The sequence below is a fragment of the Canis lupus genome, chromosome 35 (genome assembly GCF_048164855.1).
Source record: "Canis lupus baileyi chromosome 35, mCanLup2.hap1, whole genome shotgun sequence".
NCBI classification, from domain to species: domain Eukaryota; kingdom Metazoa; phylum Chordata; class Mammalia; order Carnivora; family Canidae; genus Canis; species Canis lupus.
The window spans coordinates 18,113,476-18,185,564 of NC_132872.1; the positions used below are offsets into that span (position 1 = coordinate 18,113,476).

The 72,089-nt window shown below is 43.3% G+C and overlaps 1 long non-coding RNA gene across 2 annotated transcripts; it reads left to right on the plus strand.

Moving 5' to 3' along the window:
- The first annotated feature begins 24,676 nt into the window (after positions 1-24,676).
- LOC140624670 (uncharacterized) lies at positions 24,677-31,587 on the plus strand. 2 transcript variants are annotated; one of them, XR_012024125.1, is made up of 4 exons: positions 24,677-24,691; positions 26,348-26,828; positions 28,517-28,724; positions 31,132-31,587. It is a non-coding gene; the product is annotated as an uncharacterized lncRNA (long non-coding RNA). The 2 variants fall into 2 exon arrangements; XR_012024124.1 differs by lacking the exon at positions 24,677-24,691 and adding an exon at positions 25,998-26,131.
- Positions 31,588-72,089: the final 40,502 nt, after the last annotated feature.

A 72,089-nucleotide genomic window follows, 5' to 3' on the forward strand; every position in this document is an offset into this window, starting at 1 on the left:
CAAGAAGCCAACTTCTTTTATTTCTTCCCCTGAGGTACCCATGAAATAGTTGATTATCTAGGGATAAGCATAAGGGCAACTTCCCCACTGGGCACCAGGGTTGCCTAATAGCACACAGCTAGCCTGAAGCAAATCTTGCAGCTAAGAAAGGGGACACAGGCTTCAATTTGAAATGTAAGAGACGCCTGGGTGACTCAGCGGTTGAGCGTCTGCCCTTGGCTCAGGGCGTGATCCCAATTTCTGGGATCGAGTCCCACATCAGGCTTCCTGCATGGAGCCTGCTTCTCCCTCTGCCTGTGTCTCTACCTCTCTCTTGAATAAATAAATAAAATATTTTTTAAAAATGTCAAAGATTTTGAAATGGGCAGAAAGGATTCCTGGGTGTCCTGTCTAGGGGTCATCTCCATCTTTCATTGTCTTTGAGCTAGTTTACAGTTTTGTAAGTTAGAAAACTAACTTTCGTAAGTTAGAAAACTTACAAAACTAGTTTTGTAAGGTAGAAAACTAATGACAACACAAATGATTCTTATCCATAGAAATACAAACAAATTGTGTCTACTTGAATGCAGTTGATTATTGCCCTGGTGAGTATTCACCAGTTTTTCATGTATTTATTTCAATATTCTCTGATCGTTTATATATATATATATATATATAAACGATATATATACATCTGTCCTGGATTTGCTTTGAACCAGTTGTAACATCTTTTTTCCTTTCTCATTAATTAATGAGTTAAATGAAATCTTTGACATGTGTTCATTTTTTATTTGTATGTGTCATGACTTTACCTAAAAATATTAGCCTTTAAGATAAGGGTAAGTTCAGTCTCATACAGTATAGCTGTAGAAATATTTCTTAATATCACCTGTGATGATTATAAAATAAAAAATTATATCGAGTTCACTTCTATAAACTGCCTAAGACAATAGTAGAAAAGAATATTTAAAAAACTGAGATACTTACCGAAAAAGCTCTGTCCGTTTTGGGTTCTAACAGACAGAGCAAGCAAGTGGAAGTGGCCATTTCAGTGGGTCTGGAGAATGGGATCCACATTCTGGCTGGGGCTTCTGGTCATCTTTTCCCATCATGACCATACTCATTGCAGTGTTTGCAAGTTCAGAAAAGTTACTCCAACTTAAGGCAACTTTATGGACCACTTCCTATCACAGAGTTACGTCTGTGATATAACTGTTGCCTGCCCAAGAACTCATAGTTACTGTAGAGCAAAATTTGCCACTACCAATCTCCTTGGCATTTGGATTATTTCAGGCTGGATATTTTTAAGAAATAGAAGGCTCAGAAAGAATCTTTGATCTTCTCCTAACTGCCTAAAAGAACTGACATAGAAGACCTGCTGCAATATGGAAGCTAACACCATAGATACTTACAGTACAATAGGAATTAGGCGTAGTAGACAGGGAGGGGCCTAGAAAAGTCTGTTTGTTAAAATTACTCTCTGTGTCCCATAGTTTCTGGATGGCCCCCCAAATATTTGTTTAACAATTTACTCTTTTTCAACTTCTGTGAACTGTCTCATTCCCTTTGAAGTTCCAGACCCCTCCTCTCTTTTCCTTTTTTATTTTTATTTTTTTTTTAATTTTAGAGAACTATTTATTTGTTAGAGAGAGAGGGAGGGAGAGAGAGAGAGAATGTAAGCAAGCAGGAGGGGCAGGGAATGGGAGAGAGAATCTCAAGCAGACTCCATGCTGGACGCAGAGCCAGACGTGGGGCTCCATCTCACAACCCTGAGATCACAGCCTGAGGGGAAACCATAAGAGTCAGATGCTGAACCTAAGGCTGCTCCACCCAGGCATCCCTCTCCCCTCCTGTCTTTAGCTCTGGATAGCATATAAGCCTCAACTGCCTGACTGCCTGGGGGTTTCATGTTCTTATGGAGCTCCCTGCCAGACACACAATTAAATTTGTTTTTCTGTTCTTAATTTACTTTCTGTCATTTTAGCCATTCAACCAGTCAAAAGAACTAAGAGGAATAGGGAGAAATTTTTCCTTCTTCAACACTACATAAGACCTGTCATGCCAGCCAGAGGAAGCACCTTTTTTGATAAAAATAAAAATGAATAACCCAAGACCTAATAAAGAGAGAGACAACACAATGACCTGATCAGACATAGGTTCCTCTTTTTTTCTCTGTCATCTCATGTTCACTTTTGTTTACCAAAATGAGGAAAGGAAGAAATGCAGTAAGCACAGAACCTGGGCTATAAGCTATTGCATTTGCTGGTATGTTCTCATCTGACTTTAGGAAAAGTCTATTTACTATGGAGAAAATGTAAGAATTCTCACCTTCAGGTTTGATGTTCAAATCCAAGGAAGACACTATTCATTCCACAGAAGAGAAAAGATTACCAAATAGTAGGATCCTATTTTTATTTAAATATTTAAATATAATTATATAAAATATATTTAAATGTCTGCAAGAATATATGAAAATTAAATATATCTGGTGAATCACAAATAATTATTATTATTAATTATTATTTATTCATCTATTGGCTTTTTTGCTAACTCATTTTTTCTAAATTTCCCACAACAAACCTGAATTACATTTATAACATGAGAAAAAAATTAAGAAATATATATACTGATTCTAGTATGCAGACCCTTGGATTTAGCAAGGGACTTATGTGAGTTACTTTCAGTGATGGATTTTTCTTTTCTTTTTTTTTTTTTTCCAAAAGGAGGACATCTCATCGAGTTGTCTCATCAGCTGGACTCTCATGGCTCTGGACCCAGAGTTTTAAAGACCAGGATATAGAGCATATCTCCCTGAGACTTACTTCAGTTAAACAGGAAAATCCTCAGGGAGCTGCAGCCCTGAGAAATAATTGATGTTATGACTCAGAATTTATCATAGATCTATAATTTTTGAACAGTAGGAAAGTTCTTTTCAGGTTGTATTCAGCCTTAAAAGTTGCTCTTTGCTGGCCAGTGAAGGAGGAGGTTTCAAAACCTTTCACAGACTGCAAAGTTCAGAGAGAGTTGAAGTTCAGAGAGATTGAGAATTTTTTTTGCAATTAATATAAAAATTTCAGAGATTAAGGAAATGACCAATTTGCAACAGATTGATATCTGAGTGAAAATACAAGAGGACTGGCAAAAGATAGAAAATCAGCATGGCAATCTCCAAGAAAGAACACGGACAGAGATATTTTACTGTTTCTTAGGAGGAAGGGATTGGATTTAACATCAAAATCACACCGTGTATTTTATGTTGAAAGGTCCAGAACTGGATCCCCGGTAGGAGCTTATGTTCTAGATAAACTGAAACTTTTGGAATGCCTAGTGGACCACGGGCAAACTTCAAGCTGTCATTCACATGGAAGATCAAGGACCCTCATGGCATGGAAAGTTGTTTTCAGGAGGACCACTAGACCCTGGATCTGAAAATCCCTAAATCAGAGGAAAACAAAACACACTCTTAGCACCCTCCTCCTATGTGGCCCAGGCATCATACAAGATGGGGCAAAATTCCCAAGCAATACAGAAACGTTGAGGTCAGAGCTCACTCAGGCATAAAAATTCAATGGCTAATGCCAGATGGGCTGCCAAACCGGTCCTGGCTGGACCAGTTCCATCCATAGGGAGGGAAAGCTGTGAGACAAAGAGCAAATGATAATAACAATAATAATAAGGAAACACAGGAACAAACGAAAAAAAGTCTAACGGCCTAAGATAGCACAGTTGTGAAGACTTCAAGAATACTTTGGAGGAGGGGTACCTGGCTGGCTTGGTCGGAAGAGCATGTGACTCTTGATCTTGGGGTGGTGAGTTTGAGCTCCACGTTGGATGTAGAGATTACTTAATAAATAAATAAATATATATATATATATATTAAAAAACAACACTTTGGAAAGAATACCTTCCCTTTCACTTCAGAAAGAGAAGTTTGCTATGGAAAAGAAGACAGTGATGACCCATTGCAGATCAAGAGAGAATTTGTAACAAAGCCCCCAGTAGGGGAAAATGAGGCCCCATGGGCTCCGCAGGGGACTTCTATGATGGTGAAGGGGGGGACTTCTTCCTCTGGCCTGCAATATGCTGGGCAGTCACAGGGAACATGCTGGGTCCTTCACAGCCACTTGTGTGGCATGCTGTAGGTCTGCCCTGGGATCAAAGAGGCAATTAGCAAGGGGTGAAGATCCCAGAGCTCTATCTGGGGACCAGCTAGGGAGTTACTCTTATTTCTCCTAGAAAGACTGAACAGTGGTGTGGTCTGGGCAAACACCTTTTCAGCTAGGGCTTTGCTTACTCTCAAATGGCATATTCTGTTTACACTCATAAATTATATAAAATAATTTATTCATGTACATCTTTGCTCGATGTATCCAATTGAGCATTTCTGTGAGCTTTCTAGTGCCACATTCAAAAGGGAGCGTCGGGAAGATAAAGTAGAATCACCTTTAGGAAGGCAATTTAACAATATGCAACTCATGAATATTAAAGGATTTTTACTCTTTGTCGGGTAATTCCAGTTTTGGGAAACATCCTAAAGAAATGATACTAAATGCAGAGATAAATGCACAAAGATGTTTATTATCATGTTCCTTACAAAAGTCAAAAACTTCTATCAGTCTAAATGCTTGAAAATTGCAGATTGGTGAAGTGAATTATGAAAATCCACATTATGAATGCAATAGAATTATTAAAACGATGGTGGTAAAGAGGTTTTTGTATCATTAGGATATGTCTATGATATAATTTTAAGAAGGAAAAAACAAGCTAGTGAGTTTTAACATATCATATAAATTCTCAACTATATAAATAATATGCATTATGTATAGGAATAAGAAATAGATGATTGGGGCACCTGGGTGGCTCAGTTGGTTAAGCGTCTGCTTTTACCTCAGGTCATGATCTCAGGGTGCTGGGATAGAGCCCTGCATCGGGGTCCCTGCTCAGCAAGAAGCTTGCTTCTCCTTCTCTGCTCGCCTTGCTTGTATGTTCTCTCTCTGTCAAGTAAATAAATAAAATCTTTTAAACAAAGAAAGAAAAAGATGGTTAAATAATTTTTAATTTTATCTTTGAGCAATAAGATTATGTTTGATTTTTTATTACTTTCTGTTTCTTTTTTATATTTTATTTTTCAAGTTTCTACATAAGCAAATAATTTATAATTGTGTGGGTGTGTGCATGTGCATATATACTCCTGCTGCACACATGCACACACACATATATTTGTGCCTTGACAGGAAAGCAGCCCACTATTGCAAAACGACTGTCACAGGTTTTCCAGGCTTCACATTCTTATTGCTTTCCCTCTTATGGCTTGAATAATACCTGTATATCTGTTTCTTCTATTCCTTTCATTCCCCCTCCCCACGAAAAAACACAAATACACAATGCACACACAGTGTTGGAGTGGAAACATTTTTATCAGCCCTTCGAGGTTCTGTTGGCTGGTCTAAGAATTAAGTTGACATAAGACAGATCAACAGGAGTAAATCGAATTTAATTACCTATGTACAGGGTCCATAAGAATATGAGGCCCACAGGCAGTCAAGCAATTGAGACTTATGTGCCATCCAGAGCTAATAAGAAGGGGGCAGAGAGTTAGGACTTCAAAGGGAAGGAAGGCAACTCACAGGAAGATGAAAAAGAGTAAATGTTTGGTAAAAAAAACAAAAAAAACAAAAAAAACAATAAAACTAAAAAATTAAAAAGTTTGCTGAGCCATACAGAAACAATGGGACATAGGGAGGAATGTTAACAGACTTGCTGGGTTCCTCTCTGTCTCCTACTGCCAGTTCATATTACACTGTAGTTATCTATGGTGATAGCCTCCTTCCTGGAATAGATCCTCCATGAAAATTCTTTTTAGGCATTTAGGGGCGGGTCACGGGATCTTCCTGAGCCTTCTGCTTCTTAAAAATATTCGGCCTAAAATAACCCACATGCCAAAGAGACACATTTTGGGGTGGCAGTTTTCTCCTCTACAACACCCACATATATGACCAAACTCTTTGTGGACAGGGACCTGAGATTAAATAGTACCCAGTATATAAAATGCTCCTCTAAATGCTTTCTCTGTCTCTTTCCCTTACTTTCTTCCTTCATCCTTTTTTTTTTTTTTCTTTTAACATTCCTCCTGAGTATTATTTCTCCACTCAACGATGCCCAGAGAGAGGGCGAAAGACAGGCGTGGGGGAGGGGACAGCGAGGCGAGCAGATTTCCTTGGCAGGATTAGAGTGGTTCGTGTCAGCGAGCAATGAGCCAAAAACTGCTGAGATGGGGTCCAGGGTGTGTTGGAGAAGAGCCTGGGAGGCAGATAGCTTGGATTAGATGAGACAGGCCATTTGGATCTCCAGTAGTTTCCCCAGCAGGGAACACCAACATTCCAGAGAAGACGACTATAAGGAAGGCCCGGGGCCAAGGTGCAGGGCCAGCCTGGGAGCCTGTCCTCACCTTCAGAGTGCCAGGAAACATGGGATTGGCACAGAGCTCTTCTTTTTCTGAGGGTCGAGTGGGCTATTTTTTTCCTCCCCTTTCTCAATATACTGGCTCCATGTGAAGCAGTGTTCAGCTTCAACTGCCTCTGGATTTGGCCATTATGTAAGTGAGACAGGCCAAGTGTGATGAAACATAGAGTGACAGGAACGGTGGCCCACCGGGAACTGTTTGCTCCCTGAAGTGGTCCAGTACACTTTCATGCCAGCACTTCTGCTCAGCAGGTATGAGGCTAAGGGTTGCAGGTCTTCTAATTTCTCCAAGGAAGCTGAAAATCCTGAGAAGCTTGGAATTCTGAGTGTGTGTATGCGTGTGTGTGTGTGTGTGTGTGACAGAGAGAGAGAGAGAGAGAGAGATCTCAATTTTTTAAATGTTGGTTCAATTGAAAAAAAAAAAACAAAAGCCAAAAGCATAACACAATGTAGACCAAATATAATATGTTTGCTGGCTGGATTTAATCTATGGGCCATTGGTTTAGGAATCTCTGAAATAAAACTATATAAGTCTGCCTCCTTCCCTCCCTTACGGCTGGTATGAAATATTGTGTCTCTTGTAAAAAGACAAATATTTAGTTCCTATTATGTGCACAGCATACTATGAGATACCACGAGAAATATTAAGCTGTTCTCTGCCTACTAGGAGCTTAAAATATTGTTGAGACAACAAGATATTCACTCAAGTCAAGTAATAATGCTATGCAGAGTTCTGATATCAAGGCCCATATTGGTAAGATAAGATATACCGAAGTCACCTTAAAAAAGAAAGAATGGCTTCTAGATCTATATCAGGACTTGCCTATAGTAAAACCAGTGGTGTGAAGGTATCTAGTTTATTGTTCGCTTTTATATTCCCAGCACTTGGCACTTAGTAAATGACATTCAACAAAAATTTCTTGAATAAAAGGATAAAATTAATGAGTCATAGGACAAAAAAAATCAGTCTTGTGAGCCAAAAGAAATGAGGGGAAGAAGAAGCAGATATTTTTACCATTGTTGACAATACCCGTTGGAGAGGCACTGACTTTGAGGACCAGAGCATTTGGTCACTAAAGTCCCCATTGGGGAGGAGGGGTAGATAATCAGTTCTCGCTATGAGCCATGTTAAATAATTCACACGGCTCTTTTTCTTTGCTGAAGTGTCTAGTCAACCTCTTAGTGACCAATTAAGCTTCCCAGACATCCTGATGCTGGGAGCAAGGAGATCCTGGATAGGGGATCCACACAGTCTGTTCTTGTGAATGGCTGTGTTTCTCTGTAGTAAGCATTCTGATTTATAGATGACGGAAGAGTTTGGTTAGCAGGACTATGGTCCCGGGTCAGATGCCACTCACTGGGATCCTGTCTTGGTAACTACAACTGACCTTCCTTGCTCCTGCCTCTAATTCATCATCCCTTTACTCCTAGAACTGGTGTCGAGGAATAAGGGCCTAAATGAACAAAGCAGACAGAGCACACGACTGTCGATCAGAGAAGGGAGCAAGCATTTTGTTTTGAGTCATGAAGGGAAGGCTCAGAATGGAAGGGGCTTTAGGAATGAGTCTCCAATAATGAATCCATTTTGGAACAGTGAAGAGGATGAGGAAGAGATAACACGGCAGGTGGTGATATAGCCTACATGCTCTACTCAAACATTTGTTTTGAAGGAATATGAGAGAGAAAGTTGGTTGGGCCCACCCAAAAGCCAGGCCAAAGGGCTTCGACTTTATCCAACACATCTACAGGGGAGAAACTAAAGTTCTGAGGAAATGAACAATGGGTGAAACTGATGTTTCATTTAGATCTCTCCCAACCCTTCCCAAGAATGTGTGCTGATTGCAAATGCCTGATGCTTGATCTCCAGGAGACAGGCGGACAATACAAGTACATGATGGGCCTTGGAGTCCTGGAACAAGCCCAGCCGTGATGAAGGCAACATGAGGAATGATGCAGTGAACTCAGACCCCATTGTTATATTTTTTAAAGATTTTATCTTTAAGCAATCTCTACGCCCAACATGGGGCTCGAACTCAGAACCCTGAGATTAAGAGCCGCCCATCCCACGACTGAGCCAGCCAGGCGCCCCAGGCCCCATTGTTACTACCAGCTCATCTCTGCTGGTCCTCAGGGAGCAAAAGCTCAAGGTTCTGTTGTCATCACGAGCAACGTTTCCACTACAGCCACTCACAAGCCCTTGGAAGCACTCCTAGCCTTTGGCCATGGCAGGAAACCAAAGTTGCTGCCACGTGACTCCCCAAAGACTAAAGTAAAAGAAAACTTTTAAGGACCTCATGACCACAGTTTTATGAAAAACCCTGGGTAAGCAGCAGGGACAAGTGCTCCTGGGCCTCTTATATTAGCTGGAGGAACTGACATAGGTCACAAGTATTCCATGTTTTGAGCCAACAACCCATTCTTTAGTGAAAACTCATCTAGAGTTCCAATACACGAAACGATGAAAGTGTCAAGGCTCTGGCAAACGAATATGGGAAATCCTTTCAGACACGCTTTTGGCCACTGTGCTTTCCACAGCTAACCCCACCTCCCCCTCTGGAGAAACTGAGGCACCTCTGCTCATGCCCAGTGCTCCCTAGAATGTGGTATGAAGCCAACCTGCAGAATGGAAACTTGGTTTAGCTGTGGCCCAAGATAATGATAGCAATATCTTTATATATATATATATTTTTTAATTTAAATTCAATTTGTCAACATATGATAGCAATACTTTTAAGTAATAAATTTCTTTTGCACTTGTTTGTGCCAAAGACAGGTCTAAGCACTTTACGTACGTGAATTCATTGAATCACCCCCAACAACCCCATGAGGTTAGGAACTATTATTCCCTCCATTTTACAGAGGAGGAAACTGATGTCTAAGAAAATTTAGCATCTTGTTCAAGCTGGTAAGTGATAAACGGTCAAAGGAAGTCTGATTTCAGAACCAGCCCTCTGACTGTCTTACTGGTTCTGTCTCAATACCTTGGGAACATGGTTAACCTTGCAGGATTTGTGCACACGTGTCTAGTTTTAGTTTCCTTTCTCTTCCCTCAAAAGATAGAAGTGGGCAGAGGAGCCAATCAAGGTTCGAGGGGGGCCTGGCTTGCAGGGCAGCTCTTTTCCTCCCCTCTTTGCAGCCCTGGAAAACAAGCAACTCCCCTAACAGCGTCAGGGAACTATGACATCCCTGCTCTATGTTGCACAGGAGGAGGGACTGTTGCATGGAAGCCACGGCTATAAATATCAGAGTTAATGAGGGAGGACTCCTGGAGACCTAAATGAATCCATTTTATGGGTTTGTCATACATCAGGTTAATATGATTCTGACAAATAATTATATTCAAAACTAGACAGGGACGGAGAATGTTGTTATTCCTTTTGATTGTTCAAGCAGAGCCTTCTGGCCGAGGAAAGGGTGATGACGCCAACACTGAGTGCAGAGCAAAACTGTAACGATTTGTGGCATTTAGACAAAGGAGCTCAGGGCTCTGCCCCCACCCTGGCTCAGGCAATGGGACTGTCATTGTCTGGTCCCTTAATGAGGGTGCCACTCATCGATTACTGTACAGTTAGAGCGGGTGTGGATACAGAGGGACAGGGGTGGGGGCAGATGGAATACTAATGTGGCTTTTCTTTTTTTTCATTAATTTTTTTTCTTTTTAACATGGACAGTAAGGAGGTTCTTGGGGAAGGACATATACATGGGGTGAGCCTGGAAAACAGGGTTTCGGTTTGCATATGTCAAACTGTGATGGCAGCTTCTTGTTTGACTAGAAGGATGGCTGTTCTCTCCTGGGTTAATTACGGTGGCCTCTGAGGGGCAGGAGCTTCTTTGTGAAGGTGGGGACGAAGAGACACCGGGTGGCTGTGACATTTGTCACCGTCCACTTGCATCACCCCAAAGTCCTGGAGCTGTGTTCTGGGCTAGAGGGTTGGGACTCTCAGGAAGATGGACCCCGAGGGAGACGTTCAAGTTCATGGGCCTTTCCTCAGCCACAGGGGGCTTCTTTCAGGCACTGCGGGGGTGTTCACTGCTCGAGGGCATCATCCCACGGTGGGCAGAGAGGCGGAAGCTCAGCCCTGGCTCTGATCCCCCAGCCCTGCCACCTGGAGGAAGGGGGCGTTTTCTAATTTGAACAAAGGAGCTGTGTGCATTCGTGGTGGCCCCCGGCTCATCCAGCATGGTCAAGGACCCCCTGCCCAGGGGGTTGGGGTGACTAAGGGGACAGCTTTACTTTGTCTTTCTGCTGCTCTAAAACAATGACCAGTTGCCCTCCAGATTCTCATTCCTTGTCACCCTCATCCTCCTCTCCTGTGGCTTCAAGGAGGAAAAACAAACATAGATACAGAGAACAGATTGGTGTTTGCCAGAGGTGGGGGGTGAAGGGCCAAAGGTACAAATTTCCGATTCTAAGATAAACAAGATCCGAGACAGAATGTACAGCATGATGATTCCAGTTACCAATACTGTGTCTTTTGTTTATTTATCTAGCGACTTATTTATTTAAAGACTTTATGTAAAGAGAGACAAAGTGTGCGTGAGCAGAGGGAGGGGCAGAGGGAGAGCCTGCATTTCAAGCAGACTCCTCACTGAGCAGGTTGCCCGACGTGGGGCTTGATCCCAGGACCCTGAGATCATGACCTGAGCCAACATCAAGGATCGTCTGCCTAACCGACTGAGCCACCCAGGGGCCCCTGTGTCGTATATTTAAAAATTACTGTAGGACTAGATCTTAAAAGTTTTTATCACACACACATACACAAAAAAAAAGTTCTTATCACAAGAAAACAAAGTTAGTGACTGTGGATGGTGATGGCTGTTAAGCGAACTTCCCGTGGTGATCATTCTTGCAACGCACACATACGTCAAATAGCTACGCCACACACTTACAATGAGTGCCTTGTTGTATATCTATTCTACGTCAATAGAAATTCTGCAGATTTTAAAGAAGAAGGTGAGAAATGAGACATTAAGGCATGACTGGACTATGAACAAAATTTCACTTGGCCCTGACCCGACTCCGCTGGCACAGTTTCCCCCAGGAAGACCGTTTCCGCACTAGCACCCCTAACCCCCACAGCTCTCTCCTCCCCTTAGCTCCCCCGCCAGGAGCTGGCAGTGAGAGGTTTCTTCAGGGGTCCACACCAGAGTCCTTCTTCCCACAACACAGTCAACCTGCACCTTGTACAGACTGGAAACGTAGAGAAGCTGCGTTAGCAAGAACCCGGCTCTGAAGCTGTCTCTCACCGATCCATCAAAACTGACAGTGGAGTCTCAGGCGTGCTGTTTCTCTTCCCAACATCCTCTGAAGCCATTCGGGGTTAAATGGTTTTGCTGACTCCTCATTAAGATAACTGTGGTGACTTCCACAAGAATGCATGCCAAAATATTGTCATGAGGAAAAAGTCTCTGTTTTTGAGGACAGCTGCTCCTTCTTCCCTTCCAAAAAAGTTGCCAAGAGCGTGGGGTTCTCTCCAGGCCACTGAGCACTGGCCCAGGGACCCTCTGCAGGGTCTGCCCCCATGTACTCATCCCTCCTCCTGCCACTGCCCAGCGGAGCAGGAGGCCTTTGGCTTGGGGGGAGCATCCCAGATAGCAGGAAGGCCTCTGAAGGTCAGCCCTCAAACCAGGCATTGGAGAACATGTCTTCTTCCTTTTTCTCTTTTCCCAGGATCAAGAAAGGATAAGGGCATATATATATTTTTTTCTAAACAGCAGACATACAACATAAGAGAAAATCATGTGCTGGTTGTTTTTTTCCTGCTAAGCCTCCTGCTGGGTTCCCCAGCCAACTTTCTGCAGCTCATAAAATAAACACAATTCCCATTTATCCCCCCAGCTCCAAATCCATCATTACTTGGCTCTGGACAAACGGGCAGGTGGTGCTGCACAACAGGAATTGGATGAGCTCTTTTCTCCTTCCTGGACGGAAGAAGGAGGATTAACACAAAATCTTTTCTATTAGTGAGAGGCAGGGCGGATAACTGGGAGGGTCATGCGAATTTCATCCTGGAGAAAAGCATGGGGGGTGATATTAGAAGAGTTCTTGCTGTCTCTGAAAAGGCAAGCCTGGAATCTTCCACGTCAGCCATCTCATGCCTGGTCCAGATTGGCTTCATCAGACGGAGATGTGCAAACATGTGGTGGGGAGGTGGAGGAGTGGGGGACGGGGGGGGGGTAACAACGTGGGTGGGCAGAAAGCAGGCCTCTCATCAGAGATATGGAGCTCTGCTAGAAAGTACTGGTTTCTTTCTAAATATTGAAAATTCCGGGGAACTTCAATCAAGCAGCCTTGGGACAGGGAAAACATACAACAAATGCCCATTTTCTGTAAAGTTAATAGAAATTCAGTGCCCTCCCTTACTCAGGCTTCCATGAGCAGGGAGGCTTTCTGGGAGTTGTAGAATGTTCTAGGGGAGCAAGTGAGGCCAGGTTATAATTAGAAAGTATTTCCGGATAAGCACAAGCCAACCTCAAAGCTGCTGAAGCTGCCAGGTCTTTGTGAGTGGAGAGGTGGCAATTAAGTGGCAGTGCCCGAGGAATGGTCACCTCTTTAGCATCTGCTAGCCCCGAGGCATGGCCCAAAGCTGGAAGAGGAACCTGGGGTGCTGAGGGCCGCTCTGCAACCCATGTCAAGTGTGAGGCTTCCTGGGGGAGTGTGAGTGCTGCAAGGTTAGTGTCTCCTCCCCAGCAAGCTTCAGAACTTTCTATCGGATATCACTGGCTGTTCCAGGGCCTCATCTAGCCGGGAACATGCAGTGTAGCTGATCCAGTGAGTACCTACTGGATGACAGTCCACACCTGTAGGGACGCCATCAACAGCCCTGGACTCGGAATGCCAAAATCCAGCCTGACCTTTCCTAAAAGTCCCTATTCCCAAGATTTCCTGGGGGAAAGATGGAATGGCCCAGGCCAGGAGGATCCTTCTAAATAGGGAATGGATTTCCTTAGAGGAAGCCACATATAAAACTCTTAAGTCAGAATTTGTGAAGGGTCTGGATTTTTTTTTCTTACTCGTGAGCTAACGAGGCAGGCTGCCACTGTTTTATTTGTATGTACCACGATATTTACTTTTATTTATATTCACAGACAAATATATATAAAGTTAGCAGACACACACACAGAGGTTATGAGATCTCGGGGTCAAAGGCAAAGTCCATGTATTACTCTCAGCAAATGTGGCATGTTGGAGAAATAGCCCCAAGGGCTATGTGGTGAGGGTCAAATGCTGCCCCACCACTGGGGCGCAGTATCAGAGAAGACGCCCACAACTGAAAACTATGGTCTTGTATAGGGCTGCTGGTGACCTGCAAATCTTCCCCCCCAGAGAGAGAAAAACCTTAACTATAATCTGGAATTTAAGCTAATTTTTGGGTAGTGGAAAGGAGGTATTTGTCTTTCCTAACTCAAAACACCTCCAGGGAGCTTTAGTATCCTGAAATGTCTCCTAGTACAAACATCCTTAATTTGGCTGCAAATGTCTTTGCTCTGAGACCTGGAGAGTTCAGAAATGTGAGATATTTGTGGAGAATTGTCTCTCCACAAAAACATGCAGCCAAGTCACTTGACGTCTCTCTGCTTGAGTTTATACAAAGGTGAACTAAAAATACTGAAATCTTCTCCACATGTTCTTAGCTGATTAAATGAGATGATCCATACTAAACCCTTGGCACAGTGCCTGACACAGAGCAGATACTCAATAAATGTTAGCAATATTATTATAAATAATAGCCAGACTATAAAAGGGCACATATTACAGACACCAGCTTCCCTTACCAGTGACAACCATTACTCACATTGTCCGATGTATTACTCCAGGAATGTAAAACAGATACCCAGTATTTATGAGTTTTCAAAAACAATAGGAGCAAATTATGCATTTCTGATTTTCCTCATTTGCAAATATGACAGAGACCTTGGCCTAATAGCATGTGTAGCTCTAACCCATTGTTTTAATGGCTTCATTATCTAATAGTTCCATGACTTATTTACCAGTTTCATAAGTTTTTGACCAGCTCCCCCAAACTGTTGATAATTCTCTCCAGTTGTTTGCCATTACAGTGAAAGTCTTTTTGTTGAGTAAGCGCAGTTAGCAGAAATACTTATCCTCCCCTTGACAGAAGGCAGTCTTAACTTAGTCATCAAAACTGCAAGCTTTTTGGGTGCCTGGCCTCCTCAGGGCCTCCTACATTGCCCTATAGTGATGGACTAGAGATGCAAATGACCTGGGGTTAGCTGGTCTCTCCCTTGACTCTCTCAAGCCCCTGTAGGCTTCGTAGTCTTGGGGATCCACACAGCCTGAATTTACATTGGGGAATACATCAGGTAACTGGCCACCACTGTTCAAAGTGATTGAAGAAGAAGATTGATACAAGCAAACTTCGTCTAATATTTCGCAAAGTGGACAGTGTCCGTTTGGAGAATGGGGTAGGAGGCAGGAGGTTTTTATAGAATAAAGGAAAAGGAACACGGAAGCCCAGAGATGGCTTGGTATGTGGGGACCAGCTGTCTGGATCTTCCAGACACATAAAAGTTGCCTACATTTTGGGTTGCTGACATGGCACCCCTAGGCAGGAGTTGCTCCTTTTTGGGCCAAGAAATTTCTTTCAACACTGTTGTTGAAAAACAACGTGGAACTACACACTCAGAGATGGCTGCAGCTGGGCAGAAGCAGGGGGAACGTGCTCCTTTATCTTTCCAGATGGGGAAAATGATTCACAACTGTCAGAAATCTGATAAAAATGTTAGAAGTGCATGCAATCAGTTATATAAATGATAAGACATAAATCATGGTTCTATTTTGTCTGTGGCAACTAAAAAAAAAAAAAAAAGGCCACGTTTTCATCAATGTGGAAAATACGAGTTTCTGTAATTCCTAAGCGAAGGTTCCCACTCCCTCCCTCTCCTGCAAATATCAACTCACCTCGTCCTCATGAATGGAAGTGGAAGGTGGATGGAGGAGGCTGGAGGTAGGAAGGAAGGACCAGATGCAAGAGGTGGGAACATCTCAGTGAGAGATCCCCCCCCACCAACCCCCCCACCCCCATGTCCCAATTTTGCCCAGAGCTGCTCCTGCGGGGGGCTCTACTGCAGGAACCGTTCAGAAAGGAGGCCGAAGGGGAGAATTCCTCCGTGAAGCTTCCCAGGAGTCGGCGTTTCTGAAAAGCTGATTGTGTTTCTTCCCCGAGGCCAAGGTGCAGCAGCGCCCCATCCCATCCGCACAAACGCTGAGACAATATACCCGCTTCACAGAAGTTTCTGGAATCCAGGCTTCTTTTCCAAGACAACCCGCTGGAAATATGCAGCTGCCCCCCTGGAAGATTCGATCACCGTGGCCCCGTGTTTTACAGTCAATTGGGGAAGCAGAGGCAGGAGTGAAGACCACGGTCTTGGCACCTGTCTTCTGAGAACAGGGCCGGCCGCAGGAGGGACCGAGGGGAGCCTGCAGAGCTGGGCCACATCTGCCCCCAAAGAGAAGTTCATCAGTCCACTGTATTTTTCCAGAATCAGCCATTTTTCAATCAGATTCTTCCTGCTTCCATTTCTGCACGCTCAGTCAGGTTGGCTGAACAGAAAGTCGAGCCTCATCGTCTGGAAACGCCAGACGTGGTTTGTTTTTTTTTTGTTTGTTTGTTTGTTTTTTCCTTTTTCTCTAAAATCCTGGAGAGCCTGTCACCGAACAAGGCCAAGCTTCCATCTAGAAGGTTCCGCCCCAGCGGGTGTGCCAGGTGCTGCCCCTGGGCTGCCAGGGGTCTCGGGCTGCACGGGGGAGGCCGGAGCCCCGACCCCGACCCCGGCTCCCTGCAGCCAGCCGCGTGGAGGGGTGCTTGGGGGCTGAGAGACGGCTTCCAGCAACTTCCTCACTCGGCACGTGTGTCGGTCTATTATCATCAGCATTTGTTAGTGAGCAAACCTCACCAGCAGGAAGGCACTGTCCGGGGGATCCCGGGTGGCTCGGCGGTTTAGGGCCTGCCTTGGGCCCGGGGCGTGATCCCGGGGTCCCGGGGTCGAGTCCCGCGTCGGGCTCCCTGCGTGGGGCCTGCTTCTCCCTCTGCCAGAGCCTCTCTCTCTGGGTCTCTCACGAATAAATAAAAATATATAAAAAAACTAAAAAAAAAGAAAGGCACTGTCTTCGCTGCTCCACATGGTGCGTCCGCGGCCCAGCTTGCCAAGTCTGCTAGAGACCCAGGGTCTCTGGCCTCAACCCCCCCGCAACAGATTCTGCCTTTGGGCAGGATCCGGCGCTCCCACCACGGTCAGGTCTTAGAGACCCTGCAGTCTGGCGAGGGGACGCTTCCTGCCTCACCAAAGGGCCACCGCCCCCCCTTCTTTATTCACAAGAACAGTCTCTGCTGATACTCAACACGTGTCCTGCAGCCCAAGGCTACACTCGTAGGCACATCAAACGCGTGGGCACATCAAACGTGGATTTTCTTTTCTTTTTTTTTAAGATTATTTATTTATTTATTCATGAGAGACACAGAGAGAGAGAGAGAGAGAGAGAGAGACAGAGAGGGGCAGAGACATAGGCAGAGGGAGAAGCAGGCCCCATGCAGGGAGCCCGATGTGGGACTTGATCCCAAGTCTCCAGGATCACGCCCTGGGCTGAAGGCAGCTGGGCCAGCTGGGCTGCCCAAACATGGATTTTCTGGAAGGGAGCAAGAGGATGGGATAGTTAATGTTGAATTTTATCATCATCACTTTCTTCTTTCTTTCTTTTTTTTAAGGTTGTTTTAAGGTTCTTTTTTTTTAAGGTTGTTTCTTTGTTTGAAGATTTATTTATTTATTCATAAGAGACACACAGAGAGACACAGAGAGAGAGAGAGGCAGAGACACAGGCAGAGGGAGAAGCAGGCTCCATGCAGGGATCCCGATGTGGGACTCGATCCCGGGTCTCCAGGATCAGCCCTGGGCTGAAAGCGGGGCTAGACTGCTGAGCCACAGGGCTGCCCCCTTTCTTCTTTCTAAAAAGAGTGGAATGCTATTTTTAAAAAGCCCGCCCCTCCAATCTGGTGGTGGGTAAGGCTGTGTGTGGCTTTTCATAGGCCTTTCTGCCAAAACGTTACTTTAAAGGAAAAAAGACTTCCCACAGATACTCCAGAGGAATTTGCTCCCTCCCCCTCTTGCTCCGGGGTGTCAGGCCCTGCACTGAAGGAGCTCAACCATGCACCAGCCTGCGCCCCCACTTTGGTGACCGTTACAGGCCCTGCCTGCTAAGTGCATGTCTCTCGGCTGCACATGCAGGACCCCAGGCCGTCTGCAACGGTGGCTTTGAACACGAGCCACCATGCCTTCACCAGGACCCGCTGAATCAGAGGCAGGGCAGCTGCTGCTCCTAAAGCCCGGTTTCCTGGTCAGAGGCCCCGGGTCACCATCTGGCACCATGGGGACCCTGTTTAGAAACCACAGCGCCACCTCGGTTGTGAGCTTCGGCCCTGGATGTTAACACAAAGAGACCTCACGTTTATTTTGGTAATAATTTCCTATTTTCCAATTTTTTTGTGGGCCCCAAATCATCCACTGGGTAAAAGTTCCAGCAGGAGCCGCCTTCACGGCGCTCGGCATCCTTGACCAAGAGCTGTCGAGGTGCGTGGCTGCTGCACCGCATGGCTCTGAGACCCCTGGGATCCCGGGAGGGGCTGGCCCTGGGCTCTGGACTTAGGAAGAGGTAGCTGGTCCTCTTTGGTCCTTTGCAAATAACAGAAACCCAGCTCAAACCCGCTCAGGTGAGCTCAGCCACTGGGAAGAGGGATGGGTGGCTCATAGGCAGAAGACAGGCTTGCACAACCAGGGCGTTAATGACTCTAAAGGGAAGTCCCAATGCTTCTAGAATTTCTCCTTTGCTCAGCACGCATGTTCACACACGCCTGCTGGCCTCTTCTACGCCACTAGAGACAATGGCTGCCGGTAGTTCTTTGCCTCATTTTTTTCTGTACTGTGTCCCTAAGGAGCCAGCAAACTACTAGCTGTTTTTGCACTCCTTCAACTCCACACATGGCAAGATAAAAACGGCTTTAAATTTTTAAAGGGTTGTAAAACAGCAAACAAACAAAGAATGCTATGAGATGGGACCCAATGTGGACTGCAAAGCCTAAAATATTTACTATGTGGCCCTTTACAGAAAAAAATGTTCTGATTCCTGCCAAGAAAGAGACAGGATCTCACCCCCTCCACCCCCAATTCCAACAGAAATGTCCCTGGGAGATGTGTGCATCCTTGAGGTGGTCAAGGTAGCAAGGGAGGTTGGGGGGACTGTGACCAGGCTTGAGTCATATGACCCCTGGGCACCTGGGGGCAGGACAGGAGTTCTCCCGAGAAAAAGCAGGCCACAGTTCCCAGAAGAAGAGTGAAAAAAATGGGCAAGCAAAACAACAGATACCCTGTAGGAAACAGATGGCATTCTTTAAAGAGGGCTATTTCCGAAGGCACGGACGGTGGTGAGGGATGGAGAAGGCTGGGACTAGCCACAGGAAACAGGGCCCTGAGGGGGAGGGAAGGAACCAGAAACTAAATCTACGGCAGTGGCCACTGTGACATTGGTCACAGGGCTTAGGGAGCGGGGAGGACACAAACTGCCACCTGACCTGACCTGACAGGGAGGAAGCTCACACTCTCCTGCCCTCCAGCTTCTCACCAGTGCCTCCCATTGGCCAAACCTCAGCCAGGACCAGAGGCCATGTCCAAGAACTCAGGCTCCTGGGCACAGAGCATGGTGCAGAGGAGTGGCTCGGAAGGAACGAATGGAGCAAATCCAGACACAAGGTGTACACAGAGAGCAAGTTCATTTCTGACTTCCTGGGGCTGGCCTCACGAGCTTCCTACTTGTGCGGTCACAGAGACCTGAGCATGCAGGGACCCACACTCGGTCCCACGCTCTGCTGTCCCTGCCTGGAAATTCTTCATAATGTTCGAACAAGGCCCCTGAACTTTCTTTTTTCCCTTGGCTCCATCAATTGCATGGCCTTGACTCTATTCTCAGGACTGCCTGATCTCCACAAGTCACTTTATCTCTCCTGACTTTCAGTTTCCTGATCTATAAAATGATCTTAACAACATTTTCCTCTCAGGGTTGAAGAGTGAATGAGGTTTTGTATGTAAAGGCCCTGCTTGAGAGAATGAACCATCAACAAAGACAATTTCTCTCCTTCCCCAAAAGTCCTCTTTTTCCTGTTTTCCTCAGAGATGGACTTTGGCAGCTTGGGGCAGGCGAGTGAGGAAAGAGTGTGTTCTAAAATGCAAGAAACATTGATTTTATATCCTGTCACTTTGCTGAATTCCTGTATGAGTTCTAGCAATTTGGGGGTGGAGTCTTTTGTATTTCTGTACACTAACAATGAGAAGAAAGAGAAATTAAGGAGTCAATCCCATTTACAATTGTACCCTAAATCATAAGTACCTAGGAATAAACCTAACCAAAGAGGCAAAGGATCTTACTCAGAAAACTATAGAACACTCATGAAAGAAATTTAAGAAGACACAAAGAAATGGAAAATCATTCCATGCTCATGGATTGGAAGAACAAATATTGCTAAAATATCTATGCTACCTAGAGCAATCTGTACATTCAATATAATCCCTATCAAAATACCATCAACTTATTTCACAGAGTTGGGACAAATAAACCTAATATTTGTATGGAATCAGAAAAGATCCCGAATAGCCAAAGGAATGTTGAAAAAGAAAACCAAACCTGGGGGAATCACAATTCCAGACTTCAAGCTCTATTACAAAGCTGTGGTCATCAAGACAGTGTGTACTGGAGATCCCTGGGTGGCTCAGCAGTTTAGCGCCTGCCTTTGGCCCAAGGCACGATCCTGCAGTCCCGGGATCGAGTCCCGCGTCGGGCTCCTGGCATGGAGCCTGCTTCTCCCTCCTCCTGTGTCTCTGCCTCTCTCTCTCTCTCCCTCTCTCTATGTCTATCATAAATAAATAAATAAATCTTTAAAAAAAAAAAAAAAAGACAGTGTGTACTGGCACAAAAACAGATGCATAGATCAATGGAACAGAGTAGAGAAGCCAGAAGTGGACCCTCAACTCTGGTCAACTCATCTTCGACAAAGCAGGAAAGACTATCCAATGGAAAAAAGACAGTCTCTTCAACAAATGGTGTTAGGAAAATTGGACAGCCAATGCAGAATGAAACTGGACCATTTCCTCACATGCTACACAAAAATAGACTCAAAATGGATGAAAGACCTAAATGTGAGATGGGAATCCATCAAAATCCTAGAGGAGAACACAGGTGGCAATTTCTTCGACCTCAGCCCCAGCAACTTCTTACTAGACACATCCCGAAAGACAAGAAAAACAAATGAACTATTGGGATTTCATCAAGACACAAAGTTTCTGCACAGCAGAGGAAACAGTTGACAAAACCGAAAGACAACTGATAGAATGAGAGAAGATATTTGCAAATGACATATCAGATAAAGGGCTAGTATCCAACATCTATAAAGAACTTATCAACCTCAACACCCAAAGAACAAATAATCCAATCAAGAAATGGGCAGAAGACATGAACAGACATTTCTCCAAAGAAGACATACAAATGGCCAACAGACGCATGAAAAACTGTTCAATATAACTTGGCATCAGGGAAATGCAAATCAAAACCCCAATGAGATACCACTTTATATCAGTCAGAATAGCTAAAATGATCAAGTCAGGAAATGACGGATGATGATGAGGATACAGAGAGAGGGGAACCCTCTTGCACTGTTGGTGGGAACGCAAACTGGTGCAGCCACTCTGGAAAACCGTGTGGAAGTTCCTCAAAAAGTTGAAAATAGAGCTATCCTATAACCCTGCAATTGCCCTTCTGGGTATTTACCCGAAAGATACAAATGTAGTGATCTGAAGAGGCACCTGCACCCCAATATTTATAGCAGCAAAGTCCACGATAGCCAAACTGTGGAAGAGCCTGGATGTCCATTGACAGATGAATGGATAAAGAAGATGTGGTGCATATTTACAATGAAATATTACTCAGCCATCAAAAAATGAAATCTTGCCATTTGCAATTACGTGGATGGAACTAGAGGGTACTATTCTAAGCGAAATAAGTCAATCAGAGAAAGACGATTATCATATGATCTCACCTATATGTGGAATTTAAGAAACAAAACAGAGGATCATGGGGGAAGGGAGGAAAATATAAAACAAGACGAAATCAGAGATGGAGACAAACCATAAGAGACTCTAAACTATAGGAAACAAACTGAAAGTTGCTGGAGGGAACTAGGGTGAGGAGATGGGGTCACTGGGTGATGGACTTTAAGGAGGGCCTATGATGTAATAAGCACTGGGTGTTATATGCAACTGATGAATCATTGACCTTTACCTCTGAAACCAATAATGCGGTATACGTCAATCAAATTTAAGTAAAAAATAAGAAAAAAAAGAGATGGGAAACATGAAGATTCTAAAAATAAATAAATCAAATTAAATTCAATGCAAGAAACAAGTCTGGATGACCCAGCTAGAAAAAATACTGGCCTTAGGCCAGGAGCTGATTAGAAGGGAAGGAGTGAAAGAGGAAGGGAAAGAGAGCTAATTTGTTGTTTTGGCCACGAGTCATTCAGAGATTGTTAAAAAAAAAAAAAAAAAAAAAAACAACAAACCTTAAAAACCCCCTAGTTCCCTTGTTTGATTTATGAGGAAACTGAGGGCTGTAAGTATCAAAAGAGACTTGGCCAAGGTCACAGACCCAGTGCACAAATGAGCTGGACCCCAACTCAGGACATGTAGGGCCTGGTTCAGTGAGCCCTAGATTCACTCCTGTTAAATTAATTAAACAAAAATAAATAAATAAATAAATAAATAATCAAATAATTAAATAATTAAACAAGGAGACTGTTAGACTGTGAGAGTCTAATGCCACGGTGGCCTGCATAAGAAACCAAAATTCCAAGCCTGGAAGTGCCTCTAGATTACAAAATCAAAATGCTAAGGACAACCAATCACCAACAGGCAACTAGGCTTTAGGCTGCAGCCAATCACTAATTTCCCTTTAATTGCTTCCGCACATTGTGTATACAAATCTCTCCCCTGGCTCTCCTTGGCTGAGAGCGCCTGACCCCTTCGGGGTTGACACCTCCCCATTCAAATAAACGTTCAAATAAAATCGTAAAATGTTTAATGTGGCTCAATTTATCTTTAAACACAACTTACTCACACTTGCACCGGACACCGAACATGGTCTAACTTGAACAGAAGGCTTGGGAATTATTTTGTAATCCAAATAGTCCTTTCACTTTGCCTTTTCCCCTTCCTCCCCCCACCCCACCTTTCAAAATCCCTTCCCTCTTTCTTCCTCTGAACTTCCAATTCAGAGAAACTCAGGTTGTTTTTTTTTTTTTTTTTCCTTAGGGACATGGAACAGCATCCTGGGTGCCACAGGTCACCAAGTGAAGAGCCTCAGGACTGATGCAGAATGCCCTGAACACACCACAGCGCTTAATGGATTCTGGATGAAAATTCCATTTTCTGCTCATAATGACTGGGTTTTAAAATATTCAATGTTTTGTGAGTCTCATTAAGGTGAAATAATTCTGTTCTATCTTGAGTCATAGATTTTCTACCTGTTTCTATTCCTAAAGGCTTTTTGCATTCTCGGCAGAGTAGTCTCTCTCTCTCTCTCTCTCTCTCTCTCTCTCTCTCTTTTTAAATGCAGAATTGTCTTATATCCCACAGAAAGCTTTAATCTGGTGAGGCCAGTCTGTTTCTCCTGGCAACATCGACGATACTAGATGAACAGGGGTCAGCTGGGAAGTTGGAAGAGAAGCCTTGGTAACCTGTCAAACAATGCTGGGAATTCTCTGAAGAATGTTTAGCAAAGATACTACAGTTTGAAGTGAATAGGAAGGGTTTTGTTCGCAGGCTCTGCCTTGCTGGTGGATTCAAAGAGTGTTCAGCCCCAGAAAAGAACATCAATGTCTTACTTGGAAATTAAACACACACACAAAAGGCCTCTTTGCTGCCCGTGTTGAGTTTGGCTTAACTGTAGAAAAGTTCATCACGCCTGAAAATATGGATCTTTGCCTTTGATCCAGAGCAAGTGCTATAGAGGAGCAAAGATACACCTTCTGTCTGTGGGACAATGAATTGTCAAGGATTTCTGCTTTGGAAAGATCGACAAAAAACCCAAATGATTCTGCAGAGAGAGATCTCCAAGTTTGGACTGTGGGTTGCATGTCGGGTCCTACATCTCCTTGGCGTCCTCATCATCCTGGGCCATGTTTGTGACCTCAGGCGAGGCACTTAAGCCCTTTGTACCTTTATTTCTCCATTTGAAAATCAGGGATAATACTTGCCGCCTACTTAACCTCAAAGGGATATGCGAGGATTAGCTGGTTAAAGTTTGCCAAATGCTTGGAAATCAATGGAGGGAAAAATCTATATGTGTATGGAGTGTTATTATCATTCCTCTCTGTCCATCTTTTCTCTCTCTCCCTTTTCCTATCCTAGGAGACTTAGTGAGTATTACTTTAGGTTTTACTTTCAGCTGCTATTGTGCAAAATGCGCATCTCCTATTATTAAATGATTTGCTTGAAATTGGTCCTTTCTATACCATGGAGGGGAGGTTTCCAAACCAAAGCATCTCAGACTGACTGCCAATAAGCACCTGGCAAGGTTTGCTTTGGGCTTACCTCTGGAATCCACAGGAGGAAAAACCAACCATTTTAAGGTAAAATAGTATAATTTGGAAAGATTTACCAATTAGTGACTCAGAGCTCATGAAGAATAAAAATAAAGTTAATTTAGAGCCCTTGGTACAATCCTTAAAGAAATTCACCTTTTAATCAAAGCAATAATAATATTTTATATGTCACAAATATTGCCCCTCTGATTCTTATAGCCACCTGTAAAATGAATGTAACTCAACTTGGTCATCCTGTACTCATTTTACAGTTCAAAAATTGAGATGCAAAGACCTTGAGTGATTTTCCCCAAAGTATTTAGCAATGAGAGGCAAAGCTGGGACTAGACTCCAAAGTCCTGTATCTTCTGGTCCTAAGGGCAGTAGATTTTCCCACCAGATCTTGCTGCCATCCTTTGGTTATGGCTCAAAGGATGTTAAAAGTCCAAATATTTTTACTTTGATACTCTTAATATGTGTTTTTCCCCCCCACACCAGCCAACAACTCCATTCTGACACAGTCTTCCTGGAGATAGCATCGGACCCCACAACTGAAGCTTCCGGTCCTATGAGACAACTCCCCCTCACCTCATATCCAATGGCAAGTCCAGGTAGTCACCGCTTCTGACAACCAGCTATAGCTTGGAGGTTCCAAAGACCTCCTCCTTTGGTTTGATTAACATCCTAGAGCACCTCACAGAACTCAGAGAAACACTCTACTTACCATAGTGCTAGTTCATTATAAAAGGATATACTAGCTCAGGGGCAGCCAGGTGGGAGACCGGCATAGGGAAAGGTAGTGGGGAGGGGCGCAGAGCTTCCATGCCCCTTCCAAGCTCGCCACTCTCCCTGGCTCTCCCTGTGTTCACCAGCCAGGAAGCTTTCGGATCCTGACTCCTTGGGTTTTAATGGAGGCTTCAGTACATAGATATGATTTTTTTCAATCTTGGGCTGTTGGTGATTGAACCCAATCTCAGCCCCTCTCCCCTCCCTGGAGCTTTCATCACCTCTAATCACTTGGTTGGTTCCCCTGGCAACCAGCCTTTGGTTACTTAGGGGCTTTCCAAAAGTTACCTCATTAACAAGAGACACCTTTATTGATTTGATCACTTAGGAAATGCCAAGGGTTCTAGGAGTGCTGGGCCAGGAACAAAGGACAATCACCAAACATATATTTCTTAGTATAAATTACAGTATCACAGATATCCTTTACTTCGCAGGCCACTTGGGCTTGTGCAAAATATCTAATCTGATAAAGAACCTGCAGACAGCCTGGAAGACAACGCCCTTTCCCAGACCAGTTCTGTGTGCTGTGGGATCCCACCATACCCAATGCTCACTGCCTAACTCTACCCATGCTGTTGCTTTGCCATGTCTAGTGTGGGGAAAGCAGCTGGCGGATCAGGAATATTTGGGAGGCCCTAATGCAGAGATGGAAAACAGTTGTCATTGTTAGAACATACAGTGCAACTAAGTAAATCTTAAAGATCTTATTAGCTTTATCCAACAATTCATGAATTAGGCAGCATCCGATATATCAGAAAGAAAGAAGCTTCGTGAAGATATATAAAATGAAAGACTTTTATAGGCAGAAGGGAGTAATATCAAAGAAGTTGTCCTAGGCAAAAAAAAAAAAAAGATTGTTATTGTGAAGTTACTTTTTTTAGAAAGACAGCAGAGGTCTATCAAACATTTTACTTAACTAGTGCTCATCTGGCAGTTCCTGATTGACTGGTTTAAGATTCCATTTCTGGGAGAACTGAAACTCTAAGTCTTGGTTTGGTCACATGGAGCTTAACCTAAGCAACTCCATTCTGGGCCTCTTGTCTTGTTTTTAACATCATCTTGTGGGATAATGAATGTTGTCATATGCCAACCGGATCCCTTTCTCAGAACCAAGGTCACAATTCCCCCAGATTCTAGGGAGCTCTTGGCTAAGCTCCTCTCCAAGAATTGGCAGCAGCCCAAGAGAAGTGCCCCCACCAAAGTCGCCCTCTCTTCCTGGTGCCAAGATGTTTAAGTTGAGGTGGGGGGAGGCATGGTCTGTGAAGGTAGGACAACATCAGGGCAGGACAACATCAAAAGATCATCTGATATTCCAGAACTCCTCTTAAACTTGGTTGGGGCCTTTGCTGTAATTTCCTGACGGTTCTATTTCTTCCTAGGCCCAGCCCTTTTCCTCTCTCACCTCTCATGGTTATTGTTCTGAGAGCACGCTCTCGATAAACCTGCACACAATTCTAAGAATTTCAGAACCTGTTTCCTAGGGAACCTGACCTGCCACAGATGGTACCAGAAGGGGCCCAAGAAAGCAGACTTCAACCAGCTGGCAGTGATGACTTCATAATGGTGGAAGATAAAGCATTAATAGCCCTTATCATGTCCTTGTAGTAATCATTAAAACTTTCACCAGTGATGAATTGGGATAGGATACTGATGGAAGCAAATTGTACCAGCAAGTACAGTATTTCTGACGTTTGAGAGTTTTGTGGCAAATAGTAATTATAAGAACTTTAGAAATGACCCCTATTGCTATGGGCCATCCATGCATTAGAGGATGTCAATGAAAGGCTGAGGGCAACTAACTACCAATATAAGCAAAGTGTGAAATCCAGAGGGCCTACTTGGCAACATTTAAAGAGACTCCTATCTTCACCAAGACAGACAGCAGAAAAACTTGAGGATCAGGCCTGGCCTGATTTAAGTAGAAGAGTAGCAGAGTTCCATGGAGGCTGGAATTTCCCCTTGGTAAGTATCCTACACTAAGCTCATGGCCCTGTTTGGGAGGAGGGACACTCTGAGACTCAGAATGAAGAATCTAAACCAAGTCTAAAAATAGTCAGATTCCACTGGACTATCTGGTCCTAGAAAAAAAGGGGGAGATATTCTTTTTTTACCAAAGGCTAATCCTTCTTTCTTACTTGATGATGCAGAAGACTCTACCTTGCCAGGTAACATGCACTACTCATAATCCACCTTGCCTTCTCTTATAATCACCAGAAGAATAGCTTAGAGTCGAGTCACAATGTAACCCAACTGGGGAAGTGCTGGGATTACAAATCAGAGAAGGAGTTTATATATCTAAGTAGCTGAAGGATCTAGCCAACATTTCCTGGCACAGGACAGCAGGATGAATGGACTGGATTCTTGGGGGAGCTGGATAAAAGGGGATGGAATGTACAGTTGGATAAAGAATAGTTTATAGATACTGGAGCACTTGCCCTTGATGCAGGATTTAAGATGCTAGCAAGAACCTCTGGAGACATGCCAAAATTCTTGTAGCCAATGATGGAGGAAGGGATGGAAAGGCTGAGGGAGAACAGCCGTATTGGCACGGCTATATCATGCAATGTCAGAAAACCTGTTAGCTTATCCTGTTCTGTGAACGACTTCAGAGGACATTCCATTTAGCAAAGAAAATGAGATTCTCTGCGGACACCAGCATTGTTATCATCTGTATGGTGGCTGACCTCTATAGACCAGGACTGACTTCGGAGGATGCTATTGCAGAACCGGCTCTTGGATAGCAAAATGTTGATAGACTCCTGGTAACACGTAACTATCAAAAGTAAAGTGAGCTCAATTCTTATAAAGAGTGGCAAGTTTGGAGCAAGGAGGCATGACTCATGTAGTGCTATGGAGATAGTTAATGGAATACAGCATTTTCAGGGTCAAGACACAATGACCAGGCAACAGTTATTTCTCAATCTATACAACAAAAGGAAACAAAGGCTAAGGGCTACTGACAATAAAATGTCAAAAAACGAAGTTTCTGCATCTGATCTAGTTGTCAATCCAGAGCCCATCAACTGAAAGAAAGGCTGGTTCTCATGAAAAATAATAATAATAATATTAATTAATTAAAAAAAAAGACCCTGCAAGATCATAGCAAGTACTATTGTAATGATTCTCCCCGTCTTTCTCCAGAGGGATCTACCGTCATCTGCCTAGGGTACCCTGTATTGGGGAAAGGCAAATGAATACTGAAACATTTCAAGAACTGTGTGTTGACACTGACACCCAGTTCATAGTAGGTCAGCTGAGCATCAGGTCCCTAAACTGTGGGTCATTTCTCTAGTCCCTGAATATACAACTGGAATAAGGGATTGATAGAACATTTATTTTGGTTCCTTAGTCTTTGGTATTTACCACAGCATCCCTATTTAATTCACCAGCCTTGTACCTACAAAAACCTGAAACATCCTGGATTCGTATGACAGTGGACTCCCACAGATCAAGTAGTAGCCCAACTATCGCTGCTGTACCAAAAGCGGTATCTTTACTGGAGCAGATTAGTGTAGTTTCTAGTACATGGCATTCAGCCGTCGATCCACATACAAGATAAACGACAGTACATTTTTAGGATCTTGCTCCAGAGGTAAATTAACTCCCTCCTTCTCTCATAATATAGTGACCTACCTATTTGGGCATTTCAGGGAACCATTCACGTGTCCTTTTTGTTGGTGACATCATGTTAATCAGGTCTAATAAGCATGAAGTGGCAGGTATTTTGGAGGCCTTGGTAAGATACATGAGCTGCAGAAGGTGGAAAAGAATATTCTAATGAAGACCCAGGGAACGACCACATCAATGAAATATTCATCAGTCTAGTGATTTGGGACAGGCCAAGACATCTTCTTCAAGGTAAAGAACAAAGTATTGTGTATTGGCCTTTCTACACTAAGGAGGAAGCACAAAACCTAGTAGACTTCTTTAGGTTCTGGTTGTAGTACACATTTGGTTAATCATGCTCTCACCAAATATTTATTGCTGTGTTCAAAACTTAGCTAAAAACAGTAATTATTTTATTCACACTTTCTGTGAGGCAGGAATCCAGAAGGTCTCAGCTGGGTGGATCTGGCTTTGGTCTCCCATGTACTTGCAGTCCAACAGTGGTTGGAGTTCGAACAGTGGTGAGGGTGGCAGGCGGGGGGGTAACGGAGGGGATGATGAGAGAAAGGAGGGCTGTTGGTGAACTTCTCTCTCTCTCTCTCTCTCTCTTTCTCTTTGTATAACCTCAGCATATCTCCAGTCTGTCCATGAGGGCTAGGTTGGGCTTCCTCACAGCATAGTGATTGGTTACAAAAACATTCTCAGAAGGCCAAGTAGGGGGGCGCCTGAGTGGCTCAGTCCATTAAGTGTCCTGACTCTTGATTTCAGCTCAGGTCATGATCTCAGAGTATTGAGATCAAGCCCTGCATCTGACTCCATGCTCAGCAGGGGGTCTGCTTGAGATTCTCTCTCTCACTCTGCCCCTCCTTCTGCTCATACTCTCTCTCTCGTAAATAAATAAAATCTTTTTTTTTTAAAGAAGGCCAAGTAGAAGTTGCATAATCTTTACTAAGATAGTCTAAAAAATTATGCATTACTTCTGCTGCTCTCCATTGATTGGAGCTGTCACAAACTCCCACCCAGATTAAAGGGCAGGGGATGTAGGCACCACCTCTCATTGGAGGAGTATCAAAGGATTTGGGGATCATGTTTTTAAAATGTCACAGTGTGATAAATTGAAATTAGCATCAATTTTAGAAAAGCCTGGACATGTACATTGTCTGCCCTACTACGTACATGTGTAATAATACCACTCATCCTTTCAGGAAAGGATTTTTTTCTTTAAGATTTTATTTACTTATTTGACACACAGAGACAGAGAGAGCGCACAAATAGGCAGAGTGGCAGACAGAGCAGCAGGCAGAGGGAGAGGGAGAAGCAGGCTCTCTGCCGAGCAGACAGCCCAACACGGGGCTCAAACCCAGGACCCTGGGATCATGACCTGAGCCGAAGGAAGACACTTAACCAACTGAGCCATCCAGGTGCCCCAGGATCTTTTATAAAAAGATTTTATTTATTTATTCATAAGAGATACACGGAGAGAGGCAGAGACACAGGCAGAGGGAGAAGCAGGCCTCCTCCGGAGAGCCTGATGCAGAACTCGATCCCAGGACCCCAGGATCACAACCTGAGCCGAAGGCAGACGCTCAACCACCGAGCCACACAGGTGCCCCAGGATTTTTTTTTAATTGAAGTATAGTTGACACACAATGTGGCATTGGTTTCAGCTTATAGTATAGTGCTTCAGTAACTCTAAAAACTAGCCCAGTAATTACGCCCAGTAACTCTAAACATTACCCCCCGTGCTCCCAAGTGTAGCTACCATCTGTCCCCTTACAATGCTGTTATGGTGCTATTGCCTATATTCCCTATGCTGGACCTGGAAAGGATGTTTGTTTTCTCTTTTCACTTTAGTTTCCTCAAGAGCAACATGGGGGATAGCAATTCTTTTTCAGTCAAACTCCACTGGATGCAAGGATTAGAGACTCCCTCGTGTTACCAAGGGTTCCCAGGGAAAAGCCAAACCCAGGGTAGGAACGCCAGCTGCCCCAGAACTGGCAGTGGAGTCCCACTGGTCATGGAGTCCCACTCCAGTTCTCTGTATTTATCTGACTTGGCTACTCTTTTCCTTTCTGTTTTTCCCTTCTACTCCTTGCTCACCTTCTGCTGTCTCTGTCGTTTCCTTATCACTTCTTCTTTTTTTTTTTTACATTTTTAAATTTTATTTTATTTTTTCATTTTTTTATTTAAATTCACTTTGCCAACATATAGTATAACACCCAAGGCTCATCCTATCCAATAGTTCCTAGTTTTTGCTCTCTTAGAACTTGAGCTAGCATCACAATCTTCTCTCTATACCAAGACATTTCCATTTAGCTCTCGCCACTGTCTTACTCTTCAGGAATTTCCTGGTTCACATGCCTCGGAATGTGACAATTTTCTGGTCTCATAGTAGATTATCTGTTTGGGTCATCTTTCTTGTTCACTTAGCAACCACTCTTGTATAAAAAGCAGTTCAGTCCTTAACGATTTTAGCCGGGAGGAAAAAGCAGTCAGTCATCAGTGATGGCTACATATTCATCAGCATAGTCCAGTGTAGATCCTGACTTCCAAGGATTGAGGTGTGGATCAATCAGAATAAAAAAAGTAAAAGGTAGTGTAAAATATAAAATTATTTAAAGAAGATACGATATTATGTCTTATTGTCTTTATTTCACAGGATTTTATTTTTTAAGTAATCTCTACCCAGCATGGGGCTTGAACTCACAACCACACCAACATCAAGAGTCACACACTCCACCGATTGAACCAGCCAGGCACCCCTATTATGTTTGAAACATACATTCAAATGTGTCCCCGGATTCATTAAGAATCAATACATCAAGTTAACACCCTTCCTAATTAATCCAGCAGACTGTATTTATAGATTAATGTTTTGTTTCCATAAATGATTCTTGCAAGTGTTCTTCCCCGACATTCAGCTACATGCTAGCTGTGTCAGGATCTCTGAGCTGAAACGGAGTTCGTTCAAGTTTCGAGAAATTAGGTATGCAAATGAGTGCCATGCTAATATATAGGTTTTAGCATTGTATTTTCTTGGATTCTCTTTTAAAAGGGGGAAACAGAGATTATTCTGCGTTCGGTAATAAAGCATTGAAAATGCATCTGTTTCTAACTGCCTGTGGTGTCTGCTCAAATCTGTATTGGGAAATTACACTGTAAATGCTTTGTAGGCTTTTTTCCCCACTCATTTTCAGACTCACACAGTCTCTCACTTCTTAATCAATTCCTATTTTCTCAACACAGACTGCATTGCCACCAAGCTATCAAATAATAATTTTTTTTTAGAACTCAGAATGAAAAGAAAAAAACTTAAGCAAACAAACAAACAAGTGTGAAGCCCTGGAACCTTTGGTACCTGAACCATCACACCAAGGCATTCATCCCTCTGCAAGTGCCGGGTGAAATTCAGATAGGCACCTGATCCACTGATGGCAATTCTTTAATTCAAGATTTAAAAAAAAAATCTAAAATGAATTTCCTTTCCCTTGTCTTCAGGAAAGCCTGCAAATACCAAATCCAATTATGAGAGAGATTTAATTTCCCTTTTGGTATATGACACAGCACAACAATTATCTGTGGATGTTTAAAGAAAATTCATAAAGTAGAATTCTCCTGGTTCACACCAGATAAAGTCCCCGTGAAATGATGCCTCGGTTGGCGTCATCCGCTGACATTCATGCATGATTCAGCACCTCCAGACAACAATTTGAGGGAATCTGTTTTTCCATTACAAGCCAGGCTCTGTCTTTTTGCTAGAAACTGAAAGGATCAGAACTCCCAGCTTTTAAGGCTGGCTGCCTCCCGTGACACCCAGCACCCAGAAGCAATCCAGAGGCTCTTCTGGGTGTTTCTCTGCATGCTGTTCCGTAGCATCGCAGCGATGAGGCATCCAGGTGATTGACGGATTTCTCACTTGTCCTCTGGCTGCTTTTGCATCTGCTGAGAAAGCCTCTGTGTTTATATGCGTGATTAGGCTGAGAATTCTTGGGTCAACCACCCACAGATGGTATCAAAAATAATCAATCTTATTTGACTGTCTTAACATTTTGGCTATTTTAGTTGTTAAGGCAACCAGATCCAATGAAGTATTCACTCATCAATTTGATGTTCAGCAATCGTCTGTCACGGTTCTGAAGTTGGAGGGTAAAAAAATAATAAAAATCAACTGTCAAAATAGTTAATACAAAACAGTCAATCCGAACATGATTTTCTTCTTGACACCAGAGAGCATTGCTTCTCCCTTCTTTTTTTTTTTTTTTTTTTTTGTTTCCCCACCTCCTCCTCTCCTGAGATCTGTCCCTCCCACAAACAGTTTCTTTCTTCCAGTTATGTTGATGAACAGCAGAGAAGGGAGATATTTTAGGTTCACAAAAGCTTACATTTTCCTAAAAGACTTCCGTTTCCTTTGTTTTGATGTTTGGTGAAATTTTTTTTTCCCCGTTGAACAGTCCTAAAAAGGACAGATACGTTGAAGGTATGGACAATGTTTATCTTAATGGAGAATTTAGGTGGCAATGTCCTTTGCTTTCTCTCTCAAGATGAATTTTCCTTTTCAGGGAGCACAGCTCTGAGGCCAGGGACAGGCAGCTGGCTTGCACAGTCTCTTCCTGTCCCTGAGCCTGCTCCAACCTTCTTGGAACAGAACAGCTCCGAGTCTGGCCCTGGTGTGGGATGTGGCTGGCTTTCCAGATTGGGAAATGTGTTAGTAATTACTTTTTACTGCTGTCTTTATTTGAATTTCCAGACTTCTCCCCCACTCCCCCACTCCAGCCTGTTTTTCTCCACCCAGCTTTCTACCTCATTCTGACTGCTAATTTAACCCTGGCTGCCTTCCTCCAGAAACATTTGACCTTGTGCAAGAACTTGGCACAAATTTCTCTCCTACTCCCCCAGAAGGGAAGCGCTGGCTAGGATAATTAGCATCAGCAGGCAACCCTGCCCGCCCGGCCGCCTGTGTCCTCTGGGTTCTGCTTGGTTCAACAGTACCCCCCCTTTTTCTGGGCAAAAGGGCAGTGGCCACTGGTCGCCAGTTGCCAGGAGACCTTGTTCAACGTTTTGCTTCAAGATGATGTTACCAGGGATGTGGACTTAGCCAATTAGCTCCTTTAATGAAATAACCTATGGGGAAAAATGTAGAACTGTGGACACCTGTTTAATTCACACATCCCTTCTTTGGGTTTGAAAAAAATTCTATTGGTTTTTCTTATCAAGCAAGGTTATTCTGTTTCAACTGATAATCTAGAAAGGTTTATACAGAAACTAAGATTGCTTAACCTGCTTAACTTTACAATCGCTTAAGAAATGCCCATTTCTTCCTCGTGTTGGTAAGCTGATTACATGCCTCCATATTAATTAAGTCCCTAAGGACAAATACTGGGCATAGTTTCCTCACTGAAGTACCAGTATAAATGTACTTGAAAATAATGCTACTTCAGTCCTTGAAAAATTGAAAGGTCCACGATTCTACATTCACTAGTTTGGTCCCACCTTCCCTTATTACACTGACTGAGCAGGGTTTTGTGGTATATGTGTGTGAGCATATACTAATGGAGTTTATACAATAGAACTATCTTTGGAAAAGATCTGACTTACAGAGATTCAGCATAGAGAGAAATCAGTTGGGTGGAGATGGGGATAGAAATCATAGAATAGGGACATTGATGATACTCACAGGAGAACGTTCTGTGCAACACAGCCTATGAAGTGCAAGAGACAGTACAAAACGTATATTTTGCACAAATGTACAAAGCGCATAGGATAAAATTGTGGCTAACTCATGCTATCCCTCTACCTACTGGACAGGGAAATAGCAATGAGATGTGTGGGTTCAAAGGATGAGACCTCTACATTTTAGGAGATTCACATCCAGAGATAGGATTTCTCCTTTTTGTTGCCACCTCTCAGATTAATGAGAACTGGCACTGTTTGCTAACAATAAGATTCTCCTTCCCCCCCACTTAGGGGGACTAATTTCTTAATTAAGCTTGGATTCTCAGTAATGAGGTACACCACACATGCCAAAAAGAGAGGATGTGAGAGCAAGAGCATGAGTTCTGGAGCGAAGGCCATGGCTTTAGCTGTGGGCCTGCCAAGGTATTTTTGATAAGCTAAAATCTTGACTCTTGTACAAATTTACAAAATTCATTTAACCTATTAATGAGGGAAGCAGTAGGATTCTAAAACTGGTCCAAGAAATGGAAAGACTAAAACTGTATTTATAGATAGAAAGTTAGATTAAAACGACCTTTGGAATTATATTTCATACTGGACAGAAATCATTTGCACTTTCATGACAACAATTCACAAGTTAGGAGGGGCACGTGGCTGGCCCGGTTGGTAGAGCGTGCAATCCTTGTTCTCAGGCTTGGGAGTTCAAGCCCCATGTTGGGCATAGAGCTTACTAAGAAAAAAAAAAGTAAGAAAGAAAAAAAAACAAAAAACAAAAAACGCAAGTTAACCTATAACTTCACAGAGTCTGGTACTAATAAATAGCAAATAGCAAGTTAAACAAAAGTACATTCTCCTAGAGAACTAATCTAATAATCTGTGGGCTCCAATTAGATAAAGCTCCAGTGTGATATTAAAAAGAACACACAGGCATCTGTTTGCCTTATTCTCAGCTTTGGGATAATTTTTCCAAACAGGACTTAGAATAAATTTTACCTCATCTCTCTTAATGGCAATGCCTTTTTTTGAAAATCAAGAATAACAACACCTACCTTTCGGGACTGCTGCAAGATTTAAATGAAATATGTATCTAAAGGACACCCCACAATACCTCCATAAATGACAATTCCCTTTTCTCCATCTATTCCTTTTATTCCAAATTAGCTGACATTTTGCCAATCAGATCTCTTTCAATTTGCTTTTCCACATATTACCAAAATAATGATAATTGATGGTTATAATGATGACCCTGAAATTCTTCACAGCCTTCTGTGTCATTATAGTTAAAAGTATGTGTTCAGCATCGTATTAAAGCTAAGTGCAATTTATTATCTTCTACTTTTTAAAAAACTCATTATCCATGGACCTTGACTCAGTTAAAACAAAATATCCCATTAACCAAAACCATATTTTCCAGATTATTAAGCATAAAGGAAAATTCTAACAAGTGTTTTTACCTGGAACACCAATTTGAATCCAAAGTGCCTGTCTTAAGTGGTACATTTGAACAAAACGCCCTCTAAATTTTCTTCCAACTCAAAGATTTTATAATAAGTAGAAAAATATACCTAAGAAAAAATAATATGCACAAAGGAGAAAGCCCTGCATTTTAGTTCTCGGGAAAAGTACAATTGTATACTAAAAATAACAACTGTGCAGATAGTATTTGTAATTTCTTTAAAAACATGTCATTATGGACAATTTCAAATATATGGAAAATAAGAAAACACTCAGATACCCACCACCCAGATTTAACACATCTTACAGTTTTGTCATGTTTCCTAGAGACTTTTTGAATAATAATAATAATAAAAAGATTCAGCTAAATTCCTCTCTTCATACTCCAGTTTCTCCCTTTGCCTACCTCCTGCCCCCTAAAGAATCATATCTTAAAGTTGATCTATATCCTTATGGCAACATTGTGCACCCATCACAACATATAACATTATTGTGTGAGATTTTTAGGTTTTACTCAAGTGGTATCATATGTGTCATTTTTCACCTTATCTATTTTTCACTCAACATTGGGTTTTTTAATTTTATAGATAGATCGAGATTTACTTTACTTTGTATTCCAAAAAGTAATTATCCTACAATTTGTTGAACTATTTCTTTACTGAGTTATTATCTCCATTTTTTTTGTTGGAATGACTCTGCAAAAACTATCTTTGTATATACAAAGAATTTCCTGGATTATAAGGAATGTACACTTTCTACCTTAATAGATATTGTCAAATTACCCTCCAAAGTGATTATATTATTTCTACATCTACTAGCATGAGTATTTTTATATGATTATGGACATTTGAATTTCCTTTTCAAAAAAGTGACTGATGGATCATAAGCTGTGCCCATTTTTTTATTGGATTGTTTAATTTTCATCATTGTTTTGTAAGTGTGTGTGTGTGTGTGTGTAAAATCCTTTAATGGTTATATGCATTAAAAATACTTTCTTCTATAATTTGTATTTTTAATTAGTTTATGTGATATATATTCTTTTTACTTGAATGTCATCAATTTCCCTGTCTTGAGGGACAGTGTGGAGCAGTGGCTCTGGAGCCAGAATGCCTGGGATCACCTCCCACATGTACCACTTACCACCCACGTTGGGGGAGTTAATAGTGTCTCCACATCTCAGTCTTTTATGATCATAATAATAGCTGCCTCATAGGGTTTTCATGAGAATTACATGAGTTAGAATACACAATGGACTTAGAATATTGTGTAGGACATCAAATGGCATAACAAATATTGGCTTATCATTATTATTTTACTGTATGGTTTGTACTTTTGTGTCTCATTTAAGAAAGAGACTTAAATCTTTTTTTTATCTGCCCTGATAAAAAAATATTACTTAAATTTTCTATTCTAAGTTTTAAAATGTTGCTTCTACATCGATCCATCTGGAATTGATTTTTAAGTATGTTTTGGGTAGGAGGTTTGTTTTTTCCTCACATGAATAGCCCTGTTTATTAGCAGTATTTATTGATAGCTCATCTCTACATCATAGTGCTACCTCTTTCATGAACATCTCAAATATACACGGCCTGGGGATCCATGGGTGGCGCAGCGGTTTGGCGCCTGCCTTTGGCCCAGGGCACGATCCTGGAGACCCGGAATCGAATCCCACGTCGGGCTCCCGGTGCATGGAGCCTGCTTCTCCCTCTGCCTGTGTCTCTGCCTCTCTCTCTCTCTCTCTCTCTCTCTCTGTGTGTGTGACTATCATAAATAAATAAAAATTAAAAATATATATATACATGGCCTGACTCTGGGTTCTAGATTTGTTCTGATGGCCTATTTGTCAATACTGTGCTGCTTTCATTGTTATAGTTTTATAGAACCCCTGCAGATGTGGTGCTATGGGTCTTTCCTCCTTATTATTTTTCACAATTGCCTTGACCAATCCTGGCCTTTTCTCTTCCACATGAATTTTAGGATCAGGTTGCCAAGTTCTATGAAAAATTCTACTAGTTCACTTTGATTCTGAGGAAATTTCAATCACGAACCTGGGGTTCATCCTAAGAAAGTTAATTGGTTGTAAGTACATTAAGAAGAATGAGCCCTGGACTAAAATTTGAAGATTTGGATTAGAATATCTAATTAAATAAGATTCTTTGGACAAGCCCATTTATAATGTGGGGCTTCAGTTTCCATGCCTGTAGAAGATGATCATACAATAACAGATCCAGAACAATACCACTCAGGAAGTAATTCCTAGAACAGCTGCATCAGCATCACCTGGGAGCTTTATCAGAATTGCAATTAGAATCAATCTCCGAGGATGGAGCCCAGGAATCTAAGTTTAACAAGTGTTAAATCTCCGGTGATTCTTACATATTGTGTGATGGTTAATTTTGTGCCTCAACTTGGCTAGGCCATTGTATCCAGATACTTGGTTAAATAATATTTTAGATGTTTCTCTAAAGGAATTTTTTAGATGAGAATTAACATTTTAAAGATTTTATTTATTCATTCATGAAAGACAAAGAGAGGCAGAGACACAGGCAGAGGGAGAAGCTGGCCCCCTCATGGGGATCCTGATGCAGGACTCGATCCCAGGACTCCAGGATCACTCCCTGAGCTGAAGGCAGATGCTCAACCACTGAGCCACCCAGGCGTCTCAAGATTAACATTTAAAGAAATAAACTTTGAGTAAAGCAGATTACCCTCCAAAATGTGGCGGGCCTTATCTAATCAGTTGAAGGCTGAAGAAAAGGCTGACCTCCCCCTTGGAAGGGGGAATTCTACTAGAAAACCATCTTTGGACTCAAACTATAACTCTTCCATGGGTCTCCAATGTGCCAATCTACCCTGCAGATTTTAGATTTACCAATAATCACATGAGCCAATTCCTTAAATGTCTCTCAGATAGATAAAGATATAGGTATATCTCTCTCTGTTATATGTTATTTATATTTCTCTTATTGGTTCTGTTTCTCTGGAAAACCCAGACTAACCTACATGGTAAAAAGTCTGAGAAGCTCACTCTCCAAAGTACCTAACCTAACTCCATCCTTTTATGTATGACTTGTCATACGTAAATAGATTCACCTATTTGTGAAGAGCTATGTCTATAATGTAGGTCACAGGACATCCAGTTTGATATGTTGTCTACTGTGCTGTGTTTGTTAAGGAAGCACACTTAAAGAAAATAAACTGTTTATATTGAGTGGTGAGTTAAGGAGAGCAGAAATTTTATTTTCAATGTGAATTAATTTGAGTTCCATTTAAAAAAGGAGTTTACCTGGTAATTCATTTATAAATTTCTATCTGTTTGACAGAAAAAGCAGCAGCTGGGAACTGAAATATTAGGGCTAAATGCCATTTAAAGCTGAATCATAAATGAAAATAAAGTATTTCTGAAATACAAATCAAAGACAATAGAAGCTTCTTTCAGCAAAATATTTTATTACCCTATACAATTGAAAACATATGCATGTGTAAATTGGGGCCATAGACCTAAGTGTAGACATAAGCTGTGCACTCTCACCACTTGGGACTAGGAGGCATTTTGTAGGTGAAGTTAGACACTCACTCAGGCCCTGGGGGTGTGAGAGACCCATATCCCAATAAGGGGAGGGGGATGAGTAAACACAGCTCTAGACTTCACCCACTTCCTAGTAACATACCCTGATGTGGGGGAGAAAGGCACAAAAGGATCTGGGGTTAGATCATAGGAAAAATTTCCATAGTGTAAGCACTTTGAGATAATGGAATGTACTCTGCATGACCCGAATCTCAATTCCTACCCAACAAGCCAGTGACCTTGGGATCCCTACCAGGTCAAATGCTTTATGTTTCTAAATGTATGAACCTATTGCTCTCAGAGAGACTTTGCTGACTTGCACTCAATAATGGATCAGGCCTTAGTGAATAATCAGTGGATTTAGAAAAAGGGAAATAAAAAAGAGCATCTTTCCAATCAGCAGATCTGTTTTCTCTCTGTGTGAAGCACAAAATACACAAAACCATGACTACTTCTAACAACCGGGAGAGTTTACAGAAAGTGAAAACTAATCCTCTCATGTGGAATATAAGCTTGGACACATAGACATTTATAACCCTTTATCTCCATGAGAAGTCTTTGGTGCTTTCAAATGGCTCTGGGTTGTCTGAGGCTGACCTGGGGCCTTGTTAGAAATTGAGCATCTCCTCCGGCACCACTCTTGCTCAGGTGGGGAGCCTGCGCTGAGGCAGTTGAGGGGGGAGGTAGACACCAGAAACGTTGCATGAATATTTATAAGAGAAAATGCATTAATAGAGCTTAAAGAACCTCTATCCCCAGCCCTCCAAGAGACAAAAGAAATGTCCAAGGGAGATAGCAGACTAGAATTTTTTAAGCCACTGATATTTTAAAATCTATTATTTTTAAATGGCACCTCTCCTCTCCGCATCTGAACGGGGAATTTCAAATACACACTGCCCATTCCCTGCCTTTATCAGTTGTCCTCTTAGGGATCCTGTTGGGAAACTTTCTTTTGAGTTTATCAGACCTGATTCTCTAAAGAGAAGCCAGCAAAGCCGGTATGTTTCAGAAATGCATATGCTGTCATTAAAATAGCCGTCCGTACTCCCAGAGTACCTCCCATAAAAGCATTTTAATTCTCTATCCAAAATGTAGTTCAGCCTTTATTCCTCAGAGCCAATTTGTTTATGTTTCCAAGTTCAATCACAATCTATTTGTAAAACCTATTTAGAATCAGAGTCACATAGCCAGAAATGATCATGCTCTAATTTCCTTATTAGAGAGATTCTTGTTGCAGCTGGCAGCTTGATTTGACTGCTCCCAGGGTCTGGAGCGACATGTTCTTAACCTCGTTTCCCGACTTTGTTCTTCATTCCTTTTGTCGCCCCCCTCCCCCCACCCCAAATACAAATATCAAGCCAGAGAGGAACAATTCATAACTCCGTTGCTTAGGTGGAGGTGAAATGAGTGACTGCCACCTTTTTACCTGTCAAGACATGAGCAAGATTGGGCTACTCATAATATCTGCAGGAGAGAAAAGAAGGAAATGTTCACAAAACACACCATGACGAGAAAGATGCTTTAGGATTCGGCTAAAAGGTTGATTATTTCAAAGGACCTGCAATGATATTTTCTGGATAACTGAATCAGAATTAAAGCAGAAAGTCTTGGCAGCATTTGAGAAATCCACTTTTCTCACAAAATTTTCTTTATAAGATAGGGGAATCAATCTTCTTGACATAGCAAGATACATCTTTTCAAGGTAATTTAACAGTTCTCTAACAACGCAATGTCTTGAAGTGTTTCTGTGTCCATATCAGATGGTGAAATCTTACTCATCCTTTAAAGTCTGGTTCAAATGTTATTTTGTGAAGCTTTCCCCAATGTGTCACTATTTTCTTAATGCAACCCAGTCATTTGTTATGCATAGTATCATAGATTCAGCTAGTCTAAGCAGAGAATGCTCCGGAATCTGCAAAGATGCTCTGAAATGGTGGTTAAAATAATGTCATATCACAAGGTGTGCCCTGTAATAGATTATCAGTTGCCCAGAGACCTTGCCTTCCAAGTCTCTCAAATTAAACTAGACTGAGAAGCAACACAGTCTACTAATAAGTGTCAGATAAATACGTAAAACTTGTCACACAGCTCATTTTCCAAAAGAGTCGGGGTACAGAGAATCAAGCAAAATAAAATGTTCCAGGTCTTTGAAGTGGACAATTTGACCCCTCCTAGAGGTCATGTAATAGTTTTTATGAATATCCAATATCATGCAAGCTCTTCACTCATGCTTTCAAACCTCTTTGGGATTCCCCCATCATTCACCCATCCTTTCTCTTTTTCCCTCATCTACTCTTGAAATACCACCTTCTCCAAAAATTTCTTAAGACGCACACAGCTCCGTCAATAGATGAATGGATAAAGAAGATGTGGGGTGTGTGTGTGTGTGTGTGTGTGTGTGTGTGTGTGTATAATTCAGCCAAAAAAAAGAGGATGAGATCTTACCATTGGCAGCAACATGGATGAACCTAAGGGTATCATGCTAAGTGAGATACGTGAGACAGAGAAAGACAAATACCATATGAGTTTACTTATCTGTGGAATATAAAAAAAAAAAAAAAAAAAAAAAAAAAACAAGCCAAATGAGCAAACAAACAAAAAACAGAATATATCTATAAATAGACAACAAACTGATGGCTGCCAGAGGGGAAGGGTTGGGGGGGATGGGCAAAATGAGTGGAGAGAGTGGGAGATACAGGCTTGCAGTTAGGGAATGAGTAAGTCATGGGAATAAAGGTACAGCACAGGGAATATTGTCAGTGATACTGGAGCAGTGTGGTGTGGTGGCAGGTGGTAGGTGGGCGCAGAGTTGTTAAGCCCTATGACATATACCAGAAACTAATGTAACATTCTGTGTCAGCTACACTCAAAAAAAAAAAAAAAAAAAAAAAAGACGCACACTTGCTAATTGCCCACCCAATATTCATTCATTCTTCCCCTTTTTTCTTACCAAATGAACCTTGAATTTATTCAAGGTGTATGTGTCCAATTTACCACTTTCCAGGGATGCCTGGGTGGCTCAGTGGTTGAGTGTCTGCCTTCAGCTCAGGGCATGATCCCAGAGTCCTGGGATCAAGTCCTGCATCAGGCTTCCCACAGGGAGCCTGCTTCTCCCTCTGCCTGTATCTCTGCTTCTCTCTCTGTGTGTCTCTCATGAATGAATAAATAAAATATTTTTAAAAAATAAAAATAAAACAGGGATCCCTAGGTGGCGCAGCAGTTTGGCTCCTGCCTTTGGCCCAGGGCGCGATCCTGGAGACCCGGGATATAATCCCACGTCGGGCTCCCGGTGCATGGAGCCTGCTTCTCCCTCTGCCTGTGTCTCTGCCTCTCTCTCTCTCTGTGTGACTATCATAAATATATAAAAATTTATTTAAAAAAATAAATAAATAGATAATAAAATAAAATAAAACAACTTTCCAGACTCCCAGCAATTAAGAATGGCCATATGATCTACTTCTGACTAAGACGCTTAAGGAAAAATTCACTGGGTATAACTCACAGGAACTTTCCAGAGGCCATTTCAGCTGGTGTGCTCTTAATCCCTTTAACCTTGGTTTTCTTTTCCCCTTCTTTTATTTTTTTTTTAAGATTTATTTATTTATTTGACAGAGAGAAAGAGTAAGCATACAGAGAGGAGCAGAGGGAGAGGGAGAGAGAATCCTGAAGCAGACTCCCCACCAAGTGGAGAGCCTGACTCAACCTCACGACCCCAGATCATGACCTGAGCCAAAACCAAGAGTTGGGCGCTCAACCGACTAATCCACCAGGGGCCCCTCATTTCCCCTTCTTCTTAGGGCCTAAAACCTAGACTTGGTGTCTGGAAATAAAGCAGCCATGTACAATGTTAAGTTTGATGAAATAGTAAGATTAAAAGAATCTGGACCCTTGATGACATTGCTGGTTCATGCCAGCCTTGGACTGACAATTCTGATTTTTCCCTGGAATGAAACCAGTATAATAATCCTTTCCCGTATAAGCAACCTTTTGTTGGTCTTCATTGCTTGCAGCTGGGAGCAATCCTGACAGATAATGCCCTTCTCTTTTTTTTTTTTTTTTTTAAAGATTTTATTTATTTATTTGACGGAGAAAGAGAGCACAAGCAGGGGGAGCAGTAGGCAGAGGGCAGAGGGAGAAGCAGGCTTCGCACTTAGCAGGGAGCCTGACACAGAATCCGATACCAGGACCCTGGGATCATGACTTGAGCTAAAGGTAGACACTTAACTGATTGAGCCACTCAAACACCCCAGATAATGCTCTTCTTAACCAATGGAAGGGCCCAGAATAAGTTTGCCTGGGACTTCCCTTACCCAAACACAACTACCCTACAGTTCATATATCAAGCGACCCCTACCCCAACAACTTCCCCTTACAACAATGCTTAACAGGCATTTCAAAAAACCTGGAAACCCATATCAATGAAATTCCCAGAGAATACCAAGCCCTCTTATTTTTAGCCATTTTTTAGGATTGCCAAATAAAATATTTTTGCTTGCTGAATCTAGCTACCCTACCATTTTTTTGGGAAGACTATCTAAAATGTCTTACATGCTTTCCAAATATCTTGAACGTTTTGTAATTTTAATATTTTCTGCATGTTTCTGTGATTATTACTTTCTGCTTTCTATACAATGGTCTTTATTAATGTTTGCTCATGTGTTTCCTCTATATTAAATGGTTTCAATCTGCTAAGTTTATGTTTATGTACACACACACACACACACACACACATTTTCCCTCTTGCCATTTGGCACTATTTTACTGCCAGAATGCCTGCCCATGGCATCTTGACCCTGCCTATCCAATTTACTCTTTCACTTCTGCTTTTAGTGTGACTGTGTTAGGATTTTGTCTAAAATGAAAATAAACTCTAATTATTTAAAGGACAAATTGTCCATAAAAAGGATGGACTTTGTGATATTTTACTCACAGAAATGTTTCTGGCCTCCTGGTTCTTGATTGTGTTTGGTTGCAATACCTGTATATCCAAAGGATCCCTCAGTAAGAGAGGTGTCTTGACTATGTAGCATTGTCTCCTTGAATGTACACACACACACACACACACACACACACACACTCACACATTTAGTTGTTATTTAATAGCTTTTGTGCCCTGGAAGTTTATCTGTCTGAACATTGTCTCTGCTAGTGTTTAAGCTCCAAGATGACCTAGATGACAGGAAGAATTTTATTGAATTCACTTGACATCCAGCATTACTCATCAGCTGGGCTTAATCAGTGTTCTCTGTTGGTGTTAATTCTCTTTGTGTATTTTCGCTACTCAAGCAAGGATGGAAGCATAAGCATAGCCTGTGAGTTTGGTAGAAATGCAGATTCAAAAACCCCTCCCCAGACCTATGGAATCAAAAGCTACATTTTTAACAAGATCCCCAGATGAGTCCTATGCACATAGAAGTTTGAGAAGCTCTGATTTAGAGCAGTGGTTCCCAGACCTCAGAGCATCAGAATCACCCAGAGGACTCACTGAAATCTAGGTGCCTGGGCGCTACATCCAGAATTTCAGACTCAGTAGTCATGGGTGGAGTCTAAGAATTTGCATTTCTAACAAGTTCTCAGACAGTGCCAATAGCTCTGGCTTTTGGAGACTGTGGCCAAGTTATTTTGAGAACCACTGCTCTAAAGGAAACCGAATTGCAGAATCATCAAAAAGGTCATGGCTTAATAACCAGAAAGCCTGCATTTTATTCTTCAAGTAACTAGCTGTGTGACCTTGAGGAGGTCTTTTTGCTCTTTCCCTCTTTTTCTCGTGGGTAAATAAACTGATTTGAGGATCAACTCAAGCACAGCACTTGTCTTCTCTGCATCTGTTTGCATGTCTGGTCTCCCCTCTACACTGTCAGCTCCTTGAAACCAGGAGCCACATTTTAATTATTGTTTTATCCCCAGTGAGACCATAGAAGTCTCTTAGCTGAATGAGTGAATAAATGAGCAAATAAAGAAATGAATCCAAGATCCGAGATACAAGTTGTGAAAGCATTTGAAAAAGAGAAGGTATTATTATTATTGTATACGGCACCTAGTTCTTTAAGATCGTTGGTTAAACTACTATAGTTACAAGGACACTAATAATAATTAATAATAATAGCAACAACATTCATATGGTGATAATATTGCACAAGATGCAGATACTAATCATTGAGGAGGAAAAATATCCAAGATATTGAATCCAGTAGGCAAGGAAACCATAAGCTACCAGGAGGCGTGATTTGATGTCTGAAGATTGGAACAATTAAGCCAGACTTAAGGATAATCAAAAATACTAGCAATTTCCTAGCCAACAGTACTCTAAAGGCGGTAGTTCTGCTTGGGTGAGTCAGAGGATTTCTGGGAAAAGGACTCTGCAATGTCACGCTTAGCGATTTAGCTTTCTTTGTGAGAGGATGAGCAGTAATGGGAGCGGCAAGTTGAATTCATGTTTCTCTGCATCCCAGTTCCTTGTATGACCTCAAAGCTCTGAGCCAGGCCTACGCCCCAACTCTCATTTCACAGGTCCTGGTTATTTCCAGGGACTTAACCTGGCTTGGGATCCTTCAGTCCCTAGTAGGCCAGGTACATGGGGTGGGATACTCGGAAAGTCTGCAAATTCCTTCTTATCTTAGAAACCGTTAAGGTTTCCCTGTAGGCCACAGCCTTACCATGTCTGATTGCAACTAAAGCCAGAAGCAAATGTTCCTGCCCGTGCCAGGAGAATTCTGCTCGTAGAAAGGAAGATTGGATCAACAGCTCTATATGTATGGAGAGCAGTTGAATGTGATCAGGGACCAGAATATCATTTTATTAAGAACGAGTAGCTGTCCTTGCTACTTGAGAACTCAAATTTGTTTCCTCAAGAAGTTTTCATTTTCCTCTGCTGTGCACATCTGTCACCTACTTGCTTGCATTGATTTTTTTTTTTTAAGAAAAAAAAATGCAGCACACAACCGGTCCACAGTGTGGTGGGGTTTGATGAGTGTTTGGAAAGTATTTTGAGTTTCTTTGATGAAAGATGTCGGCTGCCACTCGTGGTCTTACTACCCAATTTTCCTGGTGGTTGTTAAGGTTTTAAAGAGAAATAAAAATCCAACTGGATCTGAAACACTGCTGATGGGTGAGTTTTTATTCAATAAGCTAAAGAAAATATCATATGAGAATCACCTAAGCACCTGAATGTATCTGTAGCATCGCTAAACCACAACCCAAGGTAGAGGCAGAAGGAAAGAAAAGGTAACGAAGCCCCGAAAGCGGTGTTAGCTTTCTACCAACCGATACTTGTAGCTCTGGTGTCGGTTCCTGAAAGATCCACCAAGAACATTGCCAGGAGTGAGCACCTGGTGTTTTAGGCAGTTTACATGGGAAAGTTGAATATGGTTACTCTTTAAAAGTGCATTTGAGATCAGCAAGGAGCAGAACGTTTAAATGCGGGTAAAGCAGGCCCGAACATCCACGTACTGGGGTGTGCAGATTAGCTTAAACACTTGGTAGCCTTCACGTGGTTGTCAATGGCTTGTCCTTCTCTCTGATGACACAGAAATATCAGACCTTCCAGGCCCTTGCATTTAGCTGGTTGCTAAATCCGCAGCATAGCCCGGGCCAGAAATTAGATATGAGAGCGTGGCGGCTACAGAGAGATCCCTGGTGTCCCCAAGGGGTGACGCAGACATGCTCGCCAGAGATCTCATTCGGTGTCCGGGGTCACCCTGTATAGCATCTGCCCAGCTCGGTTAGGTGGCTGGCGAGCCATCTGGTCCATCAGTCAGTGAGTCAGGAACTCCTTGTCATCTTGTGTCCTTCCAATGAAATTCCTATTTTTTTTTAAAGACTTTATGTGTTTATTCATGAGACACAGAGAGAGAGACAGAGAGAGAGAGAGAGGCAGAGACACAGGCAGAGGGAGAAGCAGGCTCCATGCAGGGAGCCCAGTGCAGGACTCAATTCTGGGACCTGGGATCACGACCTGAGCCGAAGGCAGACGCTCAACGGCTGAGCCACCCAGGAGTCCCATGAAATTCCTGTCTTTCTGGATTTATGCCCTGTTGATGCACCCGCTGGGCAGGACACAGCCCACCCCACATGGTGCAGATGGGGCACGGTGTGAACGCTCACGAGCCTTGAGAGCAGCTGCAGAGAAGCCAGGTTTCAAGGGTCTACTGCCTTTGGCCCTGAGCCCTGCAGTTCAGCACATTGAGCTGGTGTGTAGACTCTGGGTTCAAATCCTCATTTCCCAGCTGACTGCTCCTTAAGTAACCCTGACCATTTACTCATGCTGCCCAGCCTCAGTTTCCTCATCTGCAAAATGTGAATTATAACCGGACCTGACTCACAGGGTCGTTAAGAGGACGGCATGAGATACATAGGAAAGCACTCGGCACATTTACGCAGACTGATACCAGAGACACTTAGAGCTAGAAGAGGTTTTGACAATCAATTTATTCTAATACCTCATTTTAAAAATGAGTTCCAGAGAGGTTAAGTGTAATGGCCAAATACTGGCAGAAATACTCTCAGGAAATTTGACGAAAGAAAAGAAAAACAATTGCATATCTAGTCTCTGCCAGAAACATCATACCTACTATCATTTTTGATCTTCCGAAAGTTCTCTGAAGTGTTATCTCCATTTTTTTTTTTTTTTTTTGAAGAAAAAGCTCAGAGAGTTTCAGCAAGTGGTCAAAGGCCACACAGGTGGCACATGCTGGAACTGAAAGGCAGAGCTGGGTTTGTTTGGCTCCAAAGTGTAGGTCCGTTCCTCTTTACTGCTCTGTCTCAACATAGAGGGCAGGACTCCTATTTTTAGGTAACCTACTTGATACTGGATATAAAATACTTAAAATTAATCAGAACACTCCTGAGCTATTATTGCTGAGGGGAGCTTTCATGGCATCATAGAGGTGCTCAAGGGACAGTCACTTTTTAGCTGAAACCCCAATATTACAATGTTTCTTCCTAGCAAAAACAGAGAAATGTGGCTTTTTTCCCATGCTGCCTTCATGTGGCGGAGAATGCTAATAGAGGAGAGGAACACAGACAGGGCGTGGAGGGCAGAGTCTGAGCAGACAGCGCCACAGAACCATGTAAACAATCCCAGAGAGAGGCATTTCTTGGCAATTAGAGGTGGGTACACTGCAGGAAATATTGGAAGAGCCAATCTCTGTAGAAATCAACAGACAAAGGCTGTATTTAAAGGGAAATCTGAAGAACAACATTAGCAGAGCTGGAGAGGAATCTTCAGGTCGTCCCATGGCCCCAACGAGAGCCACCACCATCCCAGCACAGGTTGCCTGTGGCAAGAACAGCAGAGAGGCCACAGCAAGAAATCAGCAGAATCTGCCAGCAGAGAAGTCCTGCCCCAGTGGAAGTAGCGACTCCTCCCTTCGGCACAGAAGGGCCTGGAAATCTTCACTGGTTCACCATGGATCTTGTGCACAGGTGGTTGTAGCTGGCCACATGGAACTCGAGATCAGACCCCCGGGTGTGAATCCCAGCTTCACCATTTCCCAGCTGTATGACCTTGAGCAGGTTACCTGGCCTCTCTGGGTGGCTCAGTTTCCTCATTGAGAGCCTGGCTTGGAAGACCCACATCATAGAATTTTGGGGGGAGGATTCAATGAGAAAACGTGTGCCTGGATGCTACTTGGAATAATTGCTGGCACATAGTGAGAGCTCAATAAATTGTCGCTGGTATTATGACTTCAGGGGTGACTCAGAGGATAAGACGAGATAAGATTCATGTCTGGCATACCGTAAATACTGGGTAAAGGTAAACGGTGATACTTGCATATATTTTAACATTCACAAGCTTGGTAGACATTCAATGTTGAATTCATAAAAATCTCGGCTTAACCCATCCGGTGAGTTGTAACTAGATACCTGGTCTGGGTAGATCCTACCCGGTCTGTGCCACCAAGATTCGGGTAACGGAGCAGGCAACTGGGAAGATGCCACTTCCCACCCCCTCCACCCACTGTGGAGAAGGCTGCTCCAAAAAAAGATCTCTGCGCGCTGCCTACAGTGGCATCCACTGATATCAGATTATGGTGCAGTTTCTTTTTCTGAAGACACTGGCAGTCAAAGGACACCAACTACAAAGCAGGTTTCAGCATCCTTTTCTGAGAAATCGGATGACTTAAAGGTCAGCAGAGTATGTATATGGCACCAGATTCCCTCCCATGAACCTTTTCCAAAATTCCCCCAAAGAGAGTAAACACTGACCTGCTGCTTTATTGCAGAGAAGGGGGTGGGGAATAGTAACGCAAACAAAGGCACTTTATTTTAAAGGATCACAGCTGATCCTAACGGGCCAAAGCTGAGAAAAGTAAGATTTGTGAAAAGCAGCAGGAAGATATACGGACCATCTTTGCACCAGTCAATTGAGACTCCAAACGAGGTTCGCCCAAAGGCCACCCTCCGACTGGTGATTTACATGGTGGGAGCGAAGTAATAAAGCAGCCACGGGGGGACACTCGCTAAGAAAACATTGCTCCCTCGGCTGCCTGACTGGCCGGTGGAGAGCGAATTGATGCCATCTGCAGAGAAAGCACGAGAACGTGGGCTGCACGTGGAGGCGGTCAGGGGAGCGAAGCCGGTCAAGACGGCCTCGCCTCTGTCCAAGAGCTTTCGAGATGATCCAGAAGCAAGAGGACCTGGAGCCCTGAGGCCCGTGACACATAAAGCAACATGCAACTTTTTTTTTTTTTTTAAGATTTTATTTATTTATTCATGAGAGAGACAGAGAGAGAGAGAGACATGGGCAGAGGGAGAAGCAGGTCCCCTGCAGGGAGCCAGACATGGGACTCGATCCTGGGACCCCAGGATCAGGCCCTGGACTGAAGGCAGGTGCTAAGCCACCGAGCCCCCTGGGGGGGCCCAAGCAGCATGCAACTTCGTGACAAATACGACTCATCCTGGGGCAAGGGAGCTGTCTGACCAGTGCCTCAAACCTACTGAATCATCCACCCAGAGGAAAAGCATTTGTAATACTAAATAACCCAGTCTTAACACGTCCAGTGCGAAACTTATGTATTTTTTCTTAAAAGGAGTGACTTTGTATTCCCGGGCTGTGTTTATGAGCCTGGGCAGTTTGGAGAAGCTTGACCAGTCAGTGCCCTTGAACCAAATCAAGGAAGAAGTCCCCCCAGTGACAGCGGCGTGGCCAGTCAGGTGTTCAGTCATTCAGCCAGGCTATCTATGACGCCTTCTAGAAGATTCTCTGGGGTACAGTGCCGAGCCAGTGGGAACCTGATTTAAAGTGGCTCCCAGATGACCAGCCTGGAGCCACTCTGTCCTAACACCGAGGGCTTGAGGGCTGCGAGTCATTAGTCTAACACGACCACAAGCCCCTTTGTTTCCTCCTGGCAGGAAGGGCAATAGTGAAATGTGTGCAAATCCCTTTTGACATAATGAAGCATTCCATACACTGAAAATCTTCGGACCCAATTATAAAGGCCAAATTGCTCTTCTACTCGCTAAGATAAATAGCTATGGTCTCAGCCATTTGCCCTTTATAACTTTCCTCATCTCCCGATTCCTCACACTAAGTCCACGAGGAAAGTATTTGTTCTGGGCATGGATCTGTCTATTGGCTGCAGGTAACAGAAGCTCAATTCAGCTCAAAAAACAAGGAGGAAAGAGGGTTGGGAATTACTGTAAGGCTGAGGTACAGTCTCACCAGGTCATCAGGCTTCCAGATAGACAAGACAAAATTGAGGTAGTTCCGGGACCTGCCACTCTTTCCTTCCATCCCTCCCATGAGTCAGTGTCCACCTGGTCTGAACTTAGTCCACCTCGAGTAGGATTAGAGTACAAAGATGACCAATCATCCGAAACTAAAGTGAGGGGCCTATCGCCAGGGTAAGGGGTTCGAGCAAAGCCTCACTCCCAAACAATTCTAGAACAGCCTTACTACTATCTCCATCCACCCACATGAGGAAACTGAGGCCTGGGGAAGTAGAAGGGCTTAGCCATGCAGTCAGCAAGGGGCTCCAGGCCTTCTGAGAGCATGGCTGTCGTACGCAGACAGGTCTACGTTGAAATCCCATAGCTCACTTGCTGTTGGATCCTGGGCAGGTTTAATGTCTTTGTTCTTCTATTTCTTCGCCATCAAAAATGCGTTCATGCTTTTTAGGATTGAATGAGACGAGCAAATCTATTTTATTCCTCTACTTTAGTGCCTGGAATAGAGGAGCAGCAAGACAGTAACAGCCTTCCCCTTGCCTGTGAATCCATGTCCCGGACCAGGGAATGTGATTCGTCTTTCCCTGTCCTTCCTCCAGTCCGTGCACTGCCACTTCCAAACACTGTCACCGGGATTGCCAGCTCCTTAGACCGTGTCTCATTTCTCTTGCATCCCCCCCACCCCCAACCCTCGGGCCAGCTGAGCACATGGGCCATCTCTCCCAATTCCTATGGCATCAAACTGGCTGAATCAGTTCACATGTCACCCTCTTCCCTGCAAATCCATGAAGGACCTTGGGCCATCTTTGTATTCTCTTATGTCTTTCTCAGGCTATTTGCTTCTTTGGGGCACCGACCTGGTTTCTTCTCTTTTCCCTTCTGTCTCTCTTTCATGCAGCTCCACCTGGAGGTCAGTCACCTAGAGTTTGTCACGAAGACTAATTTATCACAGCAGAAAAACGCCCCCCATGCAGGGAGGGCTGTTCAACTGCAGATGACTCCAGATGAAGGGAAGGAATCCTAAATTCTACTTCTTGGGTGTGTTCCCGTGGGATTTCTCTGTTGGGGACGGGAGGGCGGGTGGGAGGGAGGATGACTCACAATAGTCATCCTACAAATTTCTCCCGGTTATGTGCAAAGTCTGGATCTCAACAATCGTGCTCAGAAATCTCCTAGACAAGGTACTAACTTTGAGGACAGATATCCTTCCATAAGGGGGCAGACATGATAGAAACAGGAAAGAAAAGGAACTCACATTTGTCAAATATGACCCTGTGTCTGCACTTTACATACAGCACTTCATTCCCTCAGCAACCTTGCAATATGGGGACTCTGGTTCCAGTTTTCTGGATAAGGAACACTGAAGCACAGTACCTGAGGCGATGCACTTAGCCAGGGGTGTGCTAGAACCCAGCAAGGGGCTGGCTGCAGAGAAGACAGCAGGGCAGTCGTGCTTTCAAAAACTCTTCTTGCCCTGTTTCATGTTTTAGGCAGCTCGGCCTGACCACCATTAACTAGGGGGGAGGGGGGGAGACTGGTTCCTAAGGGGACTGGCTGAGCAGAGCAGAAAGAAGGAATGGAGTCCTTCGAGAACAAAGCCAATAGTTGACCATCACTGAAAAAGAAAGATTTGCACCACTTAGTGTGAAGCCATGGAAAGACCATTCTAACAAGCACAAAATCGTTAGCACATGACCTTTTGGATCATACTGAAGCATGCTCTATCTTTTATGATAGGACCTTGGGCAGGTTACTCACCCATGCTAAGTAGCAGTTTCCCCACTTGTTACCAGGAAGAAGAGTAGTACCTACCTAATACAACCACTGTAAAGATTAAACGCAACAGCTTATGTAAAGTCTTCTTTGCTTAGGAAAATGCCCGGTATATAGTAAGCACTAAAAATGTTAGCTATTATCAATAGTGGATAATCTTAAATAAGTGGGGATTTCTTTGTCATAGAAATTGCTACAAGGATGATAAATAACATGTCCTTCCTTAATGAAGAGACGTGATTCATTTACAAATAGCACACATTTGCATGTAGACAATAATGTGATAATATCATTAAATGCAGCTTGTTCCTCTAAGAAGTTTGAACATACTACTCCCCATTGATGCTGAACCCCACCCCCTTGTTTACATTGTTAAATTGCTTAGCAACCCCACTTCTAGTCATAATGTGGAGATAAAGCATTTCGATCAAGAATAGGATAGTGGTGCCTGGCAGGCTCAGTTGGGAGAGTAAGCAACTCTTGATCTCAGAGTCATGAGTTCAAGTCCCACGTTGTGTGTACAGATTACTTAAACTTTTTAAAAAATGAAATACATTTTAAAATTTAAAATAAAATAGGATGAAGTGCCACATCCCTTAAATATACTACTACCATATTAGAGATTAAACATAAAAATCACATTATTTTGACTTTCTGCAAATTCAGATGATTCTCTCTAGCCTGTGTGTGAGATGAGGGCTGACCACAGTAGCTGGCTGGTGTTGGTGGACGAGTGAGGAGCATCTTGGGAAGACTCATCTTGGGAAGATGAGTCTCTGAGCTCTCAGTTGCAGAGTCCTACTTCATCATTAATTCTGCAGTTTCTCTTCCCTGCCTTTCAGACCTTGCCTAGCTAGACAATGGGAGAGGAAAGAAGGTGATAGTGATAAACTCTGCCTACAAAGAATAAGAGAGAAACATTTACATTTTATGTTTTCAAAGGACACGGACACAGTCTTTGTCTCCGTTACTCTGTGGAGCAGAGAGATTTCTGAGCCCAGAACACCTACGACACCCTGAAATTCCTCAGTATCAATAGCCCCTTGTCAAGGGTAATACTCTCATCTTTTTGATATCAGCCCTTCCTATTGTCCACATCACCACACTGTGTGCCTCATCAGTAATCTTTTGTACACGAGCTCTTATCATTGGCTCTCTATTCTAAATCCTGTTTCCAAACAAGGTAGGAAAAAAAAGAAAGAAGCATGTATTTGATTTTATGATTGACTTGTAAGAACTCAGCTAGGTTTTCCAGCATGAATTTTTGCGGGCTGATCACTTGGACTGCTATGGCAGAGACTCCAAAATTGCACTCCCTTCCAGCTAAAGTCCTTTCCATGGTATATTCTCTTTCTTTCTGTCTCTTTCTTCCCATCCTGTCCTCTTGAATACTGGACTTAGGGTCAGGAGACCCACCTCCAGATTTAATTCAGATCTACTTTCTAGCCTCATTAGTTTGGGGCCTTGAATGAATCATTTTACCATTCTGAGCATCTATTTTTCTAGATAAGGCAAGGTAGCTGTCCAATAAGGTGGCTGTACTAGGTAAATGCCAAAGTCCTTCCCGGCTCCAAAATTTCTAACTCTTCATACATCTAAGAAGGACATTCCATTTTTGATAGAATGTAAAGGTCATAGCAGGCAGGCTAACAGCCACACTGTAGCAAGAAGAAAAAAGAAATAGGTACATCACAAACATCATTCAACGCACTGAAGAGTGATAGATGTACAGAAATTAGATAAACTAAAATTCCTAAGTAAGCTTATAATCACCAGCTGTTTGCTTCCCCGGGAGCATTTGCCCATTGTGGGTACAGGCTGAAGACTGGATTGGGGCCAAGCAGGACTCTACTGGGGAAAAGAGAAAACAGTAGAACTTTGGGTGAATGTGTAGGACTGGAATATGGATTAGAAAGCAGAAAAGTGCCAAATCCAAGATTTATTCCCTTAAGGTCTGAGATGGTAGGAAAGGCTTATGTGGCCTGAACCAGAAAAAGAGAAAAACATTTTTTTTCTAGTCTGGAGTGCCTAGGAGACAAAGTCCCACTAGAAATAGGGGTTTGCAATGAATGCACAATAGTTCTTTTCCTTAAGCTGTTTGCCAGATTCTGAACCTATGTGAAATGGGAGTCTACAATGTAGGCTCAAAACCTCTGAAGAGCAGAACTGTTAATGCTGAGGAGATGGGAGCTTCTATGCTCTCCCACTGAAAGCCCAAAGATGCCCTTTGCAGAGAACAGGGACAAATCAGAGGTGAATAGTGTTATTTACTAAAGTTTATTAATAGTTGTAATCCAATCACACCCCCATCTCAATTCCTACCTGTCTGCCTACCAGAGGAAGAGAGGAGCCCCGATGGTAAAGGATTGTATCTGAGCATTCTAGCATTTTTTTGTTTTGTTTTGGGTTCCCAATTTCTATAATACAATTCAAAATTACTAACACGAGAAGAGAATGGAAGATGTGATTGATAATCAGAAGGGAAAAAAAATCGAATAATAGAAGCATAGCCACAGATAATTCAAGTGTGGTAATTAGCAGAAAAGGATTTTAAAATAATTAAGATTATTACATTGAAAAATAGAGGAAAAATGAATTAAAAGATTAAGAATTCTAATGGAGAATTGAAATTGCTAAAAAAAATCAAATGAGTATTCTAGAATTGAAAAAATACAATAATATATTACCTAACTGAAGAATTAATTGAATAAGTTTAACAGCACGTAGAACACAGAATTTTTAATTCAAATACCAGTTCTTAAAAAAATAAATAGCCCAAACCGAAACACAAAAGAAGAGGAAAGAGTGAAAAGAACAGAATAAAATATGAGACATGTGGTACACAGAAAAAAAAGCAATATTATTTATAATTGAAGTTCCAGAAGGATAGAAAGGGACCAGAAAAGAGCCATTATTGTAGAGACAACAGAGAATTCTCCAAAACTGATCAAAGATATCCATGCATAAATTCAAGAAGAAGGAACACTTAGAAATATTAAAACAATGACAACCACATTTAGGTGCATTGGATACAAAGTGCTGAGAATTTAAGACAGAGAAGAAAACCTGAAAAGAATAAAAATGAAGGGATCCCTGGGTGGTGCAGCGGTTTGGCGCCTGCCTTTGGCCCAGGGCGCAATCCTGGAGACCCAGGATCGAATCCCACGTCGGGCTCCCGGTGCGTGGAGCCTGCTTCTCCCTCTGCCTTTTTCTCTGCCTCTCTCTCTCTCTCTCTCTGTGACTATCATAAATAAATAAATAAAAATTAAAAAATATATTAAAAAAAAAAGAATCAAAATGAAAAAGAGACACATTCCCTTCAAAGTAACAAGAAGACTGATGGCTGACTTTTCGATGGAAGCTATGGAAGCCAGAAGATAATGCTTAAACATCATTAGATCTGAAAGGAAATTGCGACACCAAGTGACATTATATCCAGTGAAAAGGTACTTCAACAATTAAGGCAAAATAAAGTTATTTCCCAACATAGAAACAATGACTGAGTTTGTCTCCACAGCAGCACCATAAAATGTACTAAAGGAAAAATTTCAGGTGGAAAAAAAATAATCCTGGATGGAAATAGTAAATGTTGGGAAAAAATCAGGAGCACTATAAAGAATAAGTATGTGTCTATTTTTTTAATCATTAGCTTTTTAAAACAAAAATAAGGAAAGATTTGTGAGAACATAATGTAGGAGTCAAATGTTAAATAGTACAACAAAGAACCGGAGCATCTAAACAATGTTTGGGTTTTTAAAAATACTTTATTTATTTATTCATGAGAGACACAGACATAGGCAGAGGGAGAAGCAGGCTCCCTGTGGGGAGCCCAATGCGGGGACTCGATCCCTGGACTGGGATCACACCCTGAGCTGAAGGCAGATGTTCAACGGGTGAGCCATCTGGGTGTTCCACATCTAAACAATGTTAAAGTATTGTAAGATTCTTGAATTACTTATGAAGCAGTAAAAATGTTGATTTACGAGATATATTGAGAAGCTGGGAAGGCACAATAATTTTCTAGGATAAAAGCTACAAGAAAATCAAGAATGTACAACAAAAAGATACTAGAGGAGAAGAATGGAAAATAAATACTTCAAAAGCAAGTAGAAAAGGAGGCACAGAAGAACAAAGAATAAATGGGAAAAATAGAAAATAATAGCAAGTAGAAGGAAATAAACTTTCAGTAATTATATAAATACATGGACTAAAGCCTCGAATCAAAAAAAGAAAGGTAAAATGGATTTTTCTTGAAACTCAAGGCTCAAGTATAGGCTCTTTATAATAAACAGATTTTAAAGTTTAATATATTTATCTGGGAGGAGTAAGGCAAGGGCTTTGGAGATGAAGTACCCTGAGTTTGAGTCCTAGTATCTCATTATAAACTCAATTTAAGTTACCTGACTTCTCTGAGCTTCCGTTCCCTTAGCTATAATAAAAGAGTAACAATACTTATTTGATAGGGGTTTTGTGAGAATATATAAAGCCAGGACAGCAACCAGAAAACTCTCAAGTAGTGATAAGTACTATTGTTATTCTCATGACCACCACCCATGATCCCAGTCTCTCTTACAGGGGGATTCTCATATTGTGGTTAATGCTTGGCACTGGAATCACGCTGCCTGGCTTTTAACTCCAGCACCGTCAGTTACTAGCCCCATGACCTTGAGTGAGTACTTCGACTCCCTCCACCTTGGTTTTCTCACCTATGGAATGGGTATCTCTCAGAATTGTGAAGATAAAATGAGGTCCTTCCTCTGTTAGAACACTTAGCACATTGCCTGGAACATGAGTGCTGTCTACACGGTAGCCAGGGTGACTATTAAAACATAAATCAGATAATGTCAATCATTTGCTCGAAAGCTTTCAGTGCCTTCCCACTGCACATAAAGTAAAAGCCAAAAAGCTTTACAATGGTGTATTGTGTCCCTAAGATCCAACCCCCACCTCCCATCACTTCTTGGCCTTTTGGCTAAGATCAAGTGTACTGTGTCCCTAAGATCCCTTACGTCTCTAAGCTCATCGACCAATGAGCCCCTCGCCTAGTCCCCTTACTTTGGACACACCTGTCTCCTCACACTTCCTCACACTAGTCAGTTATACTGCTGTCCCAGGGCTACTATATCTGGAAAGGTCCACTTTCTGGAAAGTTCTTCCCTCTGCAATCACCACCCCACCCCTCAGATCAGCGTGGTTTGCTCCTTCACCACCGCTGGGTCTTGCTCAAATGCATTCTCTATTTTTTATTTTTTATTTTTTTTCAAATGCATTCTTTAGTGAAGGCATATGGGACTACCCTCCATAAGACTGTACCTCACTGTCTTACCCCACCACACTCCCCTGTCTTACGCCCTTGGTTTACTCTTTTCCTTTGAAGAAACCATCACTTTTGTTTTCCATTAAAATTCTTCCTTAGTTTGTTGCATGTTTTTTCCCATTCCCAAATAAGCCCATGATTTTTGTTGTTGACCATTACTGTAACCCGTAGCCCCTAGACAGCTATCTGGCACATAGTCGGCACTCATGGAATAGTTACTAAATAAGAGAATTTAAAAGTTAGTGACCATTATTATTATTTACTTGTCTGATCATTTCTTTCTCTTCCTTCTTTAGTAACCCTCGGTGGTGTTGAACCATGCCTTAACCGGAGACATAGCTCAGCTTTGTCATCACTTCCTCCAGGCAGTCTTGCCTGAATTTCCTATTCAGTTCCTCTTGTTTTGCCTCTCACAATGTTGATCTCTGTTGTGTGATTATTTGGTTTAAATCTATCTTTTCTCCTAGACTTATATTGGTAGGGACTTCTTCGATTATTGTTTGCCTCCATATTCCCAACATTTGGTACAGTGCTTGGTACATACAAAATAACATAGTGAATAAACAAATAAATGAATGAATGAATGATCAGAATAAGCTTTTGATCTTTTTTGCCTTTTCTGAAACTAATTTTGGATATTACCCCTCTGGCTCTGCTGGGTTTAGTGTTTGTTCATGATTAATAAGCTTTGGCATTCTTAATGTGCCATTTCCTCATTGACATGGAACAGTATAGCTTAAGCCACGCTGGGCTCTGGTAAGTATTCACAAATATTTCTCATCGGTTTGTATTCAGAGTAAAAGATGAAAGAGCAATGGGTTGCCAGTTAGCAAGAATTCATTTGCTATTGTTCAGATCTGTGAAAGCATCCAATTAATATTACGCATGAATATTTTACAATAAGAAGGATCCTGGAAATTAGTCTAGTAATAAAAAGAACAAAGCGAAGGTAGATGCATTCTTCTTCATTGGGATGGAGAGATGATGGCAACTGTCGTGTAGGCAGGAGGAAGGAATGGCCATTTACTGGGAGCCTGTCACATGTCAGATTCCATTCAAGATACTTTGTATTTGTGATCCCTTTTGGTCCAAACGGCGAGTGCAGTTGAGTTGAAAAAACACCAGTGACCATGGACACGTATGCATGCGTGCTTTTACGTGTCCATATTCGCGGGTATTGAAATTAAGAGGCTCTAGCCCTGTCTCCGCTTCATAGTAGATCTCACGCTGGAGCAGAGCAATTCATGCCATTGCGCCTCAATTCCTGCGTTTGTAAAGTGTAGATCATAAGGCCTATCTCACAGAGCTGGTATTAAGATCAAATAAAATAATGGATATGAACATTCTTTGAAATATTGAAAGCAAGTGTGTGTGTGTGTGTGTGTGTGTGTGTGGTGTTGTAAGGATCAAAGCAATAATTTCTCTCTTTGGATATCAAAATATGTCTTCATTTCCCCTGGTGAAAGCTAGATGTGGGGTACAGTCACACTGTATCAGCTTATTACCCATTCACTTATTGCAACTCAATCTAATAAAAATATTGAACCCTTGTGGTGTGCCAGACTCCATAAGGCCACGGAGAATAAAATGAACCAAACATGATCCTGCCGCAAGGAGTTCACACTCGAAAGGAGGAAGCATATGGATATAAAAATAACTACAAGATTCAAGGCAGAACATGCATAATTCTAGAGATCTTAAGAAATCACACCCAGTAATTTGTGCCATAGATATATACTGAGTAACAGCTGTGGGCCAGGCACTGTTCTAGAACCCAGCAAAAGAGTAGAGATGAAAAACAAATGTTTCAAGCCTGTTTTCACGGGGCTTCCATTCTCAGGCACAAAAAGGGAGAAGCAGCTCATAACCCAAAGGATAAACAAACCAATCTCAGTTAACTGCTGAGCCGCAAATAAAACAGGGTAATGTGATAATGAGTTCTGGAAGAGCAGTGGTCAGCTAAGGTTTCCGTCATCAGAGCGGAGACAGAGGCGGCCTCAAGGAGAGCTGCTGCTGCTGCTTCTTCTTCTTCTTAATATATTTATTTTATTTATTTATTTATTTATTTATTTATTTATTTATTTATTTGGAGTTCAATTTGCCAACATATAGCATAATACCCAGTGCTCATCCCGCCACGTGCCCCCCTCAGTGCCCATCACCCAGTCACCCCAACCCCACCCACCTCCCTTTCCACCGCCCCTTGTTCGTTTCCCAGAATTAGGAGTCTCTCATGTTTTGTCTCCCTCACTGATATTTCCACTCATTTTCTCTCCTTTCCCCTTTATTCCCTTTCACAATTTTTTATATTCTCCAAATGAATGAGACCATATAACGTTTGTCCTTCTCCGATTGGCTTATTTCACTCAGCATAATACCTTCCAGTTCCCTCCACGTTGGAGCAAATGGTGGGTATTTGTCGTTTCTAATGGCTGAGGAATATTCCATCAGATACACAGACCACAGCTTCTTTGTCCATCATCCGTCGATGGACACCGAGGCTCCTTCCACAGTTTGGCTATTGTGGACATTGCAGCTAGAAACATTAGGGTGCAGGTTTCCCGATGTTTCGCTGCATTTGCATCTTTGGGGTAAATCCCCAGCAGTGCAATTGCTGGGTGTAGGGCAGATCTATTTTTACCTCTTTGAGGAACCTCCACACAGTTTCCCAGAGTGGCTGCACCAGTTCCCATTCCCACCAACAGTGCAGGAGGGTTTCCCTTCCTCCACATCCTCTCCAACACTTGTTTCCCGCCTTGTTAATTTTTACAGTATCCTGCCCGGAGTGGAGGGCAGGAGCTGGGGTCTGTGGGCTTGAAGCTCAGAAAGGAGGCTCCCCGGGAAAGCGAGCTCTGAGGAATCCTGAGCTAGTGTGCAAGCACAGGAGACACGCCAGGGTGCCCCCGGGCCAGCCCAGACACCCCATGCCGGCCTCTGGGAGGAACCCAGGGCGAACGAAGCACAATGGGGAGCCAAGGAAGCCTTCAGAAAGGGAAGAGACGGGATCTGCTTTACAGTTTAAGTCGGATCTGGGTGCTCTGCGGAGTGGGTAAGGCCGCAGTGGGGAGAAAGGGAACCCAGAAAGACCAGACGAGATGCTATTCCTGCAGTCCAGGTAGAGGACAGGGAATGGTGGCTGGTCACTAAGCTAGCAGCCGCTAGAAGGGGGGGTGGGGGGGAGGACAGATGCAGCATATATTTTGGTGGTGAGCCAACAAGAATCTGAAGAGGAGGAAAAAGGTTGTTTCTAAATGAAGAATGCTTTACTATCTATCTTTAGTCCCAAATTCTTTTATGTCGAAAAATACATTAATCCTATAAATATACCTAATGTACATTTAAGCTATTAAAATTCTTTGACTCTTTAAATATAGTACATGCTTATTAAAGAAATTGTAAAGAAGAGAAAAGCAAAAATTAAGAAAACCTATACAAAGTCTATATAGAATATAAAATCTGCTACGTACATCCCTAAGAGCAGGATGCCTGTATTTTCCCCCCAGAACTATGATAGGCTCCTGTGCTTCTGAGGCGGTTGTGCAGTATCAGACTGTGCCTTTTTTGTTTGTTTTTCTGTAGCACCTTTCGAAAACCGGAAAGTCTGACGACCTGCACACACGTACCCAGCGTGGACGTGTCTTCTATCGGGGAGAGGACTGCCGGCCCCGGGGGCAAACGGGCCTGGGACTGCCCAGCCGTCCCGGCAGGTGAGGGGCCGGCCCTCCCCGAGGCCGCGGGCGTGACGCGAGCCCCGCTGCAAGCGCAGTCCCGCCCCCGCCGGTCGGGGGGCAGGTGGCGCGTCCGTCCTCGGAGCCGGGCCGGGCCGGGCCGCGGGCGCAGTAAGGCCGGTGGGGGCCGGAGGCCCGCGCGCACCTGCCCCGGGGCCCAGGCCTGCGGGCGCCCAGCACGGCTTGGACCTACGGGCTCGCGGGGCGGGGCGCGGGCGGGGCGCGGGCGGGGCGAGTCCGGGGAGGCCGAGGGGCGCGGGGTCCGCGGCGGCGCCCCCTCCCCGAGCGCGCTCTCCCCGCGGCGCCCCCTCCCACCCGCGCGTCCTGAGCGGGACCCGGAGCCCGGCTGGCGCGGACGGACCGGCGGCGGCGCGCTCGGCCTGGGGGCCCGACTCAGGGGCCGCCCCCCGCCCCCCGCCCCCCGCCGTCGGGGCCGCGGAGCTCGGGCCGCCCGGGTGCCGCCGACCGCCAGGGGGCGAGCCCCTCGCGTCCCCGCCGCCCGCGCCCTCCCCCGCCCTGCGCGCCCCGCCGACCCCCCGTGCCCTGCGCGCCCCCCACCGCCGCCCTGCGCGCCACCCCTCACACCCCCCCAGCGCCCTGCGCGCCCCCGCACCCCACGGCGCCTTGCACGCCCCCCCGCACGCCGCCCTGGGCGCCCCCCTGCACGCCCCCCGCCACCCTGCGCACCCCCCCGGGCCTCCCCGCGCGCCCCCCCGCCGCTCCGCCGCCGCCCCGCGCATCCCCCCACCGCCCCGCGCACCCCCCTGCGCACCCCCCCCCGTCGCCCCGCGCGCCCCCCCGCCACCACCCTGCGCACCCCCCGGCCTCCCTGCACGCCCCTCCCCCCACCGCCCCGCGCGCCCCCCCGTCGCCCTGCGCGTCACCCCCCCCGCCGCCCCGCCGCCCCGCGCCCGCACAATGCCGCCCTTTATCGGGCTGAAAAATAGGAGTTTGATTCTCCGGCGGCGCCGGGATGACCTCATCACCCATGAAAGTCAGGGAAAACGGGGAGTGGATGACAGGCAGGAAAATAAAGGTCGCACTTCCCCCCTCCCACGTCGCCGCCTACACCGAGCACCGGCGCTGCACGCGGTTTAAAACCCACTTTGCGGGAGTCGGGAGGTGGGGGGAGGGGGAGGGCGAGGCGGAATCCCTCCGGGACGGGGGGAAGGTTGCCGCCTCCCCCTGCGCCCGCCTGCCTCGGGGCTCCGTCCCCGCGTCACCAAATGCCAGGCCGCCAAGGCGCTCGAGGAAAGGGTGACTCCCCGCAAATACTCGTAGCCACGCCCCAGGGGGTCCGTCTGGCCCAGGTGCCAGTAAAGGTCATCAGCGATTTGAGACTGCCAGCCTGGGCACCCCGGGGGCCTGCCTGGGAGTCGCCGCGTTCGGTGCCCCCACAAAGCTCGGTAAGGGTGAGGTCTGCGTGGGAGAGCCAGGAAGGTGCCTCCCCAGACATCCCCCAGACCCGCGACTCAGCCGTTGGACTTTTCCTTCTGGGGCTGAGCGGAACATGCTGATAGAAGCTACTGTCTGTTGATCAAGCACTTGCTGCTGTCGGCGTCCTGCTAACCATTTTACTCTTGTGGCCTCATCAGATCCTTAGGGCAGCCCATCAGTTACGTCCTAGTGTTGGCCCCACTGTTGAAGAAGTTGAGGTGAAGTTACTCGCCCAAAGTCAGGAAAGCCAGCAAAGAGCAGCCTCAGCAGTGAGTGACCCCGGAGCCCCTGCTCTTGAGCACCATGCTGTGTGTCTTAAACACATGTCTAAGTCTTAAAGTCTTAGTCTTTAGTCTTAGTCTAAGTCGGCCAAGTCTTAAAGTTTCTAGATTCCTAAGCAAAGAAGGCTGTGTGTGAGCCCAGGATGGCAGCTCTCACATGAGGCCTGCCTAGGCCAAACCAAAGGCTCCTCCTAGCAGCAGCTCTCGAAAAGGTGAAAAATATACAAAGAAATTCTCATCTGAACCATTGGTCCTGGCAACGGCTTATAAGCTGGAAATAAAGTGGCCGGAAGAAGGAGACTTTCGCCAGAGGGTCCTTCCTCCCCTGGCCAATCACTCACCAAGGATTTGCTCCCAGGGGGCTGGGCCCTGGGCCGTCATGAGGAAGAAAACAGACATGGTCCATCCCCTCATGGGAACTCACCAGGAAGGAGGTTGTAAAATAAGTGAACAACGAAACAGGTAATTATGATTTGTGATGTATTTGGGTGTGGGGGGAGAGAGAGAGAGAGAGAGAGAGAGAGCGAGCAGGCCTGCCTGAGGAAATGACATTCAGTGGGCAGCAGGGGATGGCAGGGAGCACGTCACTGAGGGACAGGGAAGGCCTTGAGGAGGAAACCTGTTGAGTGGGGAGGAGTCAGAGAGCTCACGGGGGTCTTGGAAACCCAAGTGAGGATTTTGAACGTCACGTCAAGTGCAATGGGAAGACCCCTTGATGAGTTTGAAGCGTCAGAGTGACCTGATTTGATTTCTATTTCAGGATGACTACTTTGTGTTGGGGAGAATGGCGGGGAGATGGGACAGGGGGACGGGCGTGGGGACACCATCAGGAAGTTCGTGCAATAGCTCCGGGGAGAGAGGACAGCCTGGCCGAGGCCTGGCACACTGATGCCGGAGAGAAGCAGAGGAACTATTTGCAGGCTTGGTGACAGATGCATCCCTCAGGAGAACCGAGGAACAGCAAGGAGTCAGGGCCCTCTCGGGGTCTCTGGCTCAAGACTCAATGAGGCCTCCCTGACACGGCCAACAGGCCACGGCAGGGGCGCGAGCTGGGGCAAGGACTGGCTTGGGCCTTTCTTATTTGAAGGGCAAAGGCTGCTGTCCATCAGGCAGAAAGGAGGCTTCGAAAGGAAGCTTTGGGTGACTCGTCATTTCTTCATGGAAATGACCTTTTTTTGTTACCTCCACAGTCCAAACGGCAAACAATATTGTTGTGAGTAAAATGGGGTGAGGAAGCAAGGGAGCAGTGATACGTGGTTTTCTTTTGTTATAAAACCGGGAGTGTGTGAGCTCCAGAGGACCCCGAAGAACCATCCAGCAGGAATCTAGGCTGGAATGGGATCCGGAGGGCTAGCCAGGTGCCCTGGGGCTTACGGGCCCGCATGTGGGGCGTCACAGTTGGAAAGGATCACATTATACCCATCAGGAAACTAAAGATCCAGAGAGCTGAAGTGACCTGTGCAAGATCACAGAGCGAATCTGCAATGAACAGAGGGAAAAATAGATCTTGGGGTTCTCTCCTACGCCACTCTTCCTCTCAGGGGTCAAGGCTTTCTCTTAGACACACAGCCTTTGTAAGGAGCAATTGCTGGACTCCTGTTAAACTTTCATCCAAAATAGTGAGAAATGCACATCTCTCGGGTCTTCCTACCATTCTGCAATTCTCCAGATCAAGGACCCCCACTTCCCACCTCATAGTTTGGCATCTGGCCAGGCAGTGCTGCCCAAAATACCAGCTCCTGGCAACAGATCCTTCTTTCCTGAGTCAGAAGGGGTGAGTGGATTATTTCTTTCCTTTAGGGGCACCAGTAGGATGCACTCCTGTCTTTGTGGGAGGCTCCCAATTATAAAGGTGGAACAGTCACCCGCTATGCCCAGACCTTTTACCTACAGAATTCTGCTAAGTTAATGAAGGCAACGTGAGCTGCTTCTCTCCTTTCCCGTTCTGTTTTCTTGCCTTCCTTTCTTTGAAAATTTCAGAATTGGGCTGGAACTGAAAATCATTATGTTATGCGAAGGAAGCACTTCTGCTCTAGAGTCGTGGAAGTGTCTGGTTTTTTTTTTTTTTCCCTAATGTATAAAGAAATGTGAGATGCGATCCATTGACCAACCACTTTGACTTACCCAAAGCAGAAATATGATGACAGTTCGCTACTACCAAAGTAAAGCGAGAAGGGTGAAAACCATTGGATCTATTTATTTATCACACCATCTTGAAATCCAGTTTCTCACAGTTATGATCGGAGGGGATATTTCATAATTGTGAATCTTAGGTGTTAGGTATAAACAGTCCTAATGGCTCCACTTCACTAATTCCTGTTATTGTTTTTCTTTAATACATTTTTATTATGGTGAAATTCACGTAACATAAAATTAACCATTTTAAAGTATACAACCTGGTAGCACTGAGTTCAACTACCTCCTCTCTCTAGATTCCAAACATTTTCATCACCCCCAAAGAAAACTGTGTCCCTTGTATTCTTGAACCAGCAAAGCAAGAGCCTTAAGGTCCCATCTGAGGGCTATGATTAACTCACTCAAACTTGACCCTGGGCAAGCCACCAATCATTTCTGGACCTCAGTCTCATCATGTAGAAAATAGGAGAGTTTGATTAAGATGACTAATTCCTTTTAATCTCTACAAGTGGTAAACGTTTATGTGTGTCTAAGTCTTTTTTCCCCAATTTTATTGATATATAATTGACACGCAGCCCTGTATAAGTTTAAGGTGTATAGCATGATGATTTCAGGTGGTACCTGAAATTATTATTGTTTTTATTTACTCAATGTTCTTCTGAAGATTTTATTTTATTCTATTTTATTTATTTTATTTTATTTTATTTTATTTTATTTTATTTTATTTTATTTATTTAGAGAGGGAGAGAACAAAGTGAGGTGGCTGGGGCAGAGGCAGAGGGAGAGAGAGAATCTCAAGCAGGCTCCACACCCAGCATGGAGCCGGACACGGGGCTCAGTCTCAAGACCCTGAGATCGTGAACTGAGCCGAAACCGAAAGTGAGATCCTCAACTGACTGAAATGTTTAATTTCCAGGATTGTCACAGTCTCTTCCCATTGCAAGGCTAGTAATATTTAATGTCAGTTATTTTCTGAAGAAGAATACACTCCAAACTATGATTTGCAGGAAAAGCATCTGATGGCATTTCTCAGCAGAGATTGACATTTATGCAAGAGAAAACAGCCATAATGATTTTTCAAATAAACAACTAGGTAAAAACAATGGCATGAGGAGATGGTTATGAATCATTCCTACCATATAGAGTTTAATCAGAGGACTATCCATAATTTAATCAAATCACTTAAATGCTGAAAGATGCTTTAGTATTCAGTGATAGTTCCTTTACACCATTCTTCCCACGTTGACTAAAGGAGGTTTAATTTTAAAATTTGTACTTTTCTGCATTTTTTATTATTTCTGCAGTGCGTATGTGGAACTTTTATTAAAAGAAAAAAAAGCAAAAGCATTAAAGAAAATTCATTCCTTATAAGAAAGACCACCTCAAAACCAGAGGATTGTTGCATAATGGATGAAGGCTCCTTTGATATTAATCTTCAACAGAAGTCATTTAGGGCAAGATGCCTGTAAGAACAGGGAGGGCCTCCTCAAACAATAGGAGGAGCTTGAGAGTTAGGAATGCTTTAATCAGGCTGCCCCTAAATAGGAAAACAAAGTTTATTCTTTGAAAAATAACAGTGATTTGGGATTTGTACACCAAGATATACGCTGAAATGACACGGCATTGAGTTTTTTCTCCGGTAGAGATGGGGCTCTTGCTGGTCTTGAACAGAGGCATTAAATTGAGAGATGTCTATCTGGGAGTAGGCGTCCAGTTTGTAACTACGGAGCACCATGAGTTAACTGTCCTAATTAGATTTATAGTCCGTGGCCTTGACCTCATTAGGAAACAGTGACATTAACTGCTCACTAGCGAGCAAGAACATTGATAACCCAACACTGTGACAGCAGACCTTTCTCAAGCAGACACGGGACAGTGATGGCAATTTCCTTCTGGAGGTTATAAGCTAATGAATTATTAAGAACAACTCTCTTGATAAACAAATAGAAGCCTTCTTATTTTTTTTTTTCTTTTCATGCTGCTTATCTGGCCTTGGCAAGCTGTTCATTGATGAGAAAACATTTCTTTAACAACAAGGTTTTCGGGAGGTCCCACTTTTTTCATGGCCATCTTGATAGCCTCTGACATGCTCAAACATAAACATGTTGCTTTCACCATCTCTCCCTGCTGTGCACACATGTCTTTTTTTTTTTTTTTTTGTAGGGACTTGACTTTGGCTTCTTGATACTAATTAAGGAAAGAAGACTGGGACTGAAAACTTCTTTCGGGATGCCTGGGTGGCTCAGTGGTTGAGTGTCTGTCTGCCTTTGGCTCAGAGTGTAATCGTGGGGTCCTGGGATCACATCCCAAATCAGGCTCCCTGCATGGAGCCTGCTTCTCCCTCTGCCTGTCTCTCTCTTGTGTGTTTCTCATGAATAAATAAATAAAACATTTTTTTTAAAACCTTTTTTCTATTGTATTCCGACAAAAATACCTTTCCCGCTCTTCAGCCATTTGACTTGCCATCCCCTTTAATTCCTTCAGTTTGGAGCTGTGGTTCCCAATGCTTTTCCTGCAGAAACTGGCAGAGGCATGTGTCATCCGCTGCCCAGGTGCAGATATAGGAGAGTCTACAGATTGCTTGCCTTCCTCCTCCTCTCCCGCTCCTGTCCCTTCCTGAAAGCACGTTGGAATGGGTGCAAGTGATGGTGACCTTAGCACCAGGATAATCTCCTATCTACCTACTCCAATTTACCTGAGAAACAAACACCTTATGTGCAAACCAGAGATGTTTCTTACTTGTAACAAATTTTCTGTGGCAAACTTCCCAACTGGCTGAGACAATATGTCCTAGCACTGGGCTTGGGAATTAGAGCTGTGGTCTATTACCATTTTCTCTCTCTCTCTTTTTTAAGACTTTATTTATTTATTTATTTATTTATTTATTTATTTATCTATTTATTTATTTATTTTTATATTCACGTTTAGAGCAGAAGATTCTCCAGGAGGCAGTGTTTAATCTGTCCAGGAGAAAATAAACTCTAAGATCTGAGGCCTTAAAAAAAAAAAATCTGAGGCCTATTAATGAAAAATACAATGTGCAGAGATACTAAAATGGTCCAGGTTGTGTTGATACATATTGAAAGAGAGAAAATGCACTGATCAAGACACTTGCTCTTCTTAGGATAGAATTTCTTCTTCTTTAAAATGGAAAGAATGGGGGTGCCTGGGTGGCTGAGTATGTTAAGTGCTGGACTCTTGGTTTCAGGCTCAGGGTCATGATCTCAGGGTTGTGAGGTCAAGCCCCATGTGAAGCCCTGCAGAGGGGCTCTGTGCTCAGTGAGGAGTTTGCTCGAAATTCTCTCTCCCTCTGCCTCTGCCTCTCCCCCTGCTCGTGCACACACTCTCTCTAAGATAAATAAATAATTAAAATGTTTAAAAAATAAAATAAAATAGAAAGAATAATAGTAATTATTACCTTATAGGACTCTTAGTACCAGTAAAGTACTGTAAGTGCTGCCTGCTACATAATAATCTCATAGCAAAGGCTAATGTCATTGCTATTACTCTCATTATGTGGACATGGCCATTTTTGTGTTAAACTAAGGATAAATTCCAACACTGCTGGTATGCTACTTCTACTAGCACTGAATTCATCCTAACTATGACATAATAATGAAAGGGACATAGGTTTGTGACCATTTCTTTTTTTCTTTTTCTTTTTCTTTCTTTTAAAGTAGTCTCCCCATCAAGTTTGGAGCCTCACAAGGGGTCTGAACTCAACCGCCCCAAGAACAAGACCTAAGCTGATATCAAGATTCGTACACTTGGGATCCTTGGGTGGTGCAGCGGTTTGGCGCCTGCCTTTGGCCCAGGGCGCGATCCTGGAGACCCGGGATCGAATCCCACATCGGGCTCCCAGTGCATGGAGCCTGCTTCTCCCTCTGCCTACTATGTCTCTGCCTCTCTCTCTCTCTCTCTCTCTCTCTATCATAAATAAATAAAAATTGAAAAAAAAATTAAAAAAAAAGATTCATACACTTAACAGACTGAGCCACCCAGGCGCCCTGTGACCTTTTCTTTTAGCCAGTCTGAATCATCATCGAGCCAGAATAGAGGTACAAGTAGATAGAAAAATAGCTTTTAAAAATGGTTGATTTCTAATGGAAGTGTAAATTGGTATGAACCTTCTAAAGGGTGTTAAAAGCCTTAAAATGTGAGTATCCTATGTCCCAGCAATTCCTTAACTGTGAATTTGTCTCGTGGAAATAATTAGAGATGTGCGAAAAGATACATGTGCAAGACGCTTCATCAAATTTATTTATAACACAAAAACTGGAAGAGCCTTAATGTCCAACAATAAGCTACTAGTTTAGTAAAATATGCACATTTATATGAAGGAATGCTGCATTGACATTAGAAAGTGTGCTGTAGAAGACTATATATTGACAGGGACAAATGTTCCTGACATATAGTCCAGTGAAAATAGCAGGTTACAAAACAGTATATTATAAAAATACTATCCTTATATAAATATAACAATTGGACTGAGGCATACCAAAGCAGATATTTTTAAAATGAAGCTTGCCATATTCTCAAAACTTCTTTGGATCTTCCCATGTACCTAGAGTATGCATCTTACTTTTTGCCTATTCTTGTTTGTTCTTGTTAATTCTTCATCTAGCCAGCTTATTTGTATAATCTAATCTGGTTACTAAAGTCTTAAGCCCTCTCAGTTGAATATTCTGTCAAAACTCAGTATTATTAACTGTCACTGTTCATAGTTGCAAGCTTCCCATCCATGAACACTGTCTACCCTACCATTGCAGACTCTGAGCGTAGTGGGGAAGAAAGAGAAATACTTTTTTGTGCCTACCTGAGGGTATCAGTAGTGGGTGGATGACCTGGTCCTGATCAGATGCCACTGTTTTTCGGCATATGCTGCTCTGGAGTCTCTGTTTAAACTCTATGTGTGGTTTTCTGATGACACAGTTTGTTTCCCACTAATCTCACGGAGCACTCCTTTACCACAGAAGGGTGGCATGTGTTCCTTTGGCCCCCATCCAGGAGGCCGTACACCTCCTCTCTGCTAACGTGTACTCCCATCAGGCCATGAGGCCTCCCTCTGTGCCTTCTGAGAGTCATGGAGAGTTGAGAAAGGTGTTCCCCCTTCCTTTTCTCTCTTCCAGGAACACTACAAAATCTCTTTGAGCCCTCCTGGCATGGATTACTCCATAGAAACTGAGCCTCCCCACATCACTTGAGATATAAGAATCTTCAATATTAAAGGAAGGTGTATGAACCATCTCCCTTGCTCCCTGGGGCAGTGGTGGGGGTGGTGGGGATAGGATGGGATGGAGGAAGGGCCATGGAGCAGGACAAGTTGACTTGTCATCCCTAAAGGGCCTCAGAGACCATCCTCAGAATTTCTGCCAGGACTCCCTCTATTACAAATATATATATATATATATATATATATATATATATATATATATATATACATATATATATATAAAATTATATGTAAATAAGATACAATTGCTTCATTATAATATAGAGTTCCATGAATAGTAACAAATACATCCCCTCATGTGATCACCACACCCAAGATGTGGAGCATTTTCATCTGTCCAAAAAGTCTCCTCTTGCTCCTACTAAGTCAGTTCCTGCTCATCTTGGCAACTGCTGACTTACTTTTTATTCCTTGAGATTTGTTAGAATTTCACATAAGTGGTATAATGCAGCACTTACTTTTTTGTGTCTGGCTAAGCCTAATATGTCTGAAATGCATCCCTGGCTTGTTGCTGTGGCTTGTTTCTTTTCATTGGTAAATAGCATTTTGTTACATGGACATGTCACAACTTACTCATCCAATCACTTGATTGATATTTGGGTTATTTCCAGTTTTGAGCTATTACAAATAACACTGCAATAAACATCTATGCACAAGTCCTCATGTGGATCGATGCCCTAATTTCTCTTAAGAAAATACCTAAGAGTGAAGTGACTGGATCATATGATGGTGTACATTATAATGGTGTAAAACTGCCAAATCTTTTCCAAAGTAGTTATGCAGTTTTTCATTCCCACCAGAAGTGTATAAAAATTCTAGTTCCTCCATTGTTGCCAACACTTGTTTTTGTCAGTCTTGATAATTTTAACCCTCTGGGTGAAGTATAGTGGTGTTCTATTGTGACTTTAATGTGCATTTGCTGATAAATAATGATGTTAAGGATCTTTTGTGTGCTTATTGACCACGTGTATGTCTTCTTTGGCAAAGTATTTATTCTATTGCTCATTTTTAAAGAAATAAACATTTTAGGGATGCCAGGGTAGCTCAGCGGTTGAGCATCTGCCTTTGGCTCCGGTCATGATCCTGGGGTCCTGGGATAGGGTCCTGCATCAGACTCCTCCCTACAGGGAACCTGCTTGTCCTTCTGCCTCTGTCTCTGCCTCTCTGTGTGTATGTCTTGTGAATAAATGAATAAAATCTTAAAAAAGATGGAGGGGTGATACATCCCTGAAGTAAAATATCTGAATATATAATTTAGAATACTTCTATATGAGAAATTTGCCTCTCTGCTTTATTTACTTATTTGCCTATCTACTTATTTACTTATTCAATCATTTACTTATCCAATA